The sequence below is a fragment of the Anguilla anguilla genome, chromosome 8 (assembly GCF_013347855.1).
Source record: "Anguilla anguilla isolate fAngAng1 chromosome 8, fAngAng1.pri, whole genome shotgun sequence".
Lineage (NCBI taxonomy): Eukaryota > Metazoa > Chordata > Actinopteri > Anguilliformes > Anguillidae > Anguilla > Anguilla anguilla.
The window spans coordinates 43541963-43614051 of NC_049208.1; the positions used below are offsets into that span (position 1 = coordinate 43541963).

Below are 72089 nucleotides of genomic sequence, written 5' to 3' on the forward strand. Positions count from 1 at the left end.
TTTTGCTAAGCTAGAACTGGAAAACTTGATAGTAGAGAATAGGAGCAGATGCATATGTCCCAGCAGGCTTTGCATATGAGAAAATAACAACAGTGTGAGAGAAATTATGAAATTGCGTAGTTGAAACAATATGTTTTTAGCAGAATGGGCATGTAGGTGAAAGTTACACAGTGGTGAACTGGTGTAACTTTTAAATAAAAGGAATACATTTGCCGTCATGAAATGCATATGGGTGGCTGTGTATGAGTTTTGGTAAAGCAAATATAAGCATAAGAAAACGTTAGTGTAAAAGAGGAAATTATCTGCCTGAGGGCGAGGTGGGATTCAATCCTTCAACCGGAGGTTTACCAGTCTGTGACTTTGTAAGTGCAGCACCATGACATAGCTATGCAATGCGTGAAATATCATTAGCAAAGGTCCGTGGTTTTAAAGAAGAACACAGGCCAGTAAGCACAGAAGAGCTCCCGTTGAATCCATAACTGAATGTGCAGACGGTACGTCATAATGCAGTGTATATGTTCGGTGAACGGCGGGTAGATATGGTGCAAAAGCAATAATTGAGAAGTAGTAGACAATTATTAGTGAGGGTAAAAGCAGGTTAAAGAAACGTGTTCCTAGCTGGGCTTGAACCTACGACCCCGTATTTCCAAGACTGTAACCTTGCCCACTAGGCCACAGGCAGACTAGCTGTTTAAACTGGAAATGTTTCAGAGTAAAAAGGTGTGGGTATTTTGCGTGTGTATGCAAGTTTTTGATTGGGTCGTGTAGGTGAAGATTTGGCTGGTGTCGGTAAAATGTCCAATGGGGAGACATGTTGTTAGTGGGATAGGCGGCAGGAAAAATAAGAATGAGAAGAAGAAGGAGAAAATGCTAAATCTCCTATGTTCGGGGCTTTATTGTGTGGACATGTGAAGTTGTTTATGAAATCTGTCTGTTGAAATGGGGTCAGAATGTACAGAATTTAATGTTTTTAAGGGCTGAGTGTCTGTGGCTGTTGTGGTTATTTCTGTGGGGAACCCTGAAAATTGCCAAACTCTCTGTGCTGTATAGGTATGGGGCATACCCCCGCCAAGGCGTAACTTGGCTGGATGGCATACCTGCCACCCCAGTAAGCCAGGTAAAGCATTATTATTATTATTAATATTATTATTATTATTATTATTATATTAACCCTCTGGGGTCTAAGGGTAAAATGAGGCACACTGGTGATTGTGCGATGCTCTGACATTTGTGTAAATTTCATCAACTTTATATACATATGATTCCAAAGTGTTTCATACCTTTGTTTTCAGCACAGACTCAGCTACAATAATATGGCAGCAGTAAGTAGGTCATAATCATTTGTGGATTGTAAACTGCTCTAAAAACACACATGTTTTGAACATGCACAGGAATGTTGTAATAAAGCACACTGAACAATTGTGACTAAGACTTTTGGTCACTGAAATGTGTTCATCAAGGTCTTGGGTATCAAAAGATGACAAAATATTTTAGCAAATCCAATGATAAATGAGTTCACTATAACTCAAAATTTGGCATGGGTATGAATAATTTTGGGCTTAACTGTATGATTATACTGTAACATTTATGACATTATGCATGAAAAATAAACTCAAAATATGTTTTCTGAAAAATCACCAAAACAGGTTTGACCTCCCTACCATTACATGTGATAATCGCCAGTGGCAACGATCATACGTAGCCAAACTGTAAAGTGCCCTTGAAGTGTACAGCAACACTAGCTTTTGTCCTGTCTCAGCCCACTTCACAATTTTAAAAGATGCAAATTGGGGTTGAGAGAGAGGGCACAGGTGGGAGGGGGGAGGAAGGAAAGGCCACAGAACTAGTAGGTAATACGTCGTTTGCCCTTAGGTGGAGCCAGCAAGGAGAATCTTGTGTCTCACTGTTTTGAATAGGGACATACTGTAGACCAAGCTACCTGTACTTGCTATTTTATCATAATGTCAGCAAATTACTTTGAATCATTTTTTTCCTACAGAACAGCAGGTGGTCCCTGCTTTTTATGAGCAAAAAGTGTTTTGTCAATAACATACATAATTCTATATCTGATTGGTACATTGTTAATACATAAGCATATAGTAAGATCTAACAAATTAAATAATTGGCTGTGTCTCATCATATAGCATGAATACTGAATAAACACACAATGACCTCTTAGTCTTCAACGTTAGATAAACAAGCTTTAAATCAGAAATAATTGTTTGTTGTTTATCTAGCAGTTGATTTCTGAGTCCTGGGCAGCATGGTGTCATAGCCAGTTCATCCCTAGTAGGTTGAGGTCAAGGGAAAGGCTAAGCTCACCCGTTTATAGACTCTCTATTAACATATAAGAGACAGAGCGAGAGAAGACACACACACACACACACACACAAGCAATATTTCTAACTTCTTGTTGTCCTTGGGATGTTCGGTGCCTGGAGACGGAGGGGACCTGCTGCAAGGCCTCAGAATTTAGCTTTGTACAGACTTCTAGTTTATGGTAGAGAAAACTCTCCTCCATTCAATCCCTCCTATTTTTTGTTCAAGCGATAAGCCTTGAAACGTAAGTTATATTACTTGGTGACCTGAGTTGTCTCTTTTTGGAGGTCTTTCCCATCATTGGAATGAGTCACAACACGCACTCAGTCGTCAACCGCCTTCTGCGATCTGTGTTTAGCACAGTGGGTAAGAGTGTAGTACAGTGGGTAAGGAACTGTACTTGTAACCGAAAGGTCGCAGGTTCGATTCCCGGGTAGGACACTGCCGTTGTACCCTTGAGCAAGGCACTTAACCGAAATTGCTTCAGTATATATCCAGCTGTATAAATGGATACAATGTAAAAATGCTATGTAAATGTTGTGTAAGTCGCTCTGGATAAGAGCGTCTGCTAAATGCCTGTAATGTAATGTGTTTCAGATCACAATATCGTCATCAGCCATGAACCCTTGTGGTGCTTCTGGCCATTCCTGTATAAGGCTGGACTCCCATCTGACACTTGTTATTGGGGTAGCCTTACAAACACATCGGGTAAAGAGGTTAAAGGCAGAGCTTATCAGCATCAGTATGAAACAGATCAGCAAGAGTCCTTGTATGATAACAGTGCCGATCTGCCCCAGGCCATTGTTCAACCACCCAAACACATCCCAATTCCAGGGAGGAGTTTGATGAATTTTTACTTTCTGAATGTGCTCAACAAAGTTGTTAATCTCATCTGCATTATCAGAAATGTAAGTACAATTTTTTGCCAACCACAGCGTGTGTGCCACCCTGAGACGCCAGAACATAATCCAGAGCTGCTCGATTCTGCAAAATTACAGTTCTGGTTGCCACTAATTCTGCAATGACACTTTGTATTGCTTTGGCTGTATTGTTATCTATAGATTCAATTAACACAGCTATTAGTTAAATCTCAGCTATTATTCCTCCTACTCCATATGCTGGAAATATAACACAGGCAACGAGTTCTCCATTGTTAATCTTTTACATCTATCTTAGTACTGATTAAAGGGTTGCACAATACCTTATGACTGGAATCACACATGCAACATTACATACTACTCCCCACCCCGCTGGCAACCAAGCATATACTTTCTTTCTGCAAACAAACAGTGCCATTGTAGGCGTATTTGGGTGCTGAACAATTTTCACACATATGATGTATAGTATAATTGGTACCATCTGGCTTAATAATAGTGGCTATCACATTTCCAGAAGAATCACAGTTTACTATATGATTCCACATACTTTTTCCCATAAATTTAGTTCAAGTCCCAGTACAGCATATAAACATTTTTCTGATTACATCAATCACATGGCAGGGGCATGTTAGTATTATTCTCTGCCATAATATAATAACTGTAGTTGTTGTTTTCACACTGTTGGTAAACATAGGAGCCAGTTAATCCCCCTTGAGGTGTATTAACTTGTAGCGCGCCAATTGGGCCAACAAATTCAGTTAAATTCTAATATGCAGGATATCTTTGTGTGATATCCTGTACCCCCTACGTCAGTACCTTTGTGTGATGTCCTTTACTCCCCCCCTTTCTTGTGATGTGTATTCATTTAAGGCAATGTCCATTTGGCCATTAATTTACTTTAACCCCTTAGCGCACATGCCAAATCTGGCCAATCCTTGCCCATTTAGGGGGTACCCTATTTAAAGCTTGATAACTCTAAATGTGAACGCCACAGAGACTTTAAAAATGGCTTAAATGAAGCAAGACATTCATACCATTTAGATTACTTTACATTCATAATATTGGAAGAAATAAAGTGCCACAAATGCAACTGTCTAGGCAAAAAATCTAAAATGAATTTGCTCTTTATTAGTTCGCAATGAAATACTGAGAGATTGCATATATACAGCAGGTTAAACTATACATGTGCTGGATCAAAAACTTCTTGACCACAAGTTCATAAAATCTAAGGGTGGATATGTCGAACTACTAAAGATCTATGAAGCAAAAACTAAGCAGTGTACCCAGCGTCTCCAAATCTACCCAAAATGTCGAAACTATGGATTGCTGTAAATCACAACAAATTCACGTATTTCACTACAAATCAACTGTTTTGATTCAAGAAACTCACTGTTGCATTATTTTCAAGTGGGAATTACAAGCCTTCCGTCAGTACAGTGGTCTAAAATAGCTAGGGGTCCAGAAGCATCCAAAATCTCTCCAAAAATGAATTAAATGCTTTTTGTCCATTATAAAGCATATAAATGAGCCCTTATGAAGGTTTAAGATGAAACATTGATATCAGATTAAAAGATAATGCAAAAATATTGTTGCACAGTGCGGTACAGTACCTAAATGTGTAATAATTAACTCTTGTATGTATTTCTATACTCTGTACTCTCATATGTTTTCTTGTATGGGGACGGGACGACATGTAAACAGTTTTCAACCATCCACCATGTTTTAGCAATGTTCCATATCATGTCATCGCTGTTGCATGGAATACAAGAACTACTAAACTACCAACGAACGCTTACATTACTGTGTGAAATATCCTCGTTATAAAATACCACTAACCTATTTAAAGACACCCAATTTAAAAAATAACGTATAGGCCTATAACCGAAATATTTTGAGCAGTAATACATACATTGCAATGATGAAATCTTATCTGTGTTCAGTAGATAGAGACAGAGACAGTAAATCAATGATGCAATTCTATCCGCTTCTGTCTTACTACAGAAAACAATGGCAGCTAGGTCTATCAGCAAACATATGGCTTAGCTATGCCCAGAAGTCCACAATAATAATAGTATTTTCCAAGAAATTACACAAAATCGTTGACAGTGTTTCGTCAGGTGCAGCGTCTTTTACCTGCTACCACAGAGTAAATGTGTAAGTGAATGCGATGATGAGAAAACTTGGTTACGCTGATATATAAAACGCTATTCCAAAAGCAAAATTAGACATGTTATACATTGTTAGAAAGCTTATATTCTCACCTACTTAATAATGAATTGTCAATCAAGCCAGACTGTACTAAAAAGGGCGACAACTCCATAAACAATGTGTGGTATTACGCACAACTATTTTGGAGGCTATTTTGATTTTCTGCCCAGACAATTGCTTTTGGGGCACTTTATTTTTTCCAAAATTATGAATATAAACTAATCTTAGTATTGTAAATGGTACAGTTGTCTTGCTTCATTTAAGCCATTTTTCAAATCTCTGTGGTGTTCACATCTGTTATAAAGTTTTTAATAGGGTACCCCCTAAATGGGCAAGTATTGGCCAGATTTGGCATGTGTGCTAAGGGGTTAAAATTACCTGTGATGTGAACAAAGTAGATGCCCTAATTGACTTGCCAAAAGAATTGTATGTTAACATGAAATTTGCGGAGTTGTGAAAAACTGAGTTTCAATATTTTTAGCCTCTGTGAATGTAAACATTTGGCCTCAACTGTACATATTCATACATGCTTGCATCTTTGTACACACGCATACACACACAATTCATCTGTATACTCCAAATACCCACACTTATTATAACTACAGCAACTAAAGCAATGAAGTATGTAGGACTCTCTCCTGTCTGTTAATAATCCTCACAGCCTGTGGATGAAAGCTGTTTTTCCCATGCATGGCAAATTGTGGTCACTCACTCATACACGATCTGAGAGGGACGTTCAGTAGTACGCATGCGCAGGTGGTGCTTCGTTTAGTTGGAGTAGGCAAAACGGGACGCATGCGCAGGTGGTGCTTCGTTTAGTAGGAGTAGGCAAAACGCAAACATGTTAGGGTTACCTAAAGTAACGTTAGGCGATAAAACAGTGCTTAAAAATGTCGTGCCGTTCGAAGTGGTGATTTCGGGAGATGCAGACAGATAAAGGCATACGGATCGCCTACTTTAGTTAACCTAGTTTGCGCGTACGGATGCTATCCTGCACGCATGAGTAGGGCCTAAGGACACACAGCTACAACCACCGATACAGATGTGTGGACACATGGAGGACAACAAATAACCTTACAGAGGTGAGGACGAGCCATAGCTAGCTAGCTATATAGTACAGAGGGCAAAACAGAGCTTTAGAATGTCGCCAGCAGTGTATGCGCGTGAGCGCAACAACACATTTCTCATAGAAAAGGTAGTTTGTAGCCTTTTTTTCATTCATTACAATGGTGGTACAAGTGACAAGAAGTAAGTGGTGTTGTGCTGTTAGGCCTCATTGATCGCCGTATAAGGTTAATGTAAAGTACCTAGCACAATCTGACAGCACTAACCCATAACAATGTACTGTGAATGGTACTTGCTCAATGGACGGTAAATGTGAAAAACATTCCATTATCGTCAGCGGCACCAAAATTTTCTGTCACACCCTCAATAAACGGCAAAAGTCCCAGTAGAAGATTGAATTCAATCTTTTAAACTTACATATTTTCTGAAATGTTATCAATTCCGCTTGGCCACAGTGAGTGAAACTAGGCGATCTGAGCGTATAGTTTCTATGTAAGTTACGTCTAAATGTTTCAGCCTTGTGTTTTTATACATTTAGTTTGCTTTTCCCTTCCCTTCTTATTTGTGCTCTTGTTTTATTGTTTTTATAGGTTTAGTTTGCTTTTAATTACCTCACTATCTTATTTGTGTTCTTGTTTTACTATATTAAATGATTATTATTTTATCATTATTATCCTTTTTTAAAAATGATTATTGTTATTTATTTATTTATTTATTTATTATTATTTGTATTTTTTGTTTTTCTTTTTTCCTCTCATTTTATGTGAAGCACTTTGAGCTGCATTTTATGTATGAAAGGTGCTATATAAATAAAGTATTATTATTATTATTATTATTATTATTATTATTATTATTATTATCATTGAGTGTTGTCATCCAGTATCCTCCACCTCCCTGAGTTGTATTCTAGAGCTTCTGATTCTGGTCCAACTATTTTAAATATCCTAATACTCTATTACTATGCTAGTACATGTTACAGGGCACCGCCCAGTGGGCTGCGGAGGTACTGCCCAAATACTTCGCCAAAACAAAAATATTTGCTTGTCAAAGTGATTGCATGTCAGTTGGGCTAATTAACACATACTACTAATCCTAAAATACCTAAATGGCAACAGGGATTTCTGTTAATGAATTTTTTAATTAAAATAATACACAACACGTTTTTTTTTTTATGAATAAATAATGAAAATAACTGCGCATGACTTGAACGTCATCAGAGACAAACGTGTCGCTGTTAAGTTTCGGTTTCCGAAGGAGAGAGCAAGCAAGCATTTATATTTTGATTACAACAGAACTACGGATCGGTTTTCAAAGAGAAAAGGTGGTGGAGGTGAGACTTCTACAACTGCAACAGCTAAGGTATCGAAGCATGTTGTCAGAAAATACGACCCTGAATACATTAAGTTTGGATTCACAGTGGCGGGAAGTGATGCAGAGCCAAAAGCACAATGTGTTGAATGTGGTGAAGTCCTCTCAAATGAAACATTAAAACCATCAAAGCTATTGAGACACTTAAACAAAAAACACCCTGGGTGTGTTGGAAAACCAAAAGAATATTTTCAAAGGAAGCGAGACAGACTTCAAGCACAACAGAAAGTCATAAGTACGCTAACAACACAATCGAAAGCTGCCCTGAAAGCGAGTTATCTGGTGGCTGCCCCTGTAGCTCGTAGCAAGAAAGCGTTTACAATCGCAGGGGATCTCATCTTGCCTAGCGCCGCGGATATGTGCCGAGAGTTACTGGGGGAGGCAGCGGCAATGAAACTCTAGACCGTACCGCTATCGAACGACACAGTGAGTAGGAGGATTGTTGACATGAGTGATGACATTGAAAGCCAACTTCTGGAGAGAATAAAGTTAAGCCCACACTTTGCCATACAGTTGGACGAGTCCACTGACGTTAGTTTGTTGGTTTTTGTAAGATACAGCTGGGACAGTAATTTTCACGAAGATCTACTTTTTGCAAAGAGCTTCCCACCAGAACAACAGCAGACGAATGCTTTTGCTGCCTTGATGAGTACTTCACTGAAAGACGACTCGATTGGAAATATTGCATTGGTGTACGCACGGACGGTGCTGCATCGATGACAGGAATACATCACGTTGTTGTCAAGCAAATCCAGGAGAGGGCACCGGAGGCAAAGTGGACACATTGTTTCTTACATAGAGAAAATCTGGCCACAAAAAGATGTCACTCGAGCTGCATGACGTTATGAATATGGCTGTGAAAACTGTGAACTATATTTTAAAAAACGCAGTCAACTTGAGATGTTTTTCTGCTCTGTGTGAGAGAATGGATGCAGATCATGTGCAACTCTTGTATCACAGTGAAGTTGTATCAAGACGACGTGCTTAATCGCCTGTTTGAACTGAGAAAAGAAGTGCATGCATTTCTTGATGAGAAGCAGTCCCCTCTGGTAGAGCATTATATTGATGGTGACATTTGATCAGTTGAATATGTCAATGCAAGGGAGACATTCTTTTTGGTTTCAGACACATTTGAGGGTTTCAAGAAAAAACTCATCCTTTGGAACAGGAGAGTCAAAGAGGGACGGATGGACACTTCTGAGTGAAAGTTCTGCCCATGTCAACATTGCCAATGTTGTCATGCAGCATTTGAGAATATAAATACATTTTCAGATTACTTCCCAGAGGACCCTCGGAATGGAAATCTTTGGGTTTTGGACCCATTCTCAGTGGATCCTGCATCAGAAGACATGGCCCTGTCCACTGTGTTGGAAAACCAGCTGATGGAACTATCTGCTGACAGCAGCCTGAAGCTTCAACTCACACAAGTTGACCTGGCATCGTTTTGGATATTTGCTGCCAATGACTATCCCACTCTGTTACAACGGGCAATCAAGTTTCTGTTGTCTTTCACCACCACATACCTATGTGAGTCAGGGTTTTCAATTGTGACTGTCACAAAATCAAAGTCTAGGAACAAACTGAAAGCAACTTTGAATGCTACTCTGAGAATCAGCCTCTCACCCATCCCACCCAGGCTTGATCTGATCATTTCTCAGAAGCAAGCCCAAGTATCTCACTAAGGGTAAGCAGAATATTCAATTCAATCATTGCAGCTGACAGTGACATAGCAATCATTTACAGTTCAGAATACCCCTTTATTTATTATTTTAAGAATGTTTTACATTTATTTCAGTATGTGGGCCCTGACCGTCTTGACATATGCACAAGTGGGCCTTGAGTTACAAAAGGTTGAGAACCCCTGTGTTACACGTTACACACTGCTGTGGTGGAAAATAGAAGGCAGTAAGCAGTATGCAAGGGAATTCCCTCAGTAGGCTTCCTTTTTCTTTTCATAAGTGGGATTATTTTATAGTTCACGTGTGTACTCACATGTTGCATGCTTTATGGTAAGGTTCATTATTAGTTTATCATTGCTTAAAGCAGTTGAATCCTCTGACCCTCTCGTACCTTCAAGACAGAGGCCAAACATGTTTACTGAAATAATTTTTGTAGAAACCTTGGTTCTCTGAAGGATCAAGTCTGGAACACTGAATATGCATGCATGAATTCAAATTTTTTATTGAAAAGTGCATTCAAACTCATTGCTTAATTTTTGCACCCCAAATAAGGCAGTCTGCTGTAAATTACTGGCAACATGCCAGGGACTTACATTGTGCACCACAGAGAGTCAAGAACAGAAAATCTGTAATTACTAAAATGCTGCTGGCATGATTTATTACAGAAGAAATGTTGTCACGGGAACATCTGACCGACTGACAACTACCGTTATGTCTTTGGATACTGATAGGTGGACACATTTAATAAAAAAATAATAATTCTTGTATATGCTGTGCCGTGATACGAGATGAGACTCCGGGGGTGGGGGGGTGGAGGGGGGCTGGTGGGACAAGGACACCCTGAGGGTCAGTGCTCTCAGGCTTAATGACCATGAGCCCCTAGGGAAATCTGAGTGTAGCTCATCAGTATTTCAGCTAAACCTCCAGGCTATCATCACCATGCCAACATATCTTTTTATGTGTTGCATGATGCAAATGTCGTGACATAATAGTGTGCAAAAATGTTTGTGAACCTCCTCTAATGCTGCCTGGGAAGTGATGTAATTCACAATAATCACATGGTGGCCATTATTGCTCTAACATGACACTCACGGTGGGAAACTCCACCTGGAAGCATTAGTAAACCATTGAAAATGCATGATTGGAGTCAAAATCTCTCTTTTCAACATTTTCAGATAGACAAAGCACTGCGAAGTGAACAGATTTCTAAAATCAGGAGGGATGTTGAACCACATTTAAAAGTAATAATTTCTCACACATCTAACTAAATTTAGCTAAGCTAGCTAGCTGCACTGAATAGAAGTTATTTCACAAACATTCTCTATATTATTTAACAGTTTTTCTTATTTTCTACATCATACATTTCTACATTCTACATTATGTTTACAAAAATCCCATAAAAATATAGCAAAGCACCTTCACTAATATTAATACATAAACGTAAAATAAAGGCTGTAATCTGTAATTGAATATAATGGGAATAATGGCTTTTTAAAAGGATACATTTAATATAAAAATATAAAAGAAAATACAAAAGATAAACACGTAACCTTACACAACATAATGATGAGAATAGGCCATTCAGCCCAAAAAGGCTCACCATTTTTATACCACTAAAGGGTACTTTGTGCTCACTATTTACCCACAAACTAGATGGTATCTAGTACTGTATCAGACCTGGTCTTGAGAACCCCAAAATTTTCTGCCTCAATACTGACCAGCCAAGCTATTCCACACAACCTCTATTCTCTGTATGAAGAAATACTTCCTAATGTCAGTGCTGCATTTACCTCTTGCTAATTTCCGTTTAGCTATATTGAATTTGATTTGCCAGGTTTTGCATTTTACACTTATGGATTCTGGAAATCAAGCCATACTGAAACTAATTTAGCACATATAATCACACAAAATTAATTCACTGCAACAGTATGATGAAGCTGAGGAAGACTTTAGAATGGGGATGAATAATTGTGGGCACTGCAGTTATATAAATGATTAATATTTCCGCTATGTATGTTTTATGTGGAAATGACAGGTAACAGGAGAGAGACAGTGCATGTGTAAAAGTGCACTTGCAATAGCGGGAGTAGAGGAAGGGAGAAGTATGTTAAATCCATTATGGCTTAATAATTTTTTTTGTATTTCTTTAACTTTTCCAATTTTGTGATTTGTCTTGTTTTGCCGGACTGAATGCCACACACCTCCAACCCCAGAATTCAGCCAAAGTCTAATTCATCTTATGCCGAGACCGTTCCCTTCTGGGTTTTGGCTCCAAAAATGTTACACACCAGCGAGGGAGGGAGATGTGGCAACCAACGATCCATTCCCGGAACTGTGGTCTTGGCGTAAGTATTGACAACCTGGTCAGCTGCCCTTCTGATTTGGACCTTGTTGATATTCTGAAACCACTAACCTGGTTGAGCTGACAGTGTCGTGGGAGGAGGGATGTGAAGAGGCCCACGAGAGAAAGGCCTTGAAATACCAGCCCTTAGTCCAGGAATGCAAGGACAAGGGATGGCAGGCATGGTTGTTCCCTGTGGAGATCGGCTACAGAGGTTTCCCAGCCAAGTCAGCATGGCGGTTGTTGTCAGCTCTGGGCCTGGACGAAAGGAGCAAAAAACAAGCAGCTCATAGGATGGGGGAGGAGGCAGAACGAGCCTCCTGCTGGATATGGAGTAAGCGGGAGGAGGGAAGCTGGAAGCCAGGAGCAGACGGGCAGTGATTTGGCCACCACTGCCGGCCCACCAACTGGAGAGTGTTGTGGTTAAGGGTTGAAACACTCAGTGAAGGTTGTGTACCACCTGATGACATCTGCTCCTGGCTGAAGGCTACGATTACCTCATAAGGTAACCGGAGAAAGCACCACAACTGGTGCATGTCACAAGTAGATTCCAATTTTAATATTGTGGTGTGGGGATGGCTGGTTTAAGCAGCCACACCTGCCCTGGGTCAAGCTAATTAGACCTGGCCAATTGGATAATTGGTTAAGAATTAGATAATTGGCCAGGCTAATTGGACCCAGGAACAGGGGTGGCTGCACCTGTGCGTAGTGAGGTAATCACTGCGCACAGCTTAAATCTGCCATCCCCACCCACACAGGAGAGCTCTCTGTCATGACAGGGTGTAAGATCTGCTCATTTGGCTGTACCACCTTGCCAAACCCTCGTAAAATAAATCTGGACTGTTGGAACATCATCTCCCTGTGTCTCTGTGCTGGAGGGCCCCAAGGAAAGCCACTTCGGTGGCCTGTGGCAGGCGTGTTTGTCAAAAATATACTCATAAATTGAGTACAAAAAGAAGCCAAAATATGTTGTACACAAAACCTCCTTTATTTAGGGTGCTATAAAACAGGTAAATAAGTAAAACAGTCAAATTAAATAAAAATAAATAAAAGAAAAATAAATGAGTTCAACACAAACATTTGCAACAGCTGAAAAAGACTGCAAACCCTTCACAATAAACCTGGTCACCACTTGGTGACAATCAGTTAATAGAAACGGAGTATAACTATATTCTCTATCTTACCATGCATAACGATGGTCGCTGTTTTACATTTGTTTGTTTTTTTAATTTGTTTGCTTTTCTTTTTTTACCCAAGTTCAATGCCGTAAAACTAGGGGATAATCAAAAACGGCACATTCTTTATACTTTATTATGCCATGCTTCCTCCCTGGTATGAAATTATTTTTGTCCAGTGATTTCATTTTGCTGTATCCCTAGTACTTTTTGTGAAACTTAGCCAGTTGAGCTTTTTCTCCAGTCTGTACTGTATATCTCATTAAAACACATGTTTTCAATGTACAAAAATCCCAAGTTACTCTCACAAAGCACTATCTATAAGTCATTCATTCAAACTGGCTAAATCTAGGCCTGCCATTAAAAGTATTGATAACAAAATGACGCCAAGGTACTGTACTAAAAACTGTATAGGCTATCTTGCCTCACAGAAATTAAAGAATCTGTTTCCAAAGCAATGCTACCCAATGTCTCCCGAATTTTTTCAAGTCAGTTGACCCAGCCAAGCTTGTTGCTACCAAGAAAGACGTTGTGTGCCTGCGAATCTCACACTGACTGGCGACCACTGCCATCTACTGGTGTCAGCTGGTATCGCACTGGCTAACAGAGAGACAAAAAGATTATTGCTGTAATCTCATGAAATGTAATGTATCTCATGAAAGACATGGTTTTCATTGTACAAGAATGGGAAGTTACTCACACACAAGGTAGCTAACGTTAAACACGCTGAAAATGCCAAAAGTGGAACTATCCCGGAAAGATTTTACAGATGCAAATACAATAGTTTAAATGTTGTATTTTTAGTTTGGCAGCAAGCCATTGTACTGAGTTTAGAGATTTGCTGCAGTCAGAGGGGGGGAATTGAACCCGGTCTCTCAGCCCTGTAAACAGTTCCAGCCTTAAGACAATGGCACTACCCACTAGGCCACGCAGGAATTACACGTCAGAGCTGCAAATTGTACTCTTTTAAATGTGCTTGTATACATGAATATTTTATTTGCATCCAATGTTTTTATTGGTTGATGTACGTAAAATGACCAATGGGGAGACATTATTTGTGGGCTAGGAGCATTGCTGGCAGGAAAAAGGATAAAACACAAAATCCCCTTAGTATTATGTAGACATGTGAAGTTGTTTATGAATTCTGTCTGTTGAAATTCGGTCAGAATGTACAGAAATTAATGTTTTTAAGGGCTGAGAGTCTGTGGCTGTTGCGGTTATTTCTGTGGAGAACCCTGATAAAGTGCCAAACTCTAGGTGCTGTATAGGTATGGAGCATGCCCCGCCAAGGTGTAACTTGGCTGGATTGCATACCTGCTCTACAGCAGTGTTGCTAGATTTGAAAATGGTGAACCTGCCCAATCAGAGCTTCAAACCGCTCAGTCTACAAAATAATTATATATAATCTCTTATTGTTTCACCACCACCTAGCTCCCATCATATATCTACACAATGATGCTCGACGTTAACCATTTCATTGCCAGCTAACAACTGCCTATCTGCTGTATTGCTAACAGTGCATTTGACAGATACACTTTTATTTGATTTAATCACTCAGCTAACTCCAGTTAATAGACTGGACATGTTAGCTATCTAATGTTATTAATAGACAGAATTTAGCTTACATTTTCTTACATAGGCTTCAATGGCCGCAATGGCGTTGGCATGACCATCTGCTGAAAACTCAGTCTGCATTAGCATTAGTATTAATTAGTTTTGATTGGCATTTAAGACTTTTATAGTTTTATTTTGGCCACCTCCGATTGTTATACTGTTAAATCAATGTATACGGACCTAATCTCTACAACAAACGGTAGCTTTGTGCGTTCATTATTGATCTGACTCCAAATCGTCTTGTCCTTTGCCACAGACCAAGTACCGGTTTCCAGTCAAACCATCTGGGACGCCATACAGCAATTGAAGACTGATATACTTTACCATTTCGGCTCAAAAATTGATCATATTCAAGCGAGCTTAAATACAATACACAGATCGCTGTCTACACTTGGAGAGCAAGTTTCAGAGCTTGAACATAGATTCAGCTCTAATGAGGACAACATATCAAATTTGGAAAATCATGTCAAAACACTGGAGAAAGAAAACTCCTACCTGAAGGAAAAGGTTGAAGACGCCGAGAATCTTAGCTTCTTACATGTTCCTGAACAAGCTGAGGGCCGGGATATTCTGGGCTTCATGAACCAGCTGATCCTTCTTCTCCTCGGTAAAGCAAGGCCAATCCTGGTCAAATTCCTTCATTTCCAGGACAAATTGAGGATCCTTCGACTTGCCCAGGAGAAAAAGGAACACATGTTCAAAGGTGTGCAAGTCCACATCTATCCGGATTTCAGTGCTGGGTTACTTCAGAAACGTTGGCAGTTTGATCCCATAAAAAAAGCTCCGCGACCTGGACATAAAATACTCTTTAATCTATCCTGCCACGCTGAGAGTTATTACTGAGGGTAAACCCTCACTGTTTCTCTACCCTGATGAAGCTGAGGCATTTCTTTGAGATATCCCATGAAACCTCCATAATTCCATGGGTGATAATCTTCTTTCTTCCTCTCCGTCTAATTACTGTTTTTCTTGTTTCTATCATTAATTTGTTATGATGGCACAGAATGCCTTTGAGTTGCTGGGACTTATAACTGACTTTTGATAAGAAACTTTGTTGTGACTGCGGCATGTTGTTAAACCAATCTATGCCGAGTGAATAATTTTTTTGTTTGCCGTAAATCATAACGTAAGGCGTCAAGATGCAGAAGTATGTCGTAAAGTCATGCTGTGAATGTTTGTGACAGATAATATCCTTGGATAAATTAGTCTCCATTCAAAAGGCCTATTTGATGGGAAGTGAATGATTGTTGAATATTTTTCCTCCTCTTGATTTATACTAAAATATTATTTCTATTTTTATTGTGGTTTTTCATACTAAAGGCCTGTGGTTGAGCATGACCTTTGAATGTTGAATATTAGTTCTGACACAATATATTGTTCCCAATTATTTAGGGTAATTTAAATTGAATAATGCAATCACACTATCCCCTGCTAAACTTGCCTACTGAGCTCCGCTTTATCATGTTTTTGTTTAGCCAGTTTGTGATAATCTCTTTGTATGTGTGTGTGTGTGTGTGTGTGTGCGTGCGCTGCTCTCTTGCTACCTACCCCTTACCCCCAGCCCCTCATTTTTATCATATACCCAGGACATGATCTGTTGATGTACTTATGTGAATATTTTGTTTCTTTATTGCTATCTCTGCATAATAGACACTGCTAAAGGTCTACATGTTATTCATCTGAATATTAGGAGCTTACCTTCTAAAATAGGTCTCTTAAGAGCTTGGCATGTCTATAATAAACCTAGTGTAATTACACTTTCTGAGACATGGCTGAATAGTAATGTCTCCGATAATGAAATTAAACTTGACAACTATGTTTTGTACAGAGGTGATAGGGGTGCCAGAGGAGTGGCTACGTATGTTTCTTCAAATTTGTCCTCAGTGCTTGTTATACCAAAAGAGAACCCTAGGTATTTTGAATGTCTCTTTGTTAAAATAATTTTTTATGCAAACAAACTGTTGACTAATAGGAAATATTTACAGACCTCCAAACTCTCCCTCAGAATCTACAAAGTGTATTTTGTCTACCATTAACTCTTTAGGTCATCCAAATGAAATGATTATTCTGGGTGACTTTAACAGCAGTTGGCTAGATCGTTCATCTCTCAATGATCGAAACCTATCTGGCAGTATAAACTTAACTCAACTCATAAGTGAGCCTACCAGAATTGATTACAGGTCTTAGTCCTTGTTAGATTGGATTCTTGTCACCTATCCTGATAGAATGATAAAATCTGGGGTATTATCTGACTGTTTCAGTGACCATTCCATTATTTTCTGTAAGATTAAAGTACCTCGTCTTCCACCAAGATGCATCAAGGTAAGACAATGTAAAAATATTAATACTGAACTTTTCATTCAAGACTTAACTGTCATAAATTGGGGCAGGTTTCAGTTAATACCTTTTGTTGAAGATGCATGGAACTTCCTTTACACTGAGATCATTAATGTTATAGACAAACATGCCCCCTGGACAACAATTAAGGTTAAAGGTAGACATTTACCTTGGATTAATGGTGATCTTTTTAAACAGAGAGATAAGGCTTAGGAAAAATATCACTCGACAAGGGATTCTGCTGATTGGAATGCATATAAACATTTAAGGAATATATGTGCAACCAAAACAAGAAACGCTAAATCTAATTATTAGAAAAACTGTTTGGTTAATGATTTTAATAACCCTAAACAGTTCTGGAACAGAATCAACAGTATAATCAATAAATCCACCTACTACTCATATTAGAGTTAATAATGAAGTTGTTAATGATCCCTCAATAATTGCTAATGCCTTCAGCCAGCATTTTTCCTCTGTCTGCAGTTCACAATTTTCTGATCTTTCCTACTCTGATATTTCATTGAATAACTCTAAATGTGGTAGCTCCTTCTCCTTTAGAAGAATCTGTCCAATTGATATTCAGCAGGTTATTTGTGATCTAAGCTCAGGTTGTGGTACTGGCCCAGATGGTTTGGAGATTAAGTTTCTCATGTTCTGGCATATTCTCTGTCTGACTTATTCAATTTATATTTATCTACATGTGACATTCCATTAATTTGGAAATGTGCCAAAGTGACCCCATTGCATAATTATTATGCAATGGGGTCATAATAGATCCTCTCGATCTCAATAACTATAGACTTATTTCCATTATTAACAGTATAGCAAAAGTGTTCATTTTTAATCAACCATCTCAATATGTTAATGACTCTCATATCTTATCTTCACACCAATCTGTTTTCAGACCTAACTTCTCTACAACCAATGCTCTTTTAAAATTCACCAATGATGCATCCTCTTCATTGGACAACAATATGCTTACAGGCACAATATTTATAGATATTTAAGGCTTTTGACATGGTTGATCACTATCTCCTCCTTGACAAACTTTGTGCTATTGGTCTTTCAAAACATTCTTTACTTTGGTTCAATTCATATCTTCATCACACACGTCAGTGTGTCTCTTATCAGGGCAATCAGTCAGATTTTATGATCATGGAAAAAGGTGTACCTCAAGGTTCATCTCTAGGGCTGTTGCTGTTCTCCATTTTTATTAATTATCTCCCACAAATCCGTTCTGATTGTCTTATGCAATTATATGCAGATGATGCTGTGATTTATTCTTCTAAGCCTGACATCTCACAAATTCATTGTACATTACAGGCTGATTTTGATGCTGCTCAAAAATGTTTTTCTTTTAACAAACTTCTACTGAATAAGAAGAAATCTTATAGTATGTTGTTTGGCACTAGATCAGTGTTTTTGCATTTAACCAATAATTGGTCGATTAATTTCTTAGATGGGACACCACTCGAAAAAGTGGAGGAATTTAAATATTTGGGTCTTTGGCTTGATTCTCAACTTTCTTTTAAGCCCCATATTGACTCAGTGATAAATGCTTCTAATTATACTTGAGATATGGAAATAAATTATCTCTAATGTGTAGGTGCATGTAAATGTATGTATATAGCTTTGTATGGGTATGTGTAGATTTACTGTATATATTTAGCATTTTTGGGGGAATCAGTGGGTGTGGGAGTGGCTAGGCCTGGGAGAGCTTTTGCCTGTGTGTGTGTGAGTGTATTTGTGTTGTTTTGCTTTATGAACTGTATTTTTTATATATTTGTGTTGAGGACCCCCTTGAAAACAAGATGGTTCATCTCAAGGAGTGTATCCTTCTAATACATTTAATTTGAGTAAATGTAGCTAGCTGTGTCACTCTGTGGTAAGGCTAGTGTCACATTTTTATCCACAACAGACTTTTCCACTTTTCCAAGTTTGCCTTCGGCTTTGGAAATGGAATAAAAGTTACAGGATAAAAATTGCAAGTTCCCCAACAGCTGCCTTTAACCACGTACAGAAGCTTTGTAACTTGTTGCTAGCTAGAATTTTGTTTCCGCTATCAGCTAGACTATACTATTGCAGACAGTGTTGGGGCTTGATGTCAGAGGTAAAAGTACATAGCAACTGTTTCTAGCAACTGTTTCTAGGGATTAGTGGACTATAGTGTTTATCTTTCTTTTGCTAAAGGTTGAATACCAACCAAGGAATAGATGGAGGAGGAACAAATTGCACCAGCGAATGTAAATGATTAGCTGAAACAGGAAGATAAAAAACCTGCCCAATATAACAAGAAATAGGCCAAATTATTACAAACTGGCCAAAGCCATTTCCCCCCGCACAATGGCATAAAAATAGCCAAACTGGGTGGTAATCTGCAAATTCCATTAAAAATACATTTTTCAGGATTCAATCAGCGAATTCAAAAAGCACATTTCTTAATGATTTCCCAGTTTTTTGAAAATTTAGAACTGGCTCTTGATACACATCCCTACTGCTGGAAATGTTATAATCAGCTTGAAAATGTATCGCTTTGTACAGTATTTTTCTACATAAAATGAAAATATTGAAAGTTATGTTTTAGTTCTTATTATATATATTATAGCTTATATACCTATATACATATATATATATATATATATATATATATATATATATATATATATATATATATATATATATGTATATGTATATACATTATGTATTTAAAATTATTGACAGTGCAAGATGGTCCTGGGATCGAATCCTGGCCTGGGCCTTTCTGTGTGGAGTTTGCATGTTCTCCCCATGTCTGCATGGGTTTCCTCTGGGTACTCTGGTTTCCTCCCACAGTCCAAAGACATGCAGGTGGGTGAATAGCATGTGTGCCCTGTGATTGGCGGCCTGTCCAGGGTGTATTCCTGCTTCTCACACAATACACACTGGGACAGGCTCCTGCACCCTCCGTGACCCTGCCCAGGATAAGCAGGTATAGATAATGGATGGATGATGGTCACAGGATGTCATTACCACTCAGATATTTTGAATAGGGGAGAACCATAAGAATTATAATATAATTAATTACTTAGAAGTAAAGCTGTAAAATTTCACTACAAAGATCATATATGTTTCAGCTACAAAAGTCACATTAAGTTTGAGGTGATCACAAACAAATTGTTGTCAATTTAAACAAATCTTAACATAGAACATCAGAACAACAAAAAATAACTGCGTCTAATCATAAATGTACAGGATAATATGCTGTTCGTTTAAAAGAGCATACTGTGCATGGATATTTAAACCAGCAACTAATTAGCTTTTCTTTTTTCATTTATTACCAAAAAGCTATGTATGCGGGATTGGATGAGTTGTGGTCATGTTTAAGATACATTTATTTTGTCTACGTAATCGTGTCAATAGGGAATAGTAAGGAAACCTTTTTCAAACAATCTTGATTTTCTGTAGACTTTACATTATTTGTTGGCCAGTTACTAATCAAGTGTGAGATAGAAACCAGGTTTTACTTCTTCTATACTCTTCTATATGTATGTTCTATTTACATTATATATGTATATGTTACAACTATGCTGCATGAGGATAGACTTGTTTTGTTGCTTCACAATGTCTATGAATAAGCAATACAAGTCAAACATATACTGATTTGGAAGCAGGAGGTAATGATAAAACTAAGTGTATTTAATTCATGACAAAACCACAACTCGCCCAATCCCTCTCAGTTCAGTAAAGCCATGCCATTGTTGTGTGTTTGAACGCATTGCTACAACACTGCATTGGCCAAAGCGTGTGTCGTCCTTGCGGCTGCAATGCAAACTGATAGTGCAGGCTCAGGAGATGTGTGCAGCTTTGTCTTTCGAAGAAACTTTGGATTACAAGGTGGTGAAAACTATGGTACTGCCTGCATATTAGCTTGTCCCTGAAGCATATAGACAGAAGTTTCAAAAGCATGTAAAAACCCCTAATAAAACTTTTGTTTAGTCTGCTTGTGTTAAGAATACACGGTTTGATAAGTGCTGCTCGACTTGTAAAGCTGCAAATTTTGAGCAACTGAAAGAGTTGTTGTTTCTTTAGGAAATCAAGAATTGTGTTCCTAATAGAATTGTGGTGTACCTGAGCAAACAAAAGGTGTCCTCGTTATCTGAAGCAGCCGTTCTGGCTGACAAGTTTGTGCTTACGCAGAAGAGTGTTTTTTTGTCTGCACAGCGTGTAGTTTTCAAAATCTCTGTATGTTAATTACACTAGAGGTAACAAAGCACTCTGCCAACCCTAGTGAATCTAGGGATTGGTTTTATTATCATCAGTGTGGACATCTCATTGCCGGTTGTCCAGTCTTGAATCAAAAAACGAAGGTTCACAAGCTGCCGCTAATAGTGTTGGACTGGTTAATACCCCAAATGCAGTTATGAATGAATCGCTTTCTGCCTCTGTGGACCCTGCTTTTGAGCCCTTTATCTTGGAGGGAACAGTCATATTTTCTGAAACGGACACAATGCAAAAACCAGTTCGCATTCTGAGATGAATGGGGGCTAAGCAGTCTTTCATTTTGGACAATATTCTACCCTTTTCATGGCACACAAGTTGCAGATCAGATGTTCTAGTTCAAGGCTTTGAACTTGGTGTGGTAAAAGTTCCTTTGTATACTGTTTATATACAGTGTGATGTAGTTGGATTTGTTAAAGTAGCTGTTCATTCTCGAGTTGCCGGTTAAGGGTGTTTCTTTTATTCTTGGTAATGATTTAGCGGGAGGAAAAGTATTTTCCCTACCCGAAGTCACCGAGGTGCCTGAATTGGATAACAAAACTTAAAATTTCATTCAGAAGTTTTCCTCTGCATTCCCTGCATGTGTGGTGACTCGTGCTTAAGCTCACAAATTTCATGATTTCGCGGTTGATCTCTCCGAGACCTTCTTGGGTTGACGATCCCATGTCTGAAAATATTTGCAGTGCATTCTGTTGCTGTTGCTGAAGTTGATATGGTTGACTCTGAAACGGAAGTTGTCCCTGAGAATAAAAACAGTGACCATAATGTTGAGCTTCTCTTGCCATTTGGGAGGGTGCAGCTTAGAGTTTCCCAGAAAGCGGATGAATCTTTGTCCCCAATGTTTTTCTACCTTGGTAGATAAAATGGTGTTGCCTCATAAATCAGTCATATATTTTATTGAAAATTATGTGCTGGTGCACAAATGGGCCCCTCTCAACTCTGAGCACAAGTGGAATTCTGTGGTTCAAGTAGTTGTGGGCCAAAATGGGGAAAATAGGCCTAGACCTCTCAGTGTTAATTTTGCCAGAATATAATGAAGCAATCAAGGTTTTAACTCATAGGCGATTGAGTAAGTTACATTAAATTTTAGGTCCCTGGTCAAGCTGAACTTTAACTATTTGAATGTATTCATGAGCTCCTTGAGAGGGACAAGAGCAGAACTGTCCATGAGATCAATGAGTGGTACAAGAACAAATTTCTCCTGAAACAAACACAGCCAAACCAAACCACATAACAGGTATCTAACAGTGTTATATACAAGGCATTAGCTAACTATAAATTGGGATGAGTGGTTGTTTCACAGTATTAAAGGTTGATTATAAGTGCTATGCTCAAAATTCCAAACTACATTTCTTTAGCCTGTACAACAATACTGAGCTCAGCTCACAGCCTAGATTTATTGGAAAGCACTGGTTTGTATTCAATGAGCAGTTTGATATACTCTTCAACAAAATTATCAAAAATTGTTCATTTGAGTTCAAAATTCAAATGAGAACCAACACAGTTACTTCAAGAAATAATGTAATTCCACCAGTGGCAAACTCTGTATAGCATCTTGGTGATTTTACCACTTTTTGAATGTCATTTCCATCCCCAGCCATCAGCGAGAAAGTTAGGACAGATTTTTTATTGCATAGTCATAGCTTGATCTTAAATGCAAGGAGAACAACAACTAATTTGGTAGTACTGTTTAAATACTTGTGTATTTGATTGGATATGCAGGCATTAAATGCATAACTATCTTGGCAATTTCTTTCAACCTCATGGAGAGATATATTAACGTCCAATTCTACAGAAAGAGACTTTGTTTTGGGTTTCGATTAGTGTTCATGTTTGATAAGTTTAGTTAGTCTTGTGTACATTAACAGAATTCTAATCATTCTCCCATTGGTGGGTTTTGGCTGTATACCATGATAACATTGTTACCTAGAGTGTGCAGCTCTCAGTGAATGTGCATGCATGACCAAGTTGCTGTCTTTTCTCTAAAATGTTATATATATATATATATATATATATATATATATATCCTAAATGGTTCATTTTTCTTTTTAAAAATGGTTGTGGCTGTCAGTCCACTGAAGAGGCGGCCTGGTTTCGGCTGCGCCGGCTGGTGGAGAGAGCACACACACCTGGGCTGCAGCCCACGTGCTTAAAGGTGTGCTGCTCTCCACAGTTCGTGGCCAAGACTGGGAGCTAACACCGAGAGCGCAGTTATGATTTTTGTTTCGTTTTTGTTTGAGCACAAAAGTAAAGAGAAGTAATCCTCAGCTGGGAAGCTGGACCTGGACCTACACCATTTTGTGTACACCCCTGGGCAAAAAAGAAAATGGGCCAAGCATTTTAATGTTTTTAACAACAAATCATTGGTCAGAAAATGAGCAAGTATTAAACAAATGCACTCCTGAGACCTCCTGTGCCACCATTTGCTTGTTTACTTTTGCTGCAGTGAACTGTTTGGGGAAAAGCTAGAAACAGGGAAATTCACTTATACAGTAGACAATTTAACATAATGTCAAATAAAAAAGTCATGTTTTGTATTTATTTGCATATCATTTGCATGCCGTGGAGTGTATATGTATAATGTCTTTGCATTTTCCCCGTAACGTCATTACTCCTGGAAGAATGGACTAATATTCTCGGACCCTGTCTACCTCTATACAACCATGTCATAGACAGATCATGCTTCCAATTTTTGAATATTTCTTCTGAACTGTCAAGTCTGTATAGTCTAGCTAACCTGCCAACTTTACACTGTACTTGCAAAACGAAATAACTCGCGTTCCCAGGTAATCAGGCCATGACATGCCTTCTTTTGACTGCTTCTGTTGCAGTTTTATTCATTATTTTGTTTTTTAAATTTTTACTTTATTTATTATTTTATTACTATTTTATTATTAATATTTTTTTAACAACGCCAGCCAACATTCTAGCCTGAGTTTAAGCTTCTTTCTGCCAAAGGACTGGAAATGAGAACCTGCATGGAATGCACAAATTGCACAAAGCTTGCAGCAGAGGTTGACAAGCTGGAGATAAGAATTAGCACACTACCAAATCAGAGAAGATGAGAAAACGATAGACTCGTTCCTACAAGAAGCTACGCTAGATGCTACAGGACAACCAGCACAGGACACTTTCCTTCCCCAGCACACACAGGCTTTTCCTCACTCTCAGAGCTCAGTGATTATAGGTAAAACCCAGACTCATGGACCTGCTACAGCATCTGAACTGGCTGATACCCTCCCCTGGCTTGATTGTGATGTGATTGAGCCAGCCCTGGGACCTCTCCCACTAACTTCATTCACAAACTTCACTAACTGGATTAAAGAGGGAGCCAGACCGAAAACCTCTATACCCAGCCTTAAATGGACAGATGTTGTTCATCGCTCACACAGAAAGAGCAGAAAGAACAAAAATGCTACAAAAAGGAATTACACCCATGTCCCGACAGAGCCTCGACTAGAAAACAGGTATGAAATACTTGGTGAATTCCAAAAGCTGAATGTTAAACTGCCTGCTAATGCTAGTCCGAACACTAACACCAGCTGCCCTACTGGACCTAAGCAGCCCACTAGCAGCAGCTCCGGCGCCAGCGGTGAGTCTAACGTGATGTCTACTAGATTTACCAACCATAATGCTAATGTCAGGATGAATCAATGGCAGACTACTAACACGCACAAAAATACGACTTATGTCATTGGGGACTCAATAACCAGAAACATAAAGACCAAGATGATAGAAAATATTTTCCTCCCAAATTCAACAGTTGAACGGGTAACAGAGTTAACACCACAAATCCTCTACACCAAACCCTATGTATAGAAGGTTATTGTACATGCAGGGTTATATGATATCCTCCCTGAGGAATCTCAGCTATTGAAAAAGGACTTTTCCAACCTGTTGAAGCTACTTGCAAAGTTTCCTATGCAGACATTAATCTCAGGCCCAATTCCTACTCTGAACAGAGGAGCTGGATCCTTCAGCAGGCTACTCAGCCTTAATACCTGGCTAACAACAGCCTGTGCCACATATGGAGTAGATTTCATTGACAACTTCAACCTGTTTTGGCTCCGAAATTGAGTTTTTAAACAAGATGGCATTCATCCAAACTGGACTGGGACGCAGCTTCTTAGCACCAACTTAATCTATAGCGCAAACACAAGCCCCAAGGATGCTGATAACAAGCATATGCCCCCCCCCCCTCCCAGAGCCAACAACAGCCAATGCTCAAAATCTCTCTACAAGGCCACGGCTGAGCGGCGTTCACTCTCAAGGATCACCAACAGGCGCATGCATTCTCCCCCTCCACATCTCCCACCTCCCACTCATCTGATCCTGTCCTAGGCCTGACCACAGGCCTGGAAAGACTATCCCTGTCTGCCCCACGGACCTCACCCCCCCAACCTCCCCCCATCTCTCCTGTCCGCCAGGTCTCTGACAGCCTCAAGTCAAAACTTCTGGAGATGGATGTTTTGCTAGAGGCTTGGCCATCTCCCACCTGGGTGGCCCATCACAGGAGAGCCAGGAGGACTGCAATATGATGTCCTCAGGGTCCCTGTACTGATACTGGCACCCCACCCTACATCTCCTTTACCAGGCGTGGACCCCTATCCAGGAACACCTGTCTCCCTCCCCCCTCTCCCCCTCTTGCTTCAATGCCAGTGCCTGTTCTTATCACCCACAGACTACACAGAGCAGCACATCCCACACGCACTGCTAATCTAACCAACCTGAGACCGATTTCTCCCTGTCAGTCTCTGTCTGTTTCAGGCCCTATTACTATGGGATTATTTAATGTAAGGTCACTCACAAATAAGTGTTTTTTTATTAATAATATTATCTCAGATAAGGATTTGCATTTTATGTTTCTTGTGAGACCTGGCTTAACAATGACAGTGCGGCAACACTTATCAAAGCTTCCCCCCGAACTAAGACTTCTTTCAGTCAGTACGGCAGGGTGGAAGAAGTGGAATAGCTGCTATTTTCTCTAATCAGTTTAGCTGTACTGAGATTGATTTGAGTACTTTTTCATCTTTTGAATATCTTGCCATTGTGCTGAAAGCTGACCCAGTTGTGCTTATTTTAACATTATACAGGCCGCCCCAGCAATCCTCAGTATTTCTTCCTGAGTTTTCTGAGCCTATGTCCATTGTGCTCACTAGTTATGACAGAATAATTTTTAAAAAAGACATGAATATTCATATTAATAATACTGCTGACTCCAAGGCTATGGAATTTATGAATCTATTAGACAGCTTAGAATTAATTCAACATGTCAGTGAAGCCACCCATCAGCATGGTAATATACTTGACTTGGCAGTATCATGAGGGATAAGCATCGACAATGTTTCAGTGTCTGACATTACTGTTTCTTATCATTACTGTGTGTACTTTGATGTTCTGTTAAACATCTCCAGTAACAAAATAGAAATCACAATTCAAAAGTGATATTTAGATGGTACAGCAGAACGTAAGTTTCCCGAGCTTGCAAAATCCTTGGATGTCTGTACTGATAATTACTCGATAATGGTTGATTCCTTTAATTGAGATGGTTGATTCCTTTAATAGCAAGTTAGGTAACATGTTGAACAAAGTCTCTCCAGTTAAGGTTAAAAAAAAGCTTTGTGATAAAACGGCACCATGGATAAATAGAACGATCCGTGAGCTTAAGCGATTATGTAGAAGAGCCGAAAGAAAATGGAGAACAACCAGACTAGAGGTTCATCGGAGCATTCTTAAGGAATGCATTACTAGTTTTAATAATGGTGTATGCACTGAAAGAAAAGCCCACTTTTCAAGGATCATTGCAGAGGATGGCAGCAACTCTAGGGTACTGTTTTCAACAATTGATCGATTACTAAATCCCATGCCAGCCTCTGATCCTCTTAACCAAACTTCTGCCTCAAAGTGTGAGGATTTTGGACATTTTTAAATAATAAAATAACAACCATTAGAGCTGGTATTGTTAGAAACACTGGTAACTTAGATGATCTGCCCTGTAACAAGCCAGCCACGATGATAAGCTTTACATGCATTTGTGAGGCTGAGCTCTGTAAGATTGTAGCACAGAGTAAACCTTCAACATGTCATCTTGACCCTGCTCCTACTGCATTCTTTAAAAATGTTTTTAAGAGTATCTCCACACCTGCTCGAAAGATAATTAACACATCTCTGGAGACTGTGTCTTAAGTAACTACAGACCTATATCCAACCTATCATTCATGAGCAAGATAGCTGGAAAGGTCGTCTTTAATCAACTTAAAATCTTTCTAAATGAGAACAGTACTCTAGAGAAGTTCCAGTCAGGTTTTAAATTGAATCACAGTACAGAGACCGCTCTAACTAAAATAGTGAATGATCTTAGACTTAGTGCTGATGCTAACAAGGTTTCAGTTCTTATTCTTTTAGATTTGAGTGCAGCTTTTGACACGATTGACCACAATATCCTAATCAATCGTCTTGAAAACTGGGTTGGTCTCTCTGAATGTGCTCTTAACTGGTTCCGAACATATATTACAGGGAGACAATTTTATATTAATCTTGGAGATCACATGTCAGAAAAATGTGACATATCTTTTGGTGTTGCACAAGGGAGCTGCCTTGGTCCCCTTCTTTTTTCATTATATATGCTTCCTTTAGGTCATATCATCAGACAGCACAATGTTAATTTCCACAGTTATGCTGATGACACACAATTACACATTGCAGTTGAGCCGAATGGTCCCATGCATTATTCTCCCTGACTACCTGTCTGTCTGCAGTGAATCAATGGATGAGCAATAATTTCTTTGAGGTTAGGTAAGGAAATTTGGCTCCCCAGGTTAAGTAACAAGCCTGGGTGTAATTCTAGACTCTGATCTAAGTTTTAAACCTCACATCAACAAGGTGACCAAGACTGCTTTCTTCCATCTAAGAAACATTGCCAAGGTACGCCCATTTCTATCAAGACAGGATTCTGAGAAGTTAGTCCATGCATTTATTTCAAGTAGGTTGGACTATTGTAATACTCTTTTTAATGGTCTTCCAAAAAAGTCAATTGAAAGATTACAACTAATTCAGAACTCTGCCGCTAGACTTTTAACAAAAACAAGGAAGAGAGAGCATATTACTCCTGTTTTAGCTACACTGCACAGGCTCCCTGTATCTATTAGAATTGATTTTAAAATACTTTTACTTGTATACAAAGCTCTTAATGGTGTCAGGAATCCAGCCTGATTCTCTTTGTGTTCCTGTTTCTTTTTGTTTATTTCTTATTTTCTAGTTTTTATTTTTTTTTATTTTTCGGTTTACTTTGTTTCGCTTGCGGTTGTGTTTTCTGTGTTCGTGTGCTTGGGTGTGCGTTTGTTATTTTTTCCCCCTAAGGTTCCTGGTTCCTGCCCACGCCCCGCCCCAGTCCCGCCTGTTACCTCTTCTTCAATCAAGCCTTCACCAACCATCTTCACCTGCGTCCCATCATCCACTCATTACTGTTGCTATTTAGTTTCTGTGTGCAGTTTAGTCTTTGCCAGATCGTGCCTCTGTTTTTCTGAGTAGCCTTTCAAGCCTTTCTAGTGTGTTGTCTTTCCCGGTTTTCGACTTTTTGCCTGTCCTGTTTTCGATTACGAGTTTAAGCCTGCCTGTTCTGCCTCTAGTTTTGGATTTTCGACTCTCGCCTGTTTTCTGACCTGTTCCCGGCTCCCGTTTTTGTACCTCTGCCTGATCGTGTTGATTCCCTGGACTTTGACCATTGCCTGTACCCTGACTTCGAGACTGCCTCTGATTCTGTACTGTGAAAATAAATTGCCAGTTCTTCTTAACTCTGGTCCGCTTTTGAGTCCTACCCCAGACCCTGACAAATGGTTTAGCACCTTCTTATATCTCAGATTCCCTGCTATTTTATGTCCGTTCATGAGCACTAAGGTCATCTGCAGCTGGTTTATTAGTTGTTTCCAATAGTTCACAAAAGAAAATCAGGGATGCCGCTTTTAATCATTATGCCCCTAAACTATGGAACACCCTGCCAATTCATATCAGAAAGGCTAGCTCTGTGGACATTTTTAAACAGCAACTGAAAACATACCTTTTTAATCTCGCTTATATCTAGCAGCACTGTTTTTAGCACTGTTTTTATTGTTTTTATTAATTCTTTTATATTATGTTATATTTGTATTACTTTCTCCATGTTTTTATTTTTGTTTTACTGATTTCTTTGTCTGCATTTTGATTAACTTAACTTAACTCAGGCGGCGTTCTGAGTGGTGGTCTGTAAAGTAATTTTGATCTATTTAATTTAACTCAGGCGGCGTTGTGAGTGGTGGTCTGTAAAGTAATTTTGATCTATTTAATTTAACTCAGGCGGCGTTCTGAGTGGTGGCCTGTAAAGTAATTTTGATCTATTTAATTTAACTCAGGCGGAGTTCTGAGTGGTGGGCACTTGAAATTATCATTTTTTTTAAATTTTATTTCTGTATTCTGTATTTCTGTATTTTTATCTTTTCAATTCTTTGTAATTGCTTTGATCTTAGTGCTGAATGTAAAGCACTTCAAGTTACATTTTATGTATGAAAGGTGCTATATAAATAAAGCTTATTATTATTAGTCTTTTTTAAAATTTTATTTAAGTAAACAAAAACAAACAAAAGGGCAGAGGAGGTAACAAAGTCATAAAATAAAATGACCTAATCAAACCAGAACAAATTTGTTTTAATCTGTTCTTGTAAAGCTTAACAATTTTTCTTTAATATTATTTAATGCAAAGCACTTGTAGCTGGTCTTTTGTAAAGTGCAATACAAAATAAGTTGTCATAAATTGTTTAAATATGTAAATGTGCTAAATCTTTAAACTGTCAAACTCGTGAAGCTGATAGCTACCGGTGTACATAACAAATTGGTATTGGTTACATGATAAAAAATAATGATGTGTAAACGGGACTAGTGACTTGTGTTTTCTGTTTTAAATGTCATCATCAGGATCTTGGAAAATAATGAGGGCTTCAGTCACTATCGGGCAGAATGTGCCATGGCCAGTGGAATTACAACTCTCCATTAAAGGCTGAAAACATTTGATTGTCTTGTTTTTATTTTGTATAGTTTAATTTTTAAAATGTTTTATTTAAATTGCTGCACAATTTCCTGAGGAATTATGACTTATTTGGTGTACAACTACATCTGAGATTTAAGTGTCCACAGTTATGACTCAAAGTTTGAATGTGGTCAATCTTTATCTGCTTTTCAGCTATAAGAAGGTGTTCAATAAGCATTGGTGCATCTAATCCCGGAGTGAGATTTATACTCGGAGGCTTGGGTAAGATTAAAATGAGTTTGATAAAAAATATTCTCATGAGACATGAAGACTTAAATTGTCATAAACCCATTAATCATTAAAAGTTTCAGGGTCACAGCATACAGAGACACTTCTAAAATTAATTAAGGCCTACTGCAATGCTACAGTGAATACATGTATATTTAACCAAGCAGTAATTCAAATATGCATTATATATATATTATACATTAAAACCCATGAAGCCAGCATTATGCCTGGCTTATTATTAGCCTAGTATGGAGCAATAAGTGTTATCTTAACATACCTAAGTTCTGCGTTGTAACCAGAGAATTATCGACCGTTAATTCAAACTGGTATGCAATCATAAACGACTCGGTATACAAGTGGCAACATCCTACTAATCAGTGGTAATTGCATCAGTCCTTAATTTACACTCTAAAAAATGATTCAGGTGGTTAGTAAATGTAGCATAAAATTAACAATAATTTCACCATAAAAAAATAAGTTCACTACATTTACTTGAAATAGTGAGATCAGCCAAAATGAAAATACAATTTTTTTTTATCTTGATGCATTATTTTATCCAATTTGATTGCAGAATTTTTTATCAGCTCAACAACAGACAAAGTTTGATTTGGGTCAGCGAAAATATCAATCTTGCACATCAGACAGATATTGAGTTCAGTCAAGGAAAATATTAACCTTGCACAGCATACAAAAATATTGAGTTGGGTGAACCAAAATATTAACCTTGCTCAACTTTCGAGATCACAGCTACGACCTTGTTGGCAGTCACATATGCGCATTAGTGGGAGTGCCTCATAAACAAGCTGTCGAACATTTAAAAGGTGAGTACAGTTAACGTTCTGTTACATTACTTTATTCCTAATCATTCCTGCTGACACTAGTGCACGCAGTTGTTTACACATACTGTTGATAATCACTATCCTAGGAGCACACAGATACACAAAGTAACTGGTTACTGCTAGCGAGCCGACTGAGATGCATTAACTTATGCATTAGTCCTCCAAGTTCTCTTATATCATGTCTTTCTACCTGAGCTGAGTAATTGGTAAGTGGCCTGGCAACGGTAGCCTGAAAAACCGGACCTAATTTTGGCGAGTTGAACCGTTAGCATAATTGACGACAGTTGATTGCAAGGCTAGACCTAAGTTACATGGTCCGTAACAGCTCTGTGCAGTGATGTAAGTGAATGTACCGAACTTGGTTAATTTATTTTAATTAACTATTTATTCCACATTGATATTTCATGAGGTTTTGTGTTTAAATTGGGACAGTTAGTAGTACTGTATAGCTAATCTCAGTAAGATAAATGTGGGCTGTGTAGTGGACATTTCCTCAAGTATATCATGATAAATTCATATGCGTGGTGTGCTGACATCTCGTGAGGCTTGCACATTTCTACATTTCTGGCGGCATACTGAACTTATTTGGCTGTTAGTTGTCAGCAGCGAGGATGTAAGATCAGAATGTAAAGTCATCTTGGGATTTATTTAGTGATTGGTTGTTGTAATATGCACTACATTAAAAACATACAATCTGTAATGCAATTTTACTCCGTTTTAGATTTTTAACTGCAGGTTGTAATATTGTTACGCGCGGTTGCACATTGTCAGGTCTGTCATCGCCAGTTGCAGCAGGTAGGCCTAAGGTTGTGACTACACAATCACAATTAAACCATTTGTTATAGTATATCGCCTATCGATGTACATATATTTGCGCTATTTAAGGCTGTATTATTAACAGAAGGCCGAGATACGATAGTTGTTGGATGAATGTCGTTACTCAATACAGAGGCTACTTTTTTATTGTCGCTCAGTGTGACATTCTACTGCATTAAGTTAAGATTCATTGAGAGATGCATTTTTTGTTATGCAAAAACCGTGCATAACTACCGAAGTTTCGTAGTAACAGTCAGTAAAATTTATAATTTATTCAAATTCTTGTTCATTAAATTCATTTTGGTTTCTAGCTATTGTGCCATCATTGCTTCGATCCTCACCGATTTAGCCACTGCTAAAAAATCTTGCGAGTTTGGAAGAGGAAGGGCTTTGCATTCCTTCGGTAGGCATACATTTAAAGGTGAGTACAGATAACGTTCTGTTACGTTACTTTATTCCTAATAGTACCTGCTGACACTAGTGCACGCTAAACTTATTCCAAAACATCACTTTTTAGAGCACTATCCACACCTGATAAAGGCTTTTGGTCCAGTTGTGTCATTGTGGACTATGCGTTTTGAAGCTAAACACAGCTTTTTTAAGTGCATTGTCAGACAAACCCACAGTTTTCAAAACATTCTGCTGTCCCTCTCTGTGAGGCATCAGTTAATGGTTGCGTATCATCTACAGGACAATAACGTAGTCCAACCTTTACAGGTAACCAAACTGTCAATGGTGGATTTGACTGTGATCAGAGAGGACATTAAGAAAGCAGTGGAAACAAAATTCCCTGGTGAGTCATGTGTCCAGATGACAAACACAGCGTGTTACAGTGGTACCATTTACTCCACTGGAATGATCTTAGCTAGTGGGTCGACAAGTGGACTGCCAGATTTCGGAGAGTTGATTCAGATAGTTGTTGTTGATGGCAAACTTGCGTTCATTTGCACATGCTTAAATGCTTAGTACATGGAGCATCTTAGAAGCTATGAGCTTGAAAATACAAGAAGCGTGAAAGTTCTTGAGCCAACGGAGTTGTCTGACATCTTCCCTTTAGCAGCATACACAGTAGCAGGGAAGTGAGTGGTGACCCTTAAGCGCTACATTTATGTACCATAGATGGTTTGGCAGTCATGTTAATGAGGTTACACAGCAAAATTGTAGTTTAAAGGCGCTCTCACTGAAAGCACTCAAAGGGCTCTCAACAAGCTACTGAACATAAGATGTTTGCTAGAACCATGTGTGTTGTTTTTACGTTAAACCCAAGTGATTTTCTGTTACAGATGCTCCAATGTCTCCTCCGGCTAAACTTCGGATCATACTTGAGGACCATGACATTCGTAAACTGGACTTACCCTCTGGAATCCCTGGGACAGTGAATGAACTTGAATCTAGTGTGCAAGAAACATTTGGGATTGAGGGGAAATTTTCTTTACACTTTAAGGATGTTGATTTTGGAGAGGAGTATTTTTCACTAACCTCAACAAGTGACATCAAGGACAAAGACGCAATTAAGGTAGTTCACGTTGTAGTGCCCCCAATGGTCACTCTGGACTTTACTCAGTCAGACAGCCCCTTCGTTACCGGTGTGGACAGCTCTTTCACAAGTGCAACGGAGAGCTCCATTTAGCCTTTGAATGACAGTTGCTTGTCAGGATCTCAAGATACAGTGATTATTTAATCACCTGAACATGTGACTCGGCGTTCACAGCGTTGGCCTGCTGAATTTCCAATACCTCGCTTTGCTTTAGACACAGTGCTTGTGCTTGCATCAGGAAATGAGGCTTTCCAGAGAGATAGAACCCTATTAAACTTTACCTCGATCCTTTCTGACATCCTTGAGAAACTAGCTGAAAACATCTTTCAATACGTTGCCTATCCTACAAGCATGCAGTTCTCTGATGTTGCAGAGGCGTTAGTTCGAAAGCACCCTTGTCTTAAAGAACCGGGGTCTTTTAATGGATGTTATGCATGGCAACAAAGACTGAAACAAAAAATGGGCAATTATAGAAGCAAACTTAGAAGGCTTGGGTGCCCTGAGGTGGATGTGAACTCTCCAAAAAAAGAAACGACCGCATGAGAAGGCACCTGCAAAGAATGTGTAGAAGCCAAGAAAGGCAGAAGTAAATTTCTTACCATCTCACCCGCAAGGAGAAACAGAAGCAAGTTTGAAAGAAGAACGAATTGAGATTTTAACCGAGGTAAAGAAGAAGAATAACATTCAGATCATCTGTCAGAAAATGGCAAGGACATTCTCCATTCGCAGACAGGAAGTTGTCAACCAGGCCTCAACTGTCAGTGACTTAAAGGAACGATGACCTGCACTTTTTGATGCAACACAGGTGAATGTTTATTTTTATTTTTTTATTGATGTTATTGAGTTGGCAGGAGCATGGTTAGTGCCAAATAAAAGCCTAATTTTGACATTTCTAATTGCTTATGCCTTCATCTTGTGTGCCATCAAGATCAATGTAGACTAACTCAGGATCACCACAGTCAATCTTGAGTCAACGTTCATGGCAACGCTGAATCGTTACTTCCCAAAACTGATGGACTTGGTGTCAGCAAGAGGAGGGGCTGTGAAAATGAAGATCCAGTGAATCAAGGATGTACTCCTTGATGTATGACTATTCCATCATTCTAAACATTGGATAGAAAACCTAAATTAATGTTTTATTCATTAGACTGAAAACTGTACCCTACAGGTAGTTTTTATTAATTTAATTCATTTTAATATGAATTCATTTAATTTTCATTTTTAATATATGAATTATTTATTTTCCCCCCAGGATAACACAATCGAACGACAGAGAGATGTTGCTATCTGCTAGATGGTGGTGTATCTCAGGGAAAAAGAAGAGGATCTCTTCAAAGAATATTTGGTAGGTAAAACTGTAAAAAAAATCTGTAGTTTTAAAAAAAAAAATTTATGTTGAGCTCAAATTGCACTTTATTTTATGTGGTACTTGCCTTGTTGCCATGCAAAAGTCTTAAAACAAACAGATCTTTGAAATGGACTCAAGTCATATCGTCATCTCATCTGTGACCTGTAGGGGTCACTATGGAATTGAAATCTCAATTCCTTTACCAATCAGAGAACTTTTGTACACGCCACGTGTGGCCTGGGTATGGCATCAGGCAGAGTCTATAAAAGCCCTGCCTGTCTTAAAATGGGGGAGGTGGGGGGTAGATAATGTACAAAAGTGCTATATGTATAAATGGTTTGTGTGATGTGTAAAGCTGACTGACTGTACTTTAACATTGTGAGGAAAAATGTGTCAATTGTCAATGAATAATCAAAACAAACATATGTAGCAGGTGTCAATATAGTGTATACAATATAGTGTACAATGACATTGAACACTGAAATCTTGGTTCTGAAATTCTTGTCCCAGGATGCTGAAGTGCAGAGCAGAGATCTTACAGGGGAAATGACCAAGATCATAGTCAACAGAGGTGCCAGAGCGTCTGATCCAGTCTGTGCGACAATCGTAATTGAGGAAACTGAAATCCTGGAGGGCTTGGATGTCTCAAGGGCTTGTGCCTTGCTGATGAGTCTGATATACACCTTCAATCTTAGCTACCCAAAAGTAGTGAAGTACACCTTTGAGGTATTTCAAAAGGTACTCCTTGAACTGGATGGTCTGAAAACCAGCCCAAAATCATGTCATTTAAAGGCAAGCTCCAGGGGGCCATGGGTTAGTCCAACCCATCCATGGAAGTTTTGCGAATGGGTTCGTCAGTTTTTGAATGAAAATGTCTGATTTTTCACATTTGGATTTTTTTAGTGAGGCTACTCTTTTTGTTTGGGTTAAAGGTATACTCTGTACTCTCATATGTTTTCTTGTATGGGGATGGGACAACATGAAAACAATTTTCAACCGTCCACCACATTTTGGCAATGTTCCAACTCTCACGTCATCACTGTTGCATGCTTCGCAAAAACTATTACACTACCATCCAACGCTTACATTACAGTGTGAAATATCCACATTATATCACACCACTCCGCCAGTGTATTGCAAGCCCGGCGGCCCGCCGGGCCTAAATTGACCCCCCACCGGGCCTAAGCATCGGGGATTTTTTTTTTTAATGTATTTTTAAGATGTTTTTTAAACTACAGTTACAGTTGGGCGGCTTGGTTGGAAAGCTCACCAGCGACATCTCTTGGTTAAAACGTAAACACACTATAGGAAAACAGCAGGTCTGTTCCTTACCCTCATTGTGCATAGAGTGACGTTCAACACTTGATGCTTCCAACTATCACAAGCTAACGGTACCTAGCAAGGCACCATTTTTTTAGTAGGCTAACTAACGTCATTACAAACTGTGTTATCACTTCATCTCGTCGGTCAGTACATTCTTTTTATATAACTTAAGCAGTGTGTAGGTAACGTTAAACTAGTAGCATGAATGTAACGTTCGATACATTGTGACATTACATGATTTATTCATCGCCATCTAAATAACGACTTCACTTGTTTATTAATAACGTTAGCTTGGTGACATTGATGTGCACGACAGCATGGTCATTTAGCTAACTTAGCTAGCTAGCGAAACAGTCAGTAACACAGATACATAGATATTTTGTTGTTGAAATGTGCCCAGCATTCCAAGGCTGTACATTGTTGTAAGATTCAGTAGCCAATAAGTAGGCAGTGTTGTGCATATCCTGCTCTTACAGCTCGTTTCCAGCCCAAACCACTGCAAAGAGAGCAAACTTTTTTTTTTGTCAGTGACATTTCCTTCTGACATCTATGACGGCAATCGCAAACACAACATTTATTTTGCCTTTTTGTGTAGCTATTTCCATGGATAAAATCGCATTTATTATTATTATTTATTGGTAAAAACATTTACTTCATATCCAGGGAGATAGCCAACTACTTGCACGTTACATGACGTGTAGCCATTTAGTAATACGATCGCATTTCAGGCTAGAAAATAACCCGTTAATCCAGAGAACTTGCTGAGTTGTCTTACATTCTGTTGCGTTAAAGATTCTATCAGGACAGACTTTTTGGGGGCGCAGACCAACTCATCATGCTCTTCAGCAAGATCAGTAGCTGTCATGCCTGTTCCTTAGTATCTGAGATTTTATCACCAAGAATTACCCTGTATAGGCATATCTTAGGGCTATTGTCAGGTTTATCTTGTTGCTATGACGGAATATGATTTTTTAGTGGTGAAAGAATATTTTTATGAATGCCAAGATAGACAGTATTGTCCATTATGTCAAGGGTGGGGGGTGTTTTCTAGATGTGACTGCAGGGAAGGGGTGCGTGTGAAATGAACGACCAGAGTGACAATAGTGGGGCTGCGAAACTCTGTTTTTGGCATAGTTGTCGTGTATCGTCTACTAATGAAACTAAAACAACGCGTTTCTGTTTTTATCTCACACTTTGGTTGCAGTAGCACCGAATGTTTGAGTTTAGTAATCTCGGCATGCTGGCGTGCCGACTACTAGGGGCTGTACGCTAAGAGGTTAATTTATGTGTGTTAGACTAACAAAAAAATTTAATGAATATTAAGTATGGTCAACTTAATTTATCCTTTTCAGGTATTGAATACAATCATGTTGGTGGTACTTAATTTAGTTATGTTAGTTTGACAGCGATAGGTTCATTGCTTTTACTTAATAATATCAGTTGGGATTACGTCAAAAATTGAGTGGAAATTGTTACAATAATTCTTTTAAGTTGTCCCAACGAATTATTTTTTTCAGTGTACTTAAAAAAAACACACAACCTAGCCAAAGTGGTTAGCCGCTGGTATCTTCATTTTCAAACGAACTTTCCAAAGTAGAGGAGCTCAGGTGACTTCCATTCCTGGTGTGGAGATTATGTGAGTTCCGGTCCTTGATAATGAGGTCACGTGCTTCTGGTCCCAGCATGGAGGTCCTCCTGGTTGAGGTTGCCCAGTGTACTGCAGGCAGGTCCTCTTGTGTTTGGCAGTGCGTGCAGCTGAGATGCGGAAGTGGGTTGGATTAACATTGTGTTTGCAAACGGTCAATGAAAAATAGCTGTGATATTTGTATTATCAACAGTACATGTATAGTCACCAGAAATAATAATAATAATAATAATAATAATGTCACATTACCAGACAGAGCAGACATTGTCACACAAATACGTAACACACAAACACAATTCTTTCCCAGATAAATAAACTCAACTTTTGGAAAAAACTAAGTTTGTGCAGTCTTTAATAAAATAACTTCACATAGCTTACAGGCTCGTCACAGAATCAGTCCGTGACACTAACTATAAACGACCCAACAAAACCACTAGATACAAACCAAACAAAAAGATGTTTAAAAGTCTGAAAAGCCACTTACTCCTTAGAGTTAGTAACACACTTACACACCCTCGCTTTCACCATCCACTCCGACAGAGAAAGAGAGAAACTTGCTGCACGACTCGCTCTTTCCAGATGCAGACACTTGAAATACTCCAGGACTCTTTTGAATGTGCTGCTCATTGCCGCTTCAAATTAGTCTTTTATATAGACACCTGTTAGTTTCCAGAAATGAGCCTTCAATCCAATAGTGTGGAAGAGGTAGGGTCATTCTTCTTTCAAGGTTTGTGTGCCTTTTCCATCTAGAATATTCAATTCAATTTTATTTGTATAGCGCTTTTTACAGAGACACTTTACAGAGTAGAAAGGCAAAAAGAGACAGAGCAAACAGAGGAAACACCAGGCCTGAACCCCCAAATAGTAGGTACATAAGGAAAAAAAACTCCTAGTGGGGAGAATACCTTCAAACGGCAGCGAGGAAAAACTCCACAATGGAGTCTCGAGAGGAACCCGGCTATAGAGGGGGAGCCCATACCCCACTGGCCAGCCTGGTTTAAAGTAGTAGACAGAAATATCTCATCTCTGGGAGGCAAATGTGTACATCCATTTTTGTCCTGTATTTCTCATGTTCCTCAAACATTTTGTGTAGTTCTTGCAGTGCTGGTGTTTCCATCTCATTGGTACTGGAGCATTCATGGTTGGAGGCTATCGCTTCTGCATCATGTACATGTAGGCCTGTAATATGGCAAGCTCAATAATTATTGGGACAGATTTCAAATTGGATTCTTTTGATTCTGAGCTGATGTAAATTTTAAATCAAAGTAAGTCTGAGGTAAAAATCCAGAATGTATGCTTTCATGTGTCACTTTTGACTATGTGGCTAACTATATTAGAAAAGGAAAAAAAACAAGACCAGGTCAAAACCTAGTATATGGCTGGACCTAACACACGTAATCTGGCCGACCAATGGTGTAACTTCGTCACTCAGTCACTCACTCAGTCACAGACATTCACATTTGTAAGGCTGGCCCCACTGTTGCGGTCCAGCCAAATATATCAAGCCTCCCACGTTTTTATGCACAGCCATTTTGTCTGGATGATATGCAGCAGCAATGAGCCCATCATATGAAACATCATTTCATATTAAGAGTTTTATATTATTAGTTTCATTGGTAATAATCAGTGGATTTAATAGGCTCACACTATATATGAAACATTACTGTATGCGTTTGCATCCAGCAAAATGTTTGTTACATTTATCAACAAACAAAATAATAAATAAACACTTGGTTATAAACTGGGAAATGTTGTCTACATGATTAACAGCAGAAGTCATATTATTTTAAGCCCTGGATTAACACTTTTAAACCAATAACAATAACTTCTTTCAACATCTTGTGTGAATGAAAACCACATAGACTAATGTTTTTAGGCCAACTATGTTCTATAAAAAAGACTGCAGCACATATCTTTACTACATGTATTGGTTCACACCTTGATAACAGTTTTTTAATACCTATTCCTAGAGTCATTTTTTTGGCTTAGGCTGAATGGCAGTGGGCTTCATGCTGCCCAAGCTCAACTTGTATGACTGAAAATACAGATGACTAAATAATGTTCATGCAATTCTTCTACTTCTGACATAACCAAAAATTCTTGGAGTGGACTCAAGTGACAAGGAACTTGCTGGGTAGGAGTCATTGACCATGGCTACATCTCTTGTAGCGTCTCCTTCTGAACTGCTGTTCTGGGCTGATAAATCTAAGCAACAGTGTAACATATCACAGTGTAACATGGTACTGAACTACATATTTTGAGCCCAGATTCTAGTAGCTATCAAGTGTGCTCACTGATCTGTCGAGTGCCTGAAAAGCTGGCTTAACATTTGGCAGTTAATGTGACAGCTCATTAGAAAGGCAGTTCAGTGTGAATGGGTATATTTTCTATTGTGTAAACGTATGACTGACTCAAGAAAGGACTACAATGACATTTTGCTCAGCTCGAAAATCTGATCCCTAATGAAAAAATATCAAGAACATTTATTTAGAAAACTATAGTGTCAGTTAACTATCATATGCAGCTAGCGGATAAAAGTCCAAACACTGTTCAGCAATGATGCGAAGCATTTGTCTTGCTGCTTCTCCAGTGTTATATAGGCCATGCTCTGCTAGATAGGATGAGGAGTGTTGTGGCATGAGCAAGTAGATACACTTGTTTTCCTTCATCGGAATGAGGTCAATTTGTCCAAATTCCTCAGTCAACATTTTTAATAGAAAGCTGCTTCTATACATAGTGCCCTTAAATTGCATCTCTGTGAACACCAACTCAGGATGGTAAGGAGATGATTTTTTGACTTGCAAAGTTGCAGCAAAGAAAGAGCTGGAGTTCTAAAACGACGGCAGCTGATGGAAAGCAGCTGATGGATGTTTGCAAGTGTCTAACAAACATTTTTGAAGTTATGTGTCCTCCTTTATGTATCTTTTGAAGTATGAATGTTTGCTTTCAAACCACATTGTCCACTACCGTATGGGTGTACCAAGTGTACCTGTTAGAAATAGTTGTTTCCTGGTTTCAAGGGGGACAGACATTTTGGGGGCGCAGACCAACTCATCATGCTCTTCAGCAAGATCAGTAGCTGTCATGCCTGTTCCTTAGTATCTGAGATTTTATCACCAAGAATCACAAATAAAATTCTCAAAACACCAGTACTCAATTGCCTGCCCACCAATCTTAGTACCACTTGAACATACTTCAGGAGAAGCAGAACCAGCATCAGTACCCTGATACCTAAACTGTGATTCACCCGTTCAGCTGTGTGTATGTGAATAATTTTGTTACCGTTACAAACTCTCTTATGTAAATAGTAAGGTCTTAGGCAACTACGCCTTCAGATAAGTCATAGCCTATGCATGGTGGCAGGCCAGGTTGGCATACGTGGAAATATTCAATACAGTTAAAAAACTTTCAATTATTTAAAATGAATCAGTACGTTCGAGTCAGTACATCAAAATGAATAAAACTTTTGAATCTTCAATTTGTTCAAATGTATGTATAAAATGTATAGAACCTGAAAGGCTATCAGTGGTGACAAGGTCCCGGCTGAGCATAGCTGCAATATCTGTGCAGCTGTGCCATCGGAGCGTGTTTTCTCAAAGGCAGGACAAATTGTTCTTTATTTATATAATTGTTCTTGAATTTATCATTTATTGATCTCATCATAGGCTACCTTTATTACATTTTATTTTCATAGCCTATATTTCTCTTGATTTGTTGTTGTTCACAAAGACATTTGCAGTGAAGTCCTAAATGTAATTTAATTGTGTAGCCTAATATCAAATACAGTGCTGTGAAAAAGTATTTGCCCCCTTCCTGATTTCCTCTATAATTGCATATTTGTCACACTGAATGGTTTCTTTAGACAGTCTTTAGGCATAATGTAATATTAAACAAAGGGAACCTGAGTAAACACAACTAATTTCATAAAATAATGAAATAATTTTTTTTTCATTTATTTAAACCCAGCCTGTTAAAACTAGTAGGCCTTAATATAGTGTAATGCCTTCAATTATATAAATGTCACCACGATAATTTTTTTTTTTTCATTTAAAATTTTTAAAAAACCCTTCAACTCGTAGTTCGCCATTGTTATTATAATCGCTATGCACTCCGGGTAGTGAGGTCAAATGGTTGCACAGGTCTCGGTCCATTGCTCTTGAACATTGAACGGAATTGAAAATGTCTTCTGTTCAGCCTTTTCGATTCGAGCCAGAGCGGGACATTACTCAGCAGGAAAACACAGAGGACAGCCCTCATCAAATAAATCAAAACGATGAAGATCGGCAGCCAGAGGAGACTACAGTAGGGCATAAGAGATGGTGTCTGTGCACCATCTGCTCGCCTATGCCAACCGTGACGGAAAAGTTGCCTGTTGTAGGTGCTCCGCTTTCTACCAGCAGCCGTTCAAAGTCACTTGACCATATGGATCAAACTATCATTTTTGGTGAAACTGAAACATATACATTTTCCCCATTCATTTAAATGATGTACCATTAATATTGATCCGCATCGTATACATGAGCTTAAGCCAATGATAATGCCTCCTTTAAATACAAAATCTCTAATGATAATATGTGCTGATACACTAAGAATTTTAGCTATTGAATCTATCCTATTCACAGAAAACATTGTATTGATATTTTTCACTATTAACAACTGCTGGACAAAATACCTGAAATAACCTCCAGTTCAACCATTTTACATCATCTACCCAATGTGCATTGTGCGTCTAAAATAATGGCGACTGCCATTGGTCAAAATTTCTATTAAAAGCTTGGGTTTTTTTAAATAACTGAAATCTTCTGTGTGGTTTTTACAACATATTTCCATAGTTCAGGGTATTTACAACATTTTAAGCCCTGTAAGTCTTAAAAGGTGGGGTTCCCTTTGATGAAAAATATTATCCAGTATCCATATGACCCATGTAAAAAAACAATTACCCCCTTAACTGGTTGCACCACCTTTATCAGCAAATCACTGCAACCAAGTACTCATATTTGATATATGACATTTATGTCTCTTAACCCACACTTTTTGCAGAACTGCTTTAAGACCAATTGGTTGGTTTTCAAACACTAACTGCCTGTTTGAGGTCCTGCCACAGCATCACAATTGGGTACAAGTTAGGATTTTCACTAGGCCTCTCCAAAACTGCATTTAGTCTCTTTTAAGACATTCAGATGCAGACTTGCTTTTGTGTTTCGGATCAATGTCTTGCTGTTTACCCAAGTATGCATGAGGTCATGGACAGATGACCGGACAATTGCCTTAAGACTTTTCTGGTACACAGCAGGATTCATGGTTCCTTCAATAATGGCAAGTTGTCCAGGTCTTGAGACAGCAAAGCATCTTCACACCATCATACTACTATCACCATGTTTGACTGTTGGTAAGATGTTCCTCCTGTGGAATGCTGTATTTGCATTATGCCAGACATAATGGGACCCATGTTGTCCAAACAGCACTTTTGACTCATCTGTCCATAGAACATTATCCCAAAATGCTTGGGGATTATTCAAGTGCTTTTTTTTGCGAATGTGAGACAAGCACTGGTGTTTCTCTTTGTTAGTAGTGGTTTCCGCATTGCTGTTCTCCCAAGAATCCCATTTTTACCCAGTCTCTTTCTTATTGTGGAGTCAGGAACACTGACCTTAGCTGAGGCTAGTGATGCCTGGTGTTCTCCATTTGGAGATAATGGCTCTCACTGTGGTTTGGTGGAGTCTCAGATCCTTAGAAATGGTAACCCTGTGTAACCCTTTTTAGACTGATATAATTCAACTACTTTTTTTACAATCTCTTCTGGAAATTCCGTTAATCATGGCATAGCGTGCTTGTAGTGAGTATGTCACTCTGATGGTAAGGTTTGTAGGACATGTAGTGTTTAAATTTTGGCCTTAGAGAGGAAAACAGTGAATAAGAATGTGGCCTGGCCTCCCCGTCACAAGCATCAAAGCAAAAGTGATTGGGGCAATATAAAATCCACTGATACCCTAGTATCTAAGCAGACAATCTATGGGTCTCACCCCCTCCGAAGAGACGAACCAGATGACACAGGACACCATATCGGGGGTCGGAGACCCTATATGCCTAACATTTCCCTTTCCCATGTCCTCTTTAAGTTTGAATGCAATCTTTAGGTAGGCCAGTCCTTGCCATAAATTAGTCTGACCCCCCTTCCTTTCTCTTCTAAACCTTAACCCGGCATCACCCAATCAGGGCAAACATCCTGAAGCCATCCTGGGTAAGGTATTTAAGATTGCCACAGGAAAAAGTGTTGTGTTGCGTTGGTGTCGGAGCCTTGAAGAAGAAGTTTTCCTCTTTTTATTTTGGTGGTGGTTCCTAGGTTGTGTGTTTTTAGCTGGTTTCCTCGTGGCACTTATACTGGAAGTGGGTGATACTTTGGCAAGATCTGGCCGATCCGTTTCTCTCTCTCTCTCTCTCTCTGTCTCTCTTATCCGTCTCTCTCTCTATTTTCTGGTATTTCTAGGTTAGTTGTTTAATGTTTTGTATTATGTCTTCTGTTGGGTAATGTATAAGTAGAGTGCCTGCATTCAATAAAGAATGTATGTTGTCAATTAAGTAATATAATTGACTGCTTCTTATTTGAATTCAATTATTTAATCTTAAAACCTAGTATAGAGCTTGTTTTGACTTGTTGGTTGATTCCACCAGTGCACTGTAGACTGATCTATCAATGAATTTGGTGATTTAATTGATAATTCTAATTTTAAACATAATTATTAAATGAAATCAAATAAAATATATTTTACATGTAGGTTAAGTGAGGGGTTCTAGCATGCAATATCACTTGGTTCAGTATTCAGAGTACTGAACATTTTAACAAGGACATTGATTGTTGGAACCACTGGATTCAGAAGATAAACATATTCTTAATTAATCCTTGCTTGCCCGACAGGTTCAATATCAGTGAGGTTTAGATTCAGCAGGGCTGGCTGCAATCAAGCCTGGCTGTTTTCAATCAGCTGAATATAATTATCAATTATATTTGGTTAACTGGTTGTTTGCGTTACTAAGGGGGCAGTTACTTTTTCACATGGGTGACATGAATTGTTTTTTTTAATTTATTAATTGAGTTCAATAATTTTTTTAAATGTGTTTTGATTGTGTTTTAGTTCCCTTTTGTCTAAAGATCTGAAACCAGGAAGGGGGGAAATGCTTTTTCACAGCACTGTAAGTCACATTTAATTGCTAATATCTGTTCTTATTCTAGCCTTTAGAATACGCTGTTTACCCAAAGGGAAATAATGGATGGTTTTTGTACAAAGCCCGTATGATAATTTATGTTTACCAAATGAGTGGAATATGCCTTCATAACACTTTTTTTAAAAGTTCAGCAACATTGTCATCAACATCATTATAAAGAGCCCTGTAACTTTATTTTTCAAAAACCTCAACACTAGTTCACTCAAAGTTGGCTGTTTGCAGCAGGCATTAGGATAGAATACACTCAGCAAGTTGTTCCTCTTTCAGTAGACATTCCTTTTGAGCTTTTGTACAATTGAGAGAATACATTCTCTCATTCATTGAGTCTTTCAGGATATTTTGTTCATTGAGTCTTTCAGTACATTTTGTTCATTGAGTTTCAGTACGTTCGGTACATCTCATTTGCATCGTTCCTTTCAGAACGTTCTGGAGATTAATGAATTGAATGAAATCAAGGAAAGACCAGTTTGATGTGCTCCAGCACAGTCAGTAGCCTACAGCCTAAATAGTATTTGGAGTTAGGGTTGGGTATCGAGAGCTGGTTCTGAATTGGAACCGTTCCAAATTTTCCAAAAACCTGAAATTTGTTAAGAAAAGTGTATTTTGAATACGCTTATCAGATCCTGAAAATGTTTTCAGTGGCATTCACGATGAGAGAAATGAAAGAATTGAGTAAAATGCTTTTTGTCCATTATAAAGCATATACATGTGCCCATTATGAAGGTTTAAGATGAAACATTGATTATCAGATTAAAGAATAATGCAAAAACAATGACACACAATGTGGCACAGTACCTAAAAGTATAATCATTGACTCGTGTGTTTTTCTGTACTATACTGTATTTAATGTTTCCTTGTATGGGGATAGGATGACAAAACAATATTCAACCGTCCACCACATTTGGGTAATGTGCCAGCTTTCATGTCATATCTGGTGTATGAAACACAAATACTACTGAGCTACCAACGAATGCTTACGTTTCAGTGTGAAATATCCCCTTTAAATACAGCCAAAATATTTTTAGCATTTAATACTTGCATAGCAATGGTGAAATGTTATCTGTTCAGTAGATAGACAGAGAATTAATGCTATCGTTCTCCTCTTCTGACTTAGTCCAGAAAACTAAGTCAACTAGGTCTATCAGCAATGGCTTATGGCTTAGCTATGCTCAGAAATCCTCAATAATAATATTATTTTCCAAGAAAATCATTGATAACTTTTCGCCTCGTGTGCAGTGTCTTTTACTGCTACCACAGAATGAATGCAGCAATGATGAGAGAAAACTTTCGGTTATGCTGGGGTATAAAACGCTATTCCAAAAGTAAGATTAGACATGTTATATATTTTTAGAAAGATTTTACTGTCACCTACTGAATGAATTAATTGTCAAAACTAAATAGGGCGGAAACGCCATAAACAATATGTGTGGTATTATGCACAGCTACTGTGGAAGTTACCCAGGCATCACAAATGTGCATATATTTCCCAAATGGATTGTCCAAGACAATATATGACCACTCAGTCTCAAAATTGACATCTCTACCCGTAAAACCAATGGTAAGGTTGTATATTTATTCAATAAATAGTCCCAGATTGACTGTAGAATGACAATGGTATCATTTTTAAAAACTTTTTCTCATTCATTTCGTTATGAAATGAGCAGCGTTTTCACTGCTGTATTGGCATAGCTTAGGGCTATTATTGAGTTTGTCTTTTTGCTAGAGGTGAAAGAATATTTTTTATGAATGCCAGGATAGACAATATTCTACATTATGTCTTGGGTGGGGGGTGTAGTTGTAGATGAGACTGCCTATATCAGCTGGCTGCAGGCTCAGAGAAAGCAGTTCTGGACTAAGCAGTTCTAGACGACGCATGTGCAGTTTTAACCCGAACATGGCATCAATTATTTTGTTCTAATAAATGTTCATTATTATGATTTGTGAGTCATTATTTATTTATTTTAACTTGGAGAGGTTTTGGGTCTGTGAATGAGAGTAAGTTGGACATGGCTTCAGTAATATGTATCCATTAAGAGCTCAGGTGTTAAGGTTAGCTAACTAACTAGCAAACTTTAGCTAAATTAACACTATTCACTGATGATAAGACTAAATGGCTGTGTTGGTAACATTAATTGTCAATAAAAGTATGAATTACTCCACCATCATCGCTAAAAATATAACGTTACGAGCGCACACTAAAATATAACGTTTCGAGCGCACGCCATTGTGCTATAAATATTACAATTGAGGCATTTTATACGCTAGTTTTAAAAACATTTATTAGCTTGTTATATTACAACATTACACTCCATTATGTTGTACTCCATAACTTAAACTGCGCATGCGTCGTCAAGAACTGCTTCATCCAGAACTTCCCCTAACGTCCAAAACTGCTTTCTCCAAGCCTGCAGCCAGTTGAGTCTCTGAGACTGCAGGGAGGGGGTGCGTGTTAAATGAACAACCAGAGCGACAATGGTGGAGCACCCATGTGCGTCTGAAGCCACCATCCATGAATGATTATGCATTCATCAATCATAAAAACTATCACTTCATAAACGTTCAGGCCATTTGTGATGCCAGACTATCTCTCCTAAACGTGGTGGCCCGGGGGTACGCACAACTCCTTCATTTGGCAAAATAGCAGTGTACGGACACAGTTACAGGAGGGCGCACTGCAGGGACGGAGTCATCTCCTCAGTGAGTAACTAATGTTGTCATGGTTCTGTGTTTGTCTGGTTTCCTTTTTTGGCCGCCAGATGGCGGCACTTCAGTTTGTAGTTCTGTTCCTTTTCCCTGTTTAATTGTATTATTGTTTTCAATTATTCTATTATTGTTTTTTGGTTATCTCGTTTTCCCTTCCCTCTCTGTGGTCTGATTGTGCATTGTGCCGTCCTATGTCTCTTAGTGTTGTGTCTATTTAAGTTCTTTGCTTCCCTGACTCGGGTGCTGGTTCCTTGTGTTTCCGTATGTTTTTCCCCGTGCGCCTTTGACTGTGTTTTGTCCTGAGTGTTTCTATCCGCGCTCCTGCCTGTTTTTGCCCTTCCCGAGTTCCGTTTTCTACATGTTTTGAATTCCTGGATTTTCTTTGTTTTTGTGTTTGAAGGACTTTTTGCTTTGTTTTTTTTGAGACTTGCCATGCGTGGCTTTGTTTTTGTGGTCCTCGGTTTTGTTCTTATTAAAAGTAAATTCTCAGTTTGGAGTTACCCTTTTGGAGTTTGAGTTTTTTACTCTGCGTTTGGGTCCTGGTCCCGCGTTTCCTGACAAATGTGTTAAATTAATATTCTAAAAGTATTCCAATGACTAACATTTTGGTGTGATTCCTGTACTAGGTGACGAAGGTTATCCGCTCACGGAATACCTGGTAACCCCATTGGCAACCCTGCAACAGAGCAGGAGCGTAGATTTAACAGAGCGCACATACGCACACGGGCCACGGTGGAGCTTAAGGTTGCTTAAGGGCAGATGGCTCTGTCTAGGACCAGCGGGGGGGAACTCTACCGTACACACCAGAGAAAGTGTGCGACATCGTTCTGGCCTGTGGGGTTCTGCACAATATTGTGCAGGATAACGGGGTGCCATTTGATGTTCCGATGCAGCCAGATGAACCTATGCCCAGAGAGCCATGACCAGCACAGCCCCAACTGGGGGCTATACGAAGGAGACAGGACCTCATTCATCGCTTCTAAAATGTAAAGTGTTAATACTTATGTTCGGCAAGTAGGCTATTCAATATGGGAAACAGACAATGCATTTAGTCAAACATTTTATTTATGTGATGCATGTTTCAGGTTTTCGTTGATCTCTGTCGTTGATGGCTAGAAGTGAACGATTTATCTCCGCCCTTGACCGACAGATTTCTGTCTGTTTTTCCAGGACTCGCGCTCTCTCACACAGCTCTCGGTTGCCTGGCTTGTGGGGCTGGCTCCAGGCCAGTTTGTGTAGCCGAAGGCTGAACAACACCACAGGTGCCTGGCTCTGATTCATCTGTAACAATTTTTTATTTTTTTTGGAAACAGTGACAAATGAAAGCATGTTTATAACATCATTAAAACATAATTAAAATGAAGAAATAAATAAACCCTGCAACTGTGTAATTATTTAAATACTAGTAGCCTAGGCTATTACATTTTTACCATTATCCGGCTCGGACACAGGTGGTACATCTGTGTCTCCGCCACCTGTTATGCCCGAAATGGAAGCAGACCCGATAAGCGCGGCCACTCGCTCCTCAGTCTGCGTCAATGCAAGGCTGGGATCCAGCTGGCCTCCTGCAGTCAGCTGGGTGCTGCGCCTACGGGCTGCAACACGCTTTTTGGTGGCGAGTTTGAGGTCTGACCATTTTTTCTTCACCTTAATGTAAAGAATTACGATATAAGCTATTATATTACTATTATATATATATAGGCTATACATATCACGGATGCATAAATTATATATTCCAACCTCAGCTGGAGTTCGACTGTCCACGGCTGTTGACCGCAGCAGTGATTTCCTTCCACACTGCATTTTTCTGATTTCCTTTGATGCCACTTTTCAGGCTGCCAAATAGAACTAATTGGTTCAATTGCACTTGGGACGTTAGAGATTCTATTTCTGTGTCGGAGAAATTTCTCTTCTTGGCCGCATTACGCTTCTCCATGTCGTAAACTCTAGAGGCAAGGCCTCTAAACCGAGAATATATAGGGGCGTGATATTTAATTGACGATTGTTTTCAGCCGCCACATTTATCAACGCCCGATCATTCTTACACTGTGATTGGCGAGATAAGAACGTTTCATGAATCACGTGAACCCTGACGTAAGATGATTTCTGCGCTCGGATCTTCACTGGTTTCTACGTTAGATTGATATATGAGGGCCAACATGTCTATAGAAGACACAATAAAATCTATGGACATTTGGACAAAACTAGCTGGACAAAAATGTTTTTCTCGCCAGTCTGAGGACTTAATTGAATGTGACCATTCTGAGAAAACAGGAATATTGTTTGCTGTCCAGCTAATGCTTTGGAAAGTAGAAAGGCAATGAAATGTTGCACAAATTAAAAAGCGACAAGATGTGAAGTTTTCTGCAGCACACAGGAGCTAGATTTTTGGAAAACACAAGTACAAGTTAAAAACAGCTGTTTGTTATTGATATAATATTGACAAAGATGTGAATTGTTTTGTAACATAAACCTGTGGAGGGGTGGTGTGGTTAGTGCGCTATCTGCAGGTGGAGAGGGAGCAGTTTAGCAACCACTGCAACCACTGCTGTTGGCAATTACAGTTGATTGATAATTATTTATATGTACTGCCTGCAGTGAGACCGGGGCACTGGAATGAGAGACGCATGCTGGAGCGACATGCTCTGTAATATCCTTCCGTACTGTGTGTGTTTTGTTTTATGGCTGTCCTCTGGTCCTCCTTATATTGTGAATGAACATTAGCTAGCTAACATTAGCTTTAGGCACCAAAGATTATTGAAAGAGTATGGGTCAAAGATTGTGATTATGTTAAAGATTGTGTAAATGAGCAAATTCCAGTTTTCTAGTTCAATGTACACTGACATTTCAATTGTGCTTTCACCACCACTCTGTGATCTAACATTGACATTAATCATGATATATAAAAACAGATAATTTGTTTTTAAATCTCTATTTTAAACTTCTTGTGTGTCCTAACTTGTTATAGAGGATTCTTAGGATTCTTTTTTCAACCCATTCATCTAAGTCTGGAGTAGAATGTGTTTTATCAAGGCCACATAGTTGCTGAAAAAATTTAAAACTTTCATCTTCACCTTCTGTCTTCCACAAGGTTATGCATGTATTTGTCTGAAGGAGAATTGTACAGCTGGAAAAAGTAATTTTCAGTTTCCATGGATACAGTTCCATTCTCCTTGGTGATGAAAAACGTATTGTAACTTATGTATCTTAGGAAGAAGGCTGGCAAAGCCTAGACCTGTAGCTCCCATTTTTTTTCTTCTTGTTTATATCCTTTTTGCCTCAAGGCCCACTTGAAGTACATCTACTTAAAATATCTCTTTTGATAAAGCATGCAAATAGAGATCATGGTGCCCCTTGTAATACAAGATTAATAAGTCCTACAAATCTGATCTATCCTCTCTATACCATGGGCTGCAGTGGATGCTTTCTGGCTGACATTATAATATGATCATTAGTTGTTACACTTTATGATACATTTTTCTGTATAATCAATATGAAAAAAATATCACACATTTAAAGCTATTATAATGTTCCCTTGAATGGTAAATGGTAAATGGACTGCATTTATATAGCGCTTTTATCCAAAGCGCTTTACAATTGATGCCTCTCATTCACCCATTCACACACACATTCACACACCAACGGTGAAAGGCTGCCATGCAAGGTACCAATGAGCTTGTTGGGAGCAATTAGGGGTTAGGCGTCTTGCTCAGGGACACTTAAACACGCCCAGGGCGGGGGATCGAACCGGCAACCCTCCGACTGCCAGACAACCGTTCTTACCTCCTGAGCCCCTGTCGCCCCCTTGACAAAGCTATTCCATGTTCATATGAGTTATGGTTACTATACTTGGGGCAGAGTGAACCATGTGTCAGTGTGTGTCTGTGACCTGTACAAAATCATTAAAAAAAAAAAATTATATTTAAAACTATATTTCAATTGTCGCAATGAAAGAAATATGTCAACACAAATGTTCCAAACATTTTTCTTTTGTTGTTAAGCCACCATCTGTCCAAGATGTTCGAGTGGCTTGCCTGAATTACTTGGCTTGCCACCTCCTTCCCAGAGGTCCTGTGCAGTGTCTAAATCCAGTTCTGAAAGCCTAAATCTAACTCATACAAATGGACATTCCCTCCACTTTTGGCAAAAACTGAATCCTGTCAGTGGCAATCAGAATTCATCAAGGCCAGAGTGATTCCACCTTTCATGATTTATTCATAAAGCACTTTTTAGCCAAAAAGCAGGATGGGGGTATCTCAGCAGTAATCTGTGTGAAACATTTAAATGCGTTACAACTTGGGAGAGTATATTTGAATTACTATGTCTCTACTTAGAAGGAAAAAAAAACTCAGAAACAAAAAAGTCCTTGTTTAAATCATTTAAATCAATCATACTAAAATTTACAGGGAAGCATACATACCAATGGTTAAATGAACTCACTCTTGTGGGTCCCCTAAAAAGTCATCATGAGTAGTAGTACTTGTTTATGTATTGTGGTTTTTTCTGCTGCAGTTCAGTCATCCCACAGCAAGATGTCAATAGACACTTATTAGTCAATTATTACATTGTCCCTCCCCAGTAATCTACATCTCAAGAAAAACACATTTTCAACATACAAAAATTGCCAAGTTACTCACACATACAAAGCACTGTAAATCATTAACACTTGAAAAATCTAGGCCTGCCTTTAAAAGTACTGATATCAAAGTTACAATAAACAATATTGGCAATCTTGGCCCTGTGTTTTTTCATCTTATCATGTGAAGAGAATGTGGTCATTGAAAGCTTACGTGTCATATGGAAGTGTGAAATGGCAATCATTTGTAGTGGGAATAATCTTGCTGAATAATTTCTGCTGTTGGAGATTGGAGATTGGAGTTTCTGGATGTCTGGATAGGTTTGTAAGATTAAATATTTATTTCATAGGCCAAAATATTAACATTTTCCTTCCAAGAGGTTGTACATTTTGTAAAAACTTGACAAGCAAGCATAAGCATACGCTTTCAGGTGTGTAAGTGTTCATCAACTGTTGAAAACATTCATGTAAATGATGTGTTCTTCCACGGGGCCATTTTTCTATGTGAGACTTTGATGTGACACTTAAAATTTGGAATGACCACAATGTTTTCAGATGGTAAAAAGAGAGAACACAGGTTCTTGAAGTTACTTTGAACTCCATTGCTTTGGAGTGTTTAATTTGTGTTAGCTGAGATATTGCCAATATTGTTTATTGTAACTTTGCATTTAACTTTTCAGAATGGAGAAGAAAGGTGATTTAAATGACTTTTAACGTGACATGGTTGTTGATGCCAGACGGGCTGGTTTGAGTATTTCAGAAACTGCTGATCTACTGGGATTTTCACGCACAACCATCTCTAGAGTTTACAGAGAATGGTCCGAAAAAGAGAAAATATCCAGTGAGCGGCAGTTCTCTGGGCGAAAATGCCTTGTTCATGGCAGAGGTCAGAGGAGAATGGCCAGACTGGTTTGAGCTGATAGAAAGGCAACAGTAACTCAAATAACCACTTGTTACAACAGAGGTATGCAGAAGAGCATCTCTGAACACACAACATATAGAACCTTAAAGCAAAAGGGGATCCAACCCGGTACTAGCAAGGTGTACCTAATAAAGTGGCCGGTGAGTGTACATGCAGACATGCATACACCGTAGGCAGTCCCGGATGTAGACTGGTGTGATTGGGAGGCAGAGCTAAATTTTTGGGGGGTAAGTTTATCACATAATTTGTGATGAGTAGCACAGTCGACCTGGGTGTAAAAATGCGAAGTAACCCTTTAAGAAAATGGTTGGGGATTACATCTGTACTGTTGTAGACAGTACAGACGGCATTTGCTGATGCGAACGTTTTCTACATTAGTACATTCCTACAAATAAAAAAGTAGTTAGTCGAAACGTCACAGTGGGCAGCTGTTGTAACTTTTAAAGAAAATTAATAAATCTGCCATCATGAAATGCATATGGCTCCCCGTGCATGTTTGCTAAACATATGCATTGAAGATTGTGATGTTCTGATAAGTGCAAAAGCAATAGACAATTATTGGTTAGCAAATAAGTGTGCATATGAAATTAAAGATTTGCCTGAGGCTTAGGTTGGATTCAATCCTTTGACATTGTGATTCCAAGGCAACGACGTTAGCAGTGTGCCACCAACAAAGTAGCTGTCCTAGGCGTGAATTTTCTTGGTGAAATATATGAATTTAGCATGTGTATGTGAAATGTTCGCATTGAACATTCTGATAGAATTTAAATGTCAATATTGCACAAGGGAATGAAGTTATAAACACCTACTTAGTTAAATGGGCATGAACGGCTTTGCAATAAGACGAGGCTGTTTAATGCCATCATCTGCTTGTGGTTTTATTCTATATGGCCTGGCTATATTGAAACCAGCTAGAAAACTTTCACATAGTAAGGAAATGTAGCCAGTTAACTGAATGTGTAGATGGTATGTCATAATACACTCTATACGTTCGGTGAAAGAACGGGTAGATTTGGTGTACAAGGATCCAGAAGAATTATACAGTTGCAAAAGCAATAGTTGAAACATAATAGACAATTATTAGTGAGAAAATAAGAGTGCATAAGAAATGAAAGATTTGCCTGAGCCTGGGGTGGGATTTTATCCTGTGACTCGGTAGTCCCAAGGCCGCAATGTTACCAGTGAGCCACAATCTTAAGCAGGCAGCATACTTCAAAAGAAGTCAAATTTTTTTCGGCTTGCCGAAACTGAAGAATTTCTCTGTGGACAAAATTGTTTTATACTTGATGTGGTTTTGCAACCGCGTGTAGCAACAAAAGTATCAATACGGCTATTCACTGGGATACAAAACAACAACACCTCCTCAGCCAAACTTTCTTCAAAACTGTCTATGGTAACGTATGAATGGATTGTAAACGCATTATTGGATTGAATTGCCAATGTATTATTATGTATTATTGTATTATGTATATATGTAATTATTGTAACGTTACCGGCAGTGTGGTCTCCATGGAGACGGGGAATCAGCTTGCGGAAATAAAACAAAATAAATCACGCCCACCTTGAATTTCTGACCGATCACACACAATGTTCTCATTGGTGTCATCTGCGGTGATTTCGGCTAGTTAGAAAATCTTGGAGGTGCAAGAAGCGCCAAAAAAAACTTCAGCAAGGGAATGCGTTTGTTTTCTCTGCAATCACGTCATTTTGTTCTTACAACCTCGCCGAACTTCGTTTCCATAAGAAGTATGCTGCCCGCTTAAGTTTGCTGTACTAACTGGCTGTACTAATTTTTTTGTGGAAAAAGATATGTCTATTTTGCATGTCTGCGAGATTTTGATTGGCTGGTGTAGCTAAATGATTAGGTGTTGTAGGTAAATGTCCAATGGGGAGACATATTGTTTGTGAGCTTGCAGCATTGTGATGATGGAATCGGGCAGGAAAAAGAAGGAGAAAAGGCAAAATCTCCTAAATTTGGGGCTTATTGTGCAGACGTGGACAAAGTTGTTTGTGAATTCTGTCTGTTGAAATGGGATCAGAAGGTACATAAATTAATGTAAAGGCTGAGAGTCTGTGATCAGTGTGGTTATTTCTGTAGGAAACCCAGAAAACAGCCAAACTCTTGGTGCTGTATACTGTAACCCTTTTTTGATTAAATCTTTGTTTTTGTTTTATTCTTCTTGTTCTGATTGATAATTTAACACCCAGCTCAGCTTTATTCTCGAACAGTTTAGCTAGCAAAACCAGAAACACCAGGGGTAACATTTTGCAAGGCAGTTGTTCCAAAAATATCACACAACAATCATTCACGAGAAAGACAATGTTTATTGAGCACGAGATACATAATTGCATGCGTATAATTGAATTTGATTGACTTATGGTTTCATGCAGTTTTATTAAATAATGTAATGACAAAAATTGTGCTAATTGTATGGTATGAAACGAGAAGGAACTATATGTTCTTGATAGAATCATCACTGTTTTCATAGAATTAACGACCAGAGGTTTTTGCTTAATGGTGCAAATAGAACTACCAGCCAGAGTTTTGCTTGACAACGGTTAAATAATATGCCCAAACGCCCACGGAAGAATTTCACTTTCAGGTGATTAAATTGATAAAAATAAATAAATATAGAAGTAACCATATATAGTCATTGTTGGTAATGTCGGGAGTCAGGAGCAGCCCCGCGCTGCCTCCGGCCACCTAACAATGCTTTTTTTTCAGGAACCCACCCACCACCAGGAGATCAGGACAAGGCAGGTAAAAGGGAAACTTTTATTTAACATTTAATTCATAAAACAGAGCACGCCACAATCTCGCACCAACCCCGCCCTTCCTTCTTCCTCCCGGCTTCCTCTAACACTTCCACTCTGGCCCTCCCCTTCCCTTCCACGGAGCCCCCGACGCAGGTAAGAGCAACACCCCTCACACACCACACACTTATGCCGCTGGGGTTCCCCTCACACGTGCCCACACTCAGCAAAAAAAAAAACTGTGTACCCACTCTGGCCCCCCTGCGCCTCAGCCCCGCTGCCGGAGGGGGGAGACCTCACCCTGCCGTCTCACGGGGGGAGCCACTAACACAGGCGGGGTCTCACACACACTCACACCTCTCACTCCCACACGCACACCACAAACAATCATCCAAATCAAAGAAAGGATGTAGTTGGCCCACACCTCACTGCTGGGCCATTCTACATCCAAAAAAAAAGAAAAAAGAAAAATAAATCAAACCCCCAAAGGTCTGCTGTCTCCCACTGTCCACGTCAGTCTCTAGGCTGCTGGGTGGCGCCCCGGCCCACTCTGCCGTCCGCTGTAGGTTCTTGAAGTGCCACTGGTTACCACGCAGTCCCTGCTGCGCCCCGTAGCTGGAGAGTGAGTCGGCGCCGGCTCCGGTCCTGGTCCGCGCTTTACAGTCTCGGAGTGGGAGACTCACTGTTCCTCCGCCCTCGTCAGGGCTTGTCCAGAGTCTCCCCTCGCGGCGTTGGTCCTGGCTGACGTAGCGCAGTGTCCTTGCCACAGGACCAGTCCGGCTCTGCACAGCGCCGCTCCTCCCCGGATCCCACCACGTTTTCCGCTTGGTCTGGGCGCAGCTCGCTCCTCGTGGCACCAGTGCAGCGTCCGGGACCGCCAGCCCACCACCAAGGACGGGAGACAGCTCAAACAAAGAGAAACAGAAATAATAATAACCAAAGAAACGGAAACCCAACCCAACAAACTTAAACTAACTTAAAGAAAAGAAAAAAGGAAAAATCCTCTTCCGAGGAACCAAACACCCTCCCCGGCGTCTCTCGTGTTCTCCCTCTCACCTGCCTTCTTATCCCTGCCAGGCTGTTAGGACCAAACACAAAACAGCTGCGCCACGCCCCCAACTCCCGCGACCGGCGAATCGGCTTAGGCCCCGATCTGAATGTGCACCCAGACTCCAATAACCAATCCCCCAGTGAATCAGGCACAGCCGTCAGGCTACCTCCTGACAGTAACCCGTTGTATAAGTGGAATAAACCCCTTCCAATAACGGGACAGCCCATCGTGGTTTATTCCTTACATAACTTATGCTGTGCTCATATCATGTTCACATAACTTGGAACTCATATGACATTTACACACCTTGTTTTCCTGGCTCAGCATGAGAGGATGGTTGTGCTTCAGCTTCATCAACCCCTTTACCGGTAAAAAATCTTCGTATGTCCATTTTTTCCGCACACTGACTGACTGTGTGAGCTAGCGTTTGGCATAGTAACCCCAACAGAGACCCGTCAGCCAATAAAACACGAGTATTTCCACGTATTTTCCCGTAAACCCTCTCTGATTGGTCTTGCCTTCGTTCACTGAGATAATATACAACACTCCGTTCATTGAAGATACAAAATTACAACATTGCCGTCTTCTTTTACTGACATTCAGTTACGTAGTGACAAACCGCTCAAAGTGGAGAATTATTCGGGGCTAAAGAAAAAATATTTGGGGCTACAGCCCCGAATGCCCAGGCCAGGCGACGCCACTGTGTAACACTAACAAAGCTAATTCTGTGGATCCCTCTCCACTCCCTCTGAAAGACATTAAAACAACAATGTTACCACCGACCTCACCTTGCGCAATGAAAATAACGCAATTTTTTATTTAATTTGCAAGGATTTGCTGTAATTCTGTAATATAACACAATTGAGCCTCATTGAGTTTTACCCACTCGACAACACATCACTGAAATGACTCTTCCCCAACTGTAAAATGTGGTGAAAATAAGAGGGATTCATTCCTTCAGATCAGCAGAGAGTTGCTTTAACCTGAGATGCCTGGACATCTAGGGCAAATGAATCTTATGTTACTGTGACCGTGCACCCCATAAAGGATGAATGGAAGCTGGATTTGTATGTGCTACAAACAAGAAGCATGTATGACAGACATACAGTTGAAGCCAAACATTTACATATACGTAGACATTCAAACTCAATTTTTTAAAACTCCACACATTTCATGTTACAATACGTTTCCTGTGTTAAGTCAATTAGGGTATCTATTTTATTTCCATAAGAGGTCATTTCAAAATAATAGCTAAAAGACTTTAAGATTTATTTCAGCTTTAATATCCTATATTAGATTTTCAGTGGGTCAAAAGTTCATATACACTTTGTTAGTATCTGGTGGCATTGTCTTTTAATTGCTTAACTTGTATCAAACGCTTGGGGTAGCCTTCCACAAGCTTCTCACAATTCTTTGCTGGAATAGTATCATACTATTGTCTGGATGGCTACGGCTACTTTTGTGCCATTTGCATTTTTCAGAAAGATGTTCTTGTACGCCCGTTGTCGTCCACAACACTTCGGTGCTGGCACTTTGAAATAGCAAACAGGGAAAGCAATAAAAGGCATTACTTACACCACATCCAGCTAGCCAACTCAGTTTGTCATAACAAGAGTGGGAGAAGCCCCGGGTGTAGGCTCGTACGCGATCACTTGCCTGCTGCTGAATTTGTAAATCAGGTAGGTCCGGTCCAAGCTCCTAAATGGTAAATGGACTGCTCCTTTATCCTCTTTTTTTCTTCCAGTGAACGCCTTGTGAAAGGGTGTTTTTGTAAGGAAATAACTGAATCTTCTTTGATTTTTACGGTTCCACTTGAAGTTGCCATCTCCTGAGAGTACCGGTCAGCTAGCTAAGAAGCAGGAGTGACAGTCGCGCATCCGTAGAACATTAATGACGGGTGTGAACATGAAAGATAGCATCAAGAATTGTCCAATCACATTAGATTAAAAAATATAAAAACAATACCAATTTGCTGCCAATAAAAGTAGGAGTGGCGCCCCGTGGGAAATCTGAAGCAACCATTTAGAGAGCAGCCTCAGGTCACCTGCTTGCCAAAAGTTGAAGGACTCTCCTGCTCTCAACGAAGGCGGACGCTTTTTCCTCTGCTCCCTCCCTGCCCTTATCTGCCCCTGCTTGCTGCTCTCTTGTCTTGTGCTGTGTCTGTCTGAACTATCCGGAGCCTCTCTCTGCATTTCTCTCCGAAACCTAAAAGCATGGATCTGATCAACTGGTCTCTCAACGCAATTGATAGTATTTTCTCGACGAGAAGAACGGGTCAGGGAGAGCCCTCTTGCCCTGACAGAACGTTTGCAGCCGGATACACGATGGACTCCTGGAAGGAGTGGAGGGTCATGTGCCTGTCGATCCTTTCCGTTGAGGATGTTGAAGACGTTTACTTGATTGGAATTATGATAACAGGCTTTCTGCTGTTTGGAGCTGGCAGCATCCTGATTTATCGCAAAGTGCCAAAGGCGTCGGCAGCACTAATTGGGAAGCTGCCCGCCATTGAGGGAACGGGCAGGGCTGTCAACACTCAGACTCAAGCGATTTGCGAGCTCAATCGCAAACTGGATGCCTGAACCCAAAACAATCCTTATCCTCATTGGCTCCCCCACATCGGCCTTGGAAGGCTGATATCCCTCCACTCTCCTGGATTGTTATGCAGACAGATGCTCGGCCCTGCCCCCACCTCCCTGCTCCTATGGAACTTTGTCTCTGGATCAGGACTCTTCGAGGTTGTCTCCACGGCAACGGCCGTGTCCTAGTCATCAGTATCAGACGGCAGAGACAATGTTGAGACTGTGGTGGAGATGAAGTCCATGGACTTACACACACACGCACATGAAGATAACACACACACCACCTCCTACTCAACGCCTTCTTGGCTCCCACCCCCCCTCCCTCCCCCGTTGCAGTGCAGTCTGCTGAGGGTTGATGCGATGCGCCTGAGCGGCTGCGCGCTCCCCCCAGTGTCTGTGCTGCGACACTTCCCCTCCCCGACACCCTACCCCCTACCACATGTGCAAGTCTTCGAGTTTTGTTGTAATGTTTGTAATGTTTTCATGATTTTTCTTCGTTTCAATGAAACGAGTGCCCTCTCGTTTCATTGAAAGGACTGTTTTTTTTCCTCCTCCTTCCTCCTGTTCTCTCATTTCTCATCTAAGAAGTTGGCGCCGCAGATGGCTGCCTCGGTGTGTTGACCAAAACAAATTCCTCATATGTGTAAACGTACTTGGCAATAAAATACGATTCTGATTCTGATTCTGATTCTGATTCTGATTCTGATACACTCATTTGGCCGGCGCCCTTCACCCAGGAAGTATATGTATTCACACAAATTAATCAAATACAATTTGATTTTGGAACCAATTTTTAATGAATGCTGACAGGCGCTGACAGACTACCAGGCGCATTGTAAACCAGGCGAGTAAACAATTTTTATTTTATCATTATTTTGCATTTAGGGGGGCGGCGCCCCAGCACTCCGCATTAATGAACCGCCACTGCTTTTTAGTACAGTGTAGCTTGATTGACAATTCATTTATTCAGTAGGTAAGAGTATAAACTTTCTAATGTATGACATGTCTAATTTTGCTTTTGGAATAGCGTTTTATAGGTCAGCGTAACCGAATGTTTTCTCATCATCGCATTCACTTACGCATTCACTCTGTGGTAGCTGTAACTCCCCTCCAGTTAAATCACGAACACAAGGCTTCATTTGGTTACAGGCATTTATTTGCACATCCCTGCCTTCAAACATGCCGTGAGAACTAGATAAAATAAAATACACAAATCATAAAATGAGTCCAGTGCAATACAGAGCATTCTCATAGAGAATAACCATTGAAACAGATATCTCACAAACACAAATATAGCTTGCATAATCCATTAGCTTAGGGGGCTATAAGCTGTTAAATTTACGGAATTAGCTTGCTAAACATTCGTAAAATGTAGGTGGGCTATCACGTTGCTATCAAGAACTCCACTAGAATATTAGCCTTTAGCTAGCCCATTAATATATATCCAATAGCTATAAGCACAATATAGTAAAGTACAGATAACACTGAATACCTCATTGGCCGCGTTAACTCAAGGGGGGTAAGAACTTTACAAGTCTTCACTTAATTCCAGTCTTCATGAAGCAACGTAACTTTGAAACATCATCCTCTGTAGAATCCATAGACCGTATAAAAATATGGACGAAGTACTTCATGACGTCACCCAATGATTTGCTATGGTTAGTGCTCACTGGCACAGCCACATTGCACGTTGCAACCAACGCAAGCGCAGTGGAGCGAAAGACGAGTCCACGACTACAGGAAAATCCACCCCGACTACCTTACATGGTAATTAGACACGCCCACATCTGGACAACAAGCGTGGCCTTGCAACCACAGAACTGTACTGTCATAATATTTCAAAAAAGTTAATTGTGCAAGATACATTTAGTGTTACGGTATTAACAGAAAAATAGATAAAACAGATCATTTGCTAACTAGCTAGCTAGTTATATAGACAGATAGATAACAGAACTCTGGATAGCTAGACAGATGTATCACAAGATAGCTAGCTAGCAAGTTAGCTAGATAGACAGATCGATAGCAAGACAGTAAGTGTGCTCCCCCTAGCTAAGCAAATCCCGCTAGCTTGTCTTCTTAAAGAAGCGTCAAAACTGCTTACAAATCTGATTTCACCAACAACACATATAAATTATTAAAGACAAGACTTTATGAGAATCAACTGAAACCCCAAACTGGTCAGAAATCGCGTTTTGACATAGAAACTTGTTTATCTGAAAATGTCTCAAATGTATTAACCGAAAGAACTGGAGAGAAGAATCCTTAGAATTGCGGTTAGTACAGTTGAACGCAGCACACAACACTTTTGGACCTTAGACTTTTAAATGGTGAGATCGTATGTAGCTAGCTAATCGGAATAAAATGACACAGCATCACAGCTGCCTCTGAAGCACTCTGCCTGGCTGCAAGGATGGGGAAATCCTTATATGGTCATACGGTAGTAGGACAAGCCACTTTGCACACACTGAAATTAACCCAGATTCGGGAATTTTGGCTGAATTATTTTTAAAAATCAGACCCAGGGGAGACATTACAAGGGATGGGATTAACTAGTTAAACCATCATTTCTTGTGGAAAAAATGTATTGACTTTATATTTCCTGGCCTCTTTTCAGGCTTTCCCCATTGACTTAACATCGGGTGGGCGGGGTTTCAAGTTCTTTTTGCAACCAGGCGTTGCAGTTCACGCAGTAGCCACTGGGGTAAAAGGCTTCACTCATAGAGGCGAGTTGTTGCCTCTTGGTAGAATCTGACATGTGCTCTGCCTCTCGTGGTAATTCTAGAGCGCAACTAATAATAATGCCCCAACCCCACTGTAACACAATAATATTGGTTCCGCTATGGAAATATTACACAGGTGCTTTTCGACATATGTTCTTATTTGTATGTTCTTAATTACATTTATGTTAATTAACAAAAATATTATTTTATTAAAACGTAAGTTATTCTAATATTTAACTCAAAATTATTAAATGAACTTAAACTGTATAACTGACACTGATGGCAGCTACAGTATCAGTAAAAGACGCTGCACCTGGCGAAACGTTGTGAATGATTTTTCGTAATTTCTTGGGAAAATACTATTATTATTGAGGATTTCTGGGCATAGCTAAGTCATACGTTTGCTGATAGACCTAACTGACATCATTTTCTGGAGGAAGACAGAAGCGGATAGAACTGTATCATTGATTTACTGTCTCTGTCTCTATCTGCTGAACACAGATAAGATTTCATCATTGCTATGTAAGTATTACTGCTCAAAATATTTCGATTATATACGTTATTTTTGAAATTGAGTGTCTTTAAATAGGTTGGTGTTATTTTATAATGAGGATATTTTACACCGCAATATAAGAGTTCATTGGTAGTTTAATCTTTGTGATGCATGCAACAGTGATGACGTGAGAGTTGGAACATTGCCAAAACGTGGTGAACAATTGAAAATTGTTTTCATGTCGTCCCATCCCCACACAAGAAAGCATACGGGAGTACAGAGTATAGAAATACATACAAGAGTAAATCATTACATATTTAGGTACTGTACCACATTGTGTGACAATATTTTTGTATTATTTTTTAATCTGATATCAGTGTTTCATCTTAAACCTTTATAAGGGGCTCATTTATATGCTTTATCATGGACAAAAAGCATTTTATTCATTTTTGGAGAGGTTTTGAATATGTTTCTGGACCCCTTGTCACAGATTGTCGAGGGAATGGACCCAAATGCAGAGTTAAAAAAAACCCATGAACTCCAAAAGGGGAATACAGACTTTAATGACAAAAAACTCAAACAAAACAGAAAATCCAAAGAGAGACGCTAAACGGGCAGGGCAGAAGCAGGTGAACAAAAACAGGCACGAGGAAACGCGAGCAAACTCTCAGGCAGACACGTGGAAACACGAGCGAAAACACAGCCAACAACTAACAAGGATCCAGCACCTGAGTCCAGGAGACGGGAACTTAAATAGACAGACACTGACGAGACACAGGAGGGCACCATGAACAATCAGGCCACGGAAGGGAAGGGGAAACGAGACAGCCAGGAAACAATGATTAGACAATTGAAAACAATCATACAATTAAACAGGGGGGAGCAGGACACAAAACAGAAGTGCCGCCATCTGGCGGCCCAACAAGGGAAACACAGACAGGAACACAGAACCATGACACTCCTAGCTATTTTAGACCACTGTACTGACGAAAAGCTTGTAATTCTCACTTGAAAATGATGCAACAATGAGTTTCTTCAGTCACAGTTGACTTGTAGTGAAATACATGATTATGTTGTTATTTACAGCAATGCATAATTTAGACATTTTGGATAGATTTGGAGACACTGGGTACACTGCTTACTTTTTGATTCATAGATCTTTAGTAGTTCTGCATATCCACCCTTCAGTTTGATACACTTGTGGTCAAGGAGTTTTTGATCCAGGACATCTATAGTTTAACCTGCTGTATATTTGCAATCTCTCAGTATTTCATTGCAAACTAAAAAAAAAGTTGATTTTTGATTTTTTGCCTAGACAATTGCATTTGTAGCACTTTAGTTTATATTCATAATTTTGGAAGAAATAATCTAAGTTAGTATTGCAAGTGGTACAAATGTCTTGCTTCATTTAAGCCATTTTTCAAGTCTCTGTGATGCTCACATCTGGAGTTATAAAGATTTAAATAGGGTACCCCCTAAATGGGCAAGGATTGGTCAGATTTGGCATGTGTGGGGTTAATGATACTTTTGTTGCAAAAGTTGTACCTAAAAAATAGAAATTTTTTTAAATGAATTTGGATTATGTGTTGTGGTAGTCATGTAAACTTGACTGTAAAATTAAAACACTTATTTCATGCTTCTGTATTTTTCAGCAACAACTTCCAGTGAATACTGACACATTCAGTTCATGCCAGAGGTGGAGGAGATTACCCACCTGACAGTGACGACAAGGACTGCTCCGTCCTCCCCCACCTGCGAAAAGACACATGTACATTGGCTGACATGCTTGGAGCTACGTTTGCCTCTGCTACAGATGATAAAGGGCCTAAATCTGCACATGATGCTGCTGTAGCTGAGGTGATACATTTTAAAAAGCAGCACCCTTGCCTATCTCTAAAATTCCTCTTATTTGGTGGAAGGAACATGAATATGAGTATCCTCAGCTGGCCAGACTAGCAGAGCACTTCCTGTGCATTCCTGGCATAAGTGTGTCTGCGGCGAGGGTTTTCTCCATGGCAGGAGACATTATAACTGCTCAGAGAAACATTTTAAAAACTGAGCATGTTGACCGGCTACTCTTCTTGTACAAGACTCTTAAAAAATAGACTTTGATTGATTGTCCACTTACTCATTTTATAAAAATGCATTTAGCTTTAATTTTCATCTACATTTCTTTATTGTTTATTTGAAGGAGAATGCTGCAATGCTTAATTGATTTTCTTTTATTGACCACTTCAAGGGAAAATGACTATAGCAGGAACTAAAATGTTTACTGTGTATTTTTTTTTGTTACTTAGTACTGCATGCTCTCATTTTCTATCAATTATAAAACATGTCTTCCTATCATAAACAAAATGGCTGTAATGTCTGTGACAATATTGTCCATTTATATTGTTTCTCCACTTGAAGTGCTTTTCCATTTATGCATGTGCTTTTGTTTTTAAAGCACGATCAGTCTTGTGGGCCACCGTAGATACTTTGTGCAAAAACACCTTGTTATTTATAATTTATATTCTTTTCTGTGTAGGTTGGGATGAGTTAATCTTGACAGATAATATACCAAAGTTCATTTTCTGTGAAACACAGCAACCTCTGGAAGAACTGCATCTTTTGAAATGTATCCCTGCAATGACTCCTTTGAAACACAAGTGGATATGTTCCCGAGCTGATCATGTTACTGAAGTTCTTGGAAATTATGTGACTACGAAATGGCTCATTTTATGTCATGGCTATGAGGTGCATGAGAGTGTCATGACATTATTTAGACAATGTCAAACAAAGTGATGATATTTTTATTAGTCATTAGTATGTCATTAGGAGCTATGACACTGAAACTCAAGATGAAGTTCTCAGAGGCACCCTGATGGAAACAAGAAGGTAAAAAAAACACCTGGAATCTCAAACAATCTACTTCCTCTCGAGAACATGAGGTTTTTTGGTCCTGTTGTGTGAGTGCGGGCATGTGTGCGCACGTGTGTGTCAGTGCTGCTCTGTGCTGTAGTGGGACTCAATATTTTTGGTTTTTATTTTCCAAAAAAAAAAAAAACTTAGGAAATTTAGTGGTGTTTATTTTGAATTTTTTTAAATTGGTGAAAATCAATTTAAAAAGTATGAACCTTGATAACATACTGCTTTTCATTGCACAATCAGCATCTGGTTTGTGCTTTCTTCTCATTTTTCTCTCCACTTTCTATTTCTGGAATTGTTCTGAGCATCTATAAAAGCCCTTGCAAGCTTAGTAAATAAGCCTCAGTAAATATGGCCCTAAGTGTTCAGCCCATATAAAGACACTGCTCCCTGACCAATCAGCTCACTGGAAAAATGTCATGTGCTTGACTGGAGGATCCCATTTATGGAAGCATAATCCCATCATAATTCAAATTAAAATGCGAACTGGCTAGTGCATTTTGTTTTCATTCATTATGCGTAAACATTATGGCATAATTCAAATTTGAATGCAAAAGCCATTGCATTTTCCTTTTCAACTTAACGTATACACTTTATCTGATAGAAAATTTAAATGCACAGTCCATTTGACTTTTCATTTTTATTACATACATGTCACAACCCTGTCATAATTAAAATAAAAATGGAAACAATCAAATCTGTACATTTACAAATAACATTTTCTTGATTTAACCCATGACTGATGATAAAAAGGAAATGGTAATTCAATTGGTTGTCTTTCTTTGCATGTTTGAAGGTAAACGACTTCTCACAGTACAAGGCTGACATAAATGAAAATCCATTGCACTTGTAATTGTCTGCATTTGTTTGTAATTATCTAAATAAAATGAAGTGCAATTACCAAGTTTCATTTTAATTTGACCAGATTATTCTTCCATACCTGTTAAAATTGATGCACAGATGAAAAACAGGCTTTTTAAATAGTATTTTTTCTGAGAATGAGTTTGGGAGGTTCATGAATAATTCACAGCAACCTTTCCCTAGCTTGAGTATAAAAACACTATCGCTGGTGGATTTAATGAGGATTTCTTGTTAAAAAACCTTGCTCAAAAACACAAAATGTATCAGCTAAAGTATCTGAAAAGTTAAATTCTCAATTCTTAATCCCCCTCCCATTCCTCAACAAAGGGCTTGTTTTGAATTAAATTACACTGTTGTACTACCAAAGCTCTACCAAACTCATGTGAAAAACAAATATCGTTTATGTAAGGCTACATGTTCCTCTTGCTCTCTCTGTGATCTGTGGGATTGGCTCATTGTTAAAAAACCAACCCTTTTATGTGAATTAACTTAGCTTGAGTGGGAAATCCCGGGGTGACAAAACGAGTTCATAACCAGCGTTGAGATACCTGTTATCCATGATTGACTTTGTTAGTATTTGTTGACCCGGCTAACTTGGACTTGTCATACTCCTATCCTTCCTGCTCCCTAGTGGTATGGGTGCCGGCGCCCACGGATTACAGCAAATATCAACTATTTAAAAAAAAAAATTGCCACAAGCACGTTTCAAATTCCAGGTTAGCACCTGAAACAGACTCCTTTTGTCAGTACTCCCTCATGGACTTTGTCTGTGTTTTTGTCTCCCCCTATCTGTCAGTGTGTATTGTCACATGTGGGTTGGCTTTTGTTTTCTTCACCATGTGCTCTGGACTCTGCCCCCCACCTGTTACCCCTTATCCCACTCACCTGTTCCTTGTTCCCTCATTACCCTCTGCCTATTTAAGACTGCATGTCTCACCTTAGTTTGTCAGTTCGTCCCAGATTGCTCCTGTGTGTCATCCCAGCCTGTTTTATATGATAGTTTTTACGTGTATGACTTCTGCCTGATTATTCCGACCTCGGTTTCGCCTTACGGATTTTAAATTGTTTGCCGGCCTGCTTTGTCTGTACCCGTGCTTGATCTCTGCCTGTCCCTGGATTTTGTCTCTGCCTGCTGTTTTGGACTGACCTTTAAGAAACTGTTTTGAACAGAGAATTCTGCCATGGTCTGCGATTGAGTCCCTACCCGTGTCGTGACAGTACGAACTGACCAACTATGGACTCAGCAGATCTGGACCATGTCAGGACCATCCTAGACCATCAGGGAACACTGCTCAGCAGGCAGCAAGGCCAACTGGACTCTGTCAACCAGTCCCTGGGGGCTTTTGCAGCCAGTTTAACGGAAATGGCGGCACAGCTGCAGCAACTCTAGTCGGTTCATGGCTCTTCCGACTGCACCCCCCCAACCCGTCTAGCCAGCTTTGCCTGTCCGAGAACCTCGTCTACCTCCTCCCGAACCATACGCAGGAGAACCGGGAACCTGCAGATCTTTTCTCTCCCAGTGCTCCTTGGCGTTTGAGCTCCAGCCCGCCACTTTTCCCACTGACCGGACCCGGGTCGCCTACGTCATAACCCTGTTGACAGGTCGTGCGAGAGAGTGGGGAAATGCTATCTGGGATGCGGGTTCTCCGGTCTGCAGTACATATGCCACCTTCACTGCGGAGATGAGGACAGTCTTTGACCACTCTGTGCACGGGAGAGAGGCTGCCCGGGAGATGTTACAGACCTGCCAGGGGAGTAGGTCTGTCTCGGACTTCGCCATAGACTTCCGCACCCTCGCCACCACCAGTGGCTGGAATCAGGAGGCTCAGTATGACGCCTTCCTCAACGGGCTGTCTGAGTCCATCAAGGATGAGCTCTCCACCTGCGATCTACCTGCCACTTTTGACACTCTGGTGGATCTAGCTATTCGTATAGACAGACGTCGGACACAGCGTCACCGAGAGCGAGGTCTCAGCAGATGACCACGGTTCCCCAATGAGACTCCCCTTCTGGCCCTGCCAGCACCTGCATCTGCCAGCACTCCTGAGCCTATGCAAGTTAACCATGCCAATCTGTCCACCGCAGAGAGACAAAGAAGGAGAGACACCAACTCCTGCCTGTATTGTGGTCAGCTTGGCCATTACATTGCCGAGTGCCCAGTAAAAGGCAGCGCTCACCTGTGAAGGGGGGATTACTGGTGAGCGTCACTCCTCTTTGTCATTCCCCCACTGTCCGCACCCTTGTCCCAGCTACCCTCATTACCAACAATCGTCATCATACGGTGTCGGTTCTCGTCGACTCGGGAGCCGATGGGAACCTCATGGAAATTCATCTAGCCTCCAAACTGCATCTTTCCCCCACCTTGTTGCAGCATCCCCTAGAGCCAGTACTCTAACAGGAGCAAAGCTTGCCCGCATCACACACGCCACTCCACCGTTGATTCTACTTATTTCTGGTAACTACCAGGAGACCATAGTGTTTCACCTGTTAGAGTCACCCCAAGCCCCGATCGTTCTGGGGCACCCCTGGCTGGTTAAGCACAACCCCCACATAGATTGGACCAAGAACAGCATTCTAGGCTGGAGTCCATTCTGCCTGACCCACTGCCTCCGCGACGCCCTGGTGGCCCTGTCTACAGGCCCTTCCGCTCCAGAGGAGCCTCTGGATCTGCCTGGTGTTCCCCCTGTCTACCTGGATCTCAAGGCGGTGTTCAGCAAGTCCCGGGCCATCTCCCTGCCTCCACACCGCCCCTATGCGCCATAGACCTTCTGCCTGGCACATCGCCCCCTTGAGGTCGTCTTTTCTCCCTGTCTCCTCCTGAAACTGAGGCCATGAATAAATACATTCAGGAGTCACTGGTGGCAGGTATCATTCGTCCCTCCTCTTCACCGGCCGGCGCAGGGTTCTTCTTTGTGGCCAAGAAGGATGGATCCCTTCGTCCCTGCATAGACTATCGGGATCTCAACAACATCACGGTAAAGAACCGCTACCCTCTTCCTCTGATATCCTCCACCTTTGAACTACTGCAGGGGGCCAAGGTGTTTACCAAACTCGATCTCCGCAATGCCTACCATCTAGTCCATATGAGAGAAGGGGATGAGTGGAAGACGGCCTTTAACACCCCCTCTGGCCACTACGAATACTTGGTCATGCCTTTCGGCCTTACTAACAGTCCAGCTGTGTTTCAAGGTTTGATTAATGATGTCCTGAGAGATATGCTGAATAAGTTTGTATTTGTCTACCTTGACAACATTTTAATCTTCTCCCATTCTGTCTCTGAGCACACTCAGCAGGTCCACAGAGTCCTCCAGCGCCTCCTGGAGAACCAGCTCTTCGTGAAGGCAGAAATGTGAGTTTCACAGAGAAACCGTATCTTTCCTGGGCTATGTCATCACGACGGGGGGCATACAAATGGACAATCAGAAAGTTAAGGCAGTTGCTGATTGGCCCCCGCCTACCTCTCGTCGTGAACTGCAATGGTTCCTTGGCTTTGCTAATTTCTACCGGCGCTTCATTCGCAATTATGGTACTGTGGCTGCTCCCCTCACCTCTCTGACCTCTGCTAAGGTTAAGTTTTCCTGGTCGTCTGCTGCTGAAGAGGCATTCACGGATTTGAAGAGACACTTCACCTCAGCTCCTATCCTGAGCCGGCCTGACCCTGCACGCCCAGCGCTCGTCTGAAGATGAGAAACTCCATCCCTGCGCCTTCTTCTCTCACAGACTCACTCCCACCGAACGCAATTATGATACTGGTGACAGGGAGCTGCTCGCGGTTGAACTAGCGCTTGAGGAGTGGAGACATTGGCTGGAGGGGGCTAATATACCATTCTTAGTTTGAACGGATCACAAGAATTTGGAGTACATCTGCTCAGCTAAACGTCTAAACTCCAGACAGGCTCGCTGGTCTCTGTTTTTTTCCCGTTTTAATTTCACCCTGTCCTACTGCCCTGGGTCCAGGAATGCTAAACCTGACGCCCTCTCGTCTGTTCTCGGTTTCTGATCCTGCTCCGGCACCTAGCACCATCCTGCCCCCACAGTGTCTTGTTGCAGCTGCTAGATGGGAAATTGAGTCCATCGTCCGCACTGCTCAATCTGAGGAGTCAGGTCCCAGTGCCTGCCCCACTAACTGCCTTTTTGTGCCACAGTCAGTACGTCCACAGGTCCTGCAGTGGGGCCATTCCTCCAAGCTGCCCTGTCACCCTGGCGCCAGACGCACGGCGGCGCTCATCAGGCAACGGTTCTGGTGGTCCTCCATGAATGATGATGTCCGCAGCTTTGTGATGACCTGCCCGGTGTGTGCCCGGAATAAGACCTCCAGTCAACCTCCTGCTGGCCTGTTACAACCACTACCTGTTCCCAAGAGGCCGTGGTCCCACATAGCTACGGAGACTGCCAAATTACTTGTTCAACATGTCTTCAGGTTACATGGACTACCTGTGGACGTAGTGTCTGACAGGGGTCCGCAATTCATCTCTCATTTTTGGCGTGCATTCTGCAGACTTCTGGGTGCCAAGGTCAGTCTCTCCTCAGGCTTTCACCCGCAATCCAATAGTCAGTCAGAATGGGCCAACCAACAGATGGAGACAGTCCTGCGTTGTCTGACATCTCAGGACCCCTCCTCCTGGAGTCAGCAGTTGCCCTGGGTGGAGTACTCCATGAACTCCCTGACATCCTCCTCCACTGGCCTGTCACTGTTCCAGTGCTGCCTCGGCTACCAGCCTCCTCTGTTCCCAGCCCAGGAAGAGGAGGTTGGTGTTCCCTCGGCACAGACCTTTATCCGCCGCTGCCGTTGGACTTGGAGGTGTACCAGGTCTGCTCTTCTCCGTTCCCGGGTCAAGATAAAGCAGCAGGCGGATCGCCACCGTTCCAAGGCCCCTCGCTACATTCAGGGGCAGCGGGTGTGGCTCTTTACCCGTGACATCCCTCTCAAAGTGACTTCCCCCAAGATGGCTCGACACTTCATTGGCCCCTTTCCCATCTCCCAGGTCGTCAACCCCTCTGCAGTCCGTCTGAAACTCCCCCTGTCCCTCCGTCACATCCATCCCACATTCCATGTATCTTGCATCAAACCATTCATCTGTAGGCCCTCTTGTCCCACCCCCAGGCCCCCTCCACCCCCCCGACTCATTGATGGATCTGAGGCTTATACTGTGCGTCGCCTGCTTGATGTCCGCCGTCGGGGTCGTGGTCTCCAGTACCTGGTGGACTGGAAGGGCTACGGCCCCGAGGAGAGGTGCTGGGTTCCTGCCCGGGACATTCTGGAT

The 72089-nt window shown here is 40.2% G+C and overlaps 1 pseudogene; it reads left to right on the forward strand.

Moving 5' to 3' along the window:
* The first annotated feature begins 7440 nt into the window (after positions 1–7440).
* On the forward strand, positions 7441–59023 carry LOC118234214 (annotated as a pseudogene).
* Positions 59024–72089: the final 13066 nt, after the last annotated feature.